The sequence below is a fragment of the Geotrypetes seraphini genome, chromosome 10 (assembly GCF_902459505.1).
Source record: "Geotrypetes seraphini chromosome 10, aGeoSer1.1, whole genome shotgun sequence".
Lineage (NCBI taxonomy): Eukaryota > Metazoa > Chordata > Amphibia > Gymnophiona > Dermophiidae > Geotrypetes > Geotrypetes seraphini.
In genome coordinates, this window is record NC_047093.1 from 134,257,167 (window position 1) to 134,318,114 (window position 60,948).

A 60,948-nucleotide genomic window follows, 5' to 3' on the forward strand; every position below is an offset into this window, starting at 1 on the left:
TGAAGTTATAAAATTTGCGGATGACACTAAACTCTGTAGAAGGGTCAGAACTACGGAAGAGTGTGAGGACCTACAAAGGGACCTAAGCAAACTGGAGGAGTGGGCGAATAAATGGCAGATGAAATTCAATGTAGGGAAATGCAAGGTCATGCATATAGGGAGAAAGAACCCGATGTTCAGCTACCAAATGGGGGGATTAGTATTAGAGGGAAGTAACCTTGAAAGAGATTTGGGTGTACTGGTGGATACAACAATGAAGTCAACGGCGCAATGCGCAGCAGCCGCGAAGAAGGCAAACAGAATGTTGGGTATTATTAAAAATGGTATTACGACCAGAACAAAAGAAGTCATCCTGCCGTTGTATCGGGCAATGGTGCGCCTGCACCTGGAGAACTGTGTTCAGTATTGGTCACCGCACCTTAAGAAGGATATGGCAATACTTGAGAGGGTCCAGAGGAGAGCGACACGAATGATTAAGGGCATGGAAAACCTTTCATACACAGAAAGACTGGAGAAGCTGGAGCTCTTCTCCCTGGAAAAGCGGAGACTCAGAGGAGACATGATAGAGACCTACAAGATCATGAAGGGCATAGAGAGAGTGGAGAGAGACAGATTCTTCAAACTTTCAAAACATAAAAGAACAAGAGGGCATTCGGAAAAATTGGAAGGGGATAGTGTGACCAGCCAGGAATTCTTCCAGCGCAGGTCCCAGTCAAGATAAAGGGAAAAGAGGTGAAACAGAAATCCCGGGTAGGAATTGGTAAAGGACAGGTTGGATCTGAATTAAATAATCTCATGGACCACCGGGGGAGCCCAAGAGGCCCTTGGAATACTGCCAGGGCTGATACAACAGGGCGTTTCCCCAGAGTATATAAGCCTGCCCCTGACAACAAGAAAGGAAGCCGGTTAGGGAGGAAGCTTAGGCTTTGCCTCCCTAGGGACACTGACGAGCCAAACAGGGACAGAGAGCCCCAACCTATGGAGCTGGATGAGGTTGAACAACCAGAGGGTTTGACTCAATCTGAGGAACTTATGGACTTCCAAGAGTCTTGTGCTGGTGAGGATGCTAACCTACCTGAACCAATGCAGGTGAACTGGACTCTGAGCCACAAACAGTGTGTGAGTTTTGGAAACTGTTTGTGTGCTGTTCTTTTAGTTTTTGAATGCTGATTTTTGCTGTGAAAGTTTAGAGAGAGTATTTGAGGGAGAGGTTTTGCTTCCACCTGGGAGGGAATGTGAAAGTCTGTTTGAAAGACTGTATTTTTGGCAAAACCTACTACTCTCTCTTCTTCCTGGCAACCCTAATTATTAATTGCCAGAGGCTTTCTTATTTTTTTGTTATGGACTGCAATCTAACTAAAACTTGAAGGCTGAACTGTAGCTGTTTTGGAATAAAGAAAAGGACTGCTTGGTAGCAGTCAGAGTGAGCTCTCTACTGCACCCAGGTCTCAACCATAGAAGAGACTTAAGAAGCAGTGAGAATAAGGAAGTTGGAGTTAATTAGCCCTGCTTCAATTACTCTGCCATTTTTGACAGTGTTGTGTTTTTTTTTCTTTACTGGACTTCTGTCTGGAATTCTGAATCAATGGAAGTATTACTTACCTGATTTAAAGGATTAAGTAAAGAGATCTATTTATATAAACTATCTCTGAGTTGGAACTTTATTTGTGGTGTTTTTCACTTTTGAAAACCCGATCCTGCAGGGTGACTCCAGGCCGGGTCACACGCTTAGGTGCTGTTTAGTGTAGCCATCAGAATTGCAACAAAGCCCTGTTCTGGGTTAAGCTGGTGGCCACATAAGTGGTATCAGGAGTGGGATAGTGCACCTCCTGCAGGACACTTGCTGGAACTGCATTTGAAAAAAAAAAAACAAAAAAAAAAAACACGTTTTTTCTTGTGCTTTTTCATTGTGTTTTTTTTTTTTGGACTTGTGCTGGAGAAGGCATACTTAGCTTTCTGGTTTTTTTTTTTTTTTTGATTGGATCAAGTGAACTATGGACTAATTGTTTGTTTAAGAAATATATCTTTTCAAAGTGCTTTATTTGAAGTTTCCTGATATCCGCCTGGAGGAGGAGTCTTCAGCCGGAAGTGCGGATAAGGTTACAGCATATCCTTTGGAAGAGAGCTGTGACGAGGCAGTTGGAGTTCGAGTGCGGAGTGAGAGAGAGTCGGACCAAGGTTCCAGAGCCAGGACGACCCAGACCCAGTTCCAGTGGACCGGAGTTCCGGACACAGTTCCAGGTCGGGACCTGAATCCCAGAGGGGCAAGCCGTGCGGAGAACGACTGGAGGCCAAGGAGGCCTAAACACCAAAGGCGCAGACTCACCAGTGCTATCGGTAAGAGTACCTAGGATGGGGGGTCTGGTAAAGGGGAGGAACACGGTTACCAAGCGGCCACACTTGGGTTCCTTTTCTTTTTGTTTGCTTTTCAGGTCTGCACGATGGAACAAGCCCAGATTTTGGCAGTGTTGGCCGAGGAGGATCAGAGACAGACCGAGGAACTTGAAGGCATTTTGAGAACCAACGAGGCGCGTTGGCAAGCTCGCCAGGATGCCATGTTGCTGCGATATAGTCAGTTAAGGATGATCATTCAAGAGTAAACGAAAACTTTTGCTCAGCTATTACAGCGGCCTACTGCTCTTCCTGCTCATCCAACCTTACCTAGGGAGACCGATCCAGCTCCGGTAGGCCTTAACACACTGTCATATTTTAACTGGGGTGAGTCAGCGCTCATGAATGCTACCGATAATTCCCTTGGTTCTGAGACGCTAGGGTCAACCCCGGGAATGGAGGAAGCCTTTTTTGATGCTAGCGAATTCTTAAGAGGAAGCCCGAGCCGAGTGCAGGAACACACACCTAGGCAGAGCCCCGGGAATTCAAGCAAGAAGGGGAATAGGAAACTCCTATGCAAAGGGCCATCTGCCCCTGTATGTAGGCCCCACACTAGGGAAGGTGCTAGCAAATGTTATAGTTGTGGGCGGACAGGACATATGCAGAGTTCTTGTGAGGCGGTAAACTTGTCCAGCAGGAAAATCAAGTGCAATGCTAAGGGAACTGAAATAAGTATTCCTAGACAAGGTTTAAAGTCCGCATGCACTACGACAGTCTCCGTAGGGGGACAAGAAACGGTAGCACTGATTGACACGGGGGCCGATCAGTCAATGATGTCTGTAGAGTTCTGGAAAAAGGTATTCCCTGAGGAGAAAGGTTCCTCTAGTGCTGGGAAGGTAGGAATTAAGTGCATACACGGTGATAGTGTGCATTACCCACTTAGGCCAACTACTGTTTTACACCAGGATAGAGTGTACCAAGTAGTAGCTGCTTTAGTTCCAGAGGCCCCGTATGACCTAATTTTGGGTCAGGACTGGCCTGGGTTGAACGAGTACCTGAGTATCAAACAGGGGTTTGTGAATACGCGGTCTCAGGGTTTACCCACGGCAGTTCCTGGGGTAGAGCTGGGAGATGTATTTCCTTTCCAGGAAGGAGTGGTGGAAAGGCCTACTCAGAAGCAGGCAAGAGCCTCCCGGGCACAGAAAAGGAGACTACAGCAGCAGAGAACACAAGGGCTTAGGCAGGCTGAACAGAGGAAGGAGTTTCCTAGCCTTCCTCAAGAAATTATTAATACCTTTCCCACATTTGGTAGTGAACAAAAAACCGACCCTTCCTTACAAGAACTATGGCGTCAGGCTACCGGTCTCCAATCCGGTTGTACCGGCTTGCGAGTCATAAGGGGACTCCTCTATAAGGAAGACGAGGGTGCCAAGGGCTCAGGGGAGAAGAGGCAACAGTTGGTAGTCCCAAAGGGGTTCAGGAGAGCCATCCTACAAACTGCCCATGATTCCTCATTAGCCGGTCATAAAGGGGTTCAGGCCACTCAGATACAGGTACAACGCAGGTTCTTCTGGCCAGGATGGGGGAAGGAGATAGAAGAGTTTTGTAGGTCCTGCCCCACCTGTCAGAGGTTGACCTTAAGTAAACCAGAGCGGGCCCCTCTAATTCCTATCCCGGTAGTGGAGGAACCTCTCATGAGACTCGCTATGGATATTATAGGGCCACTAGAGAGGACTCCTAGGGGATACAATTTCATTTTTGTTGTAATGGACGTCGCCACCCGGTTTCCATGGGCTTTTCCCCTACGGAAAACATCATCTAAGGTGTTGATGCGAGAACTAATGGGGTTATTTTGCACCATAGGCTTCCCGAGGGAGGTATTATCTGACCGGGGAAGTAACTTCCTATCTAAGGAGATGGAAGGGTTTTGGAAAGACCTTGGGGTTAGGCATATTAGGACGTCAGCTTACCACCCCCAGGCCAATGGAATGGTCGAACGGTTCAACCAGTCCCTGAAACATTTGCTCAAAAAGGGATTAGAAAATAACATAGGGATTGGGACCTCTTTATCCCATATGCTTTGTTCGCTGCCCGGGAAAAGGTGCAGGACTCCTTGGGAGTTAGTCCCTTTGAGATGCTATATGGGCGAGCTCCCAGGGGTCTGCTTGATGTGGTAAAGGAGGGTTGGGACCCCCCGGAGGAAACGGACATGGATGTGATCTCTTATCTGTCCCGCCTGAAACAGAATCTGGCTAATGCTGCTAAAGTGGGGAAAGAAAATCTTGAGTGGGCTCAAAGGAAACAAAAAGTATATTATGATAGGAAAGCCAAGGAGCGCCAGTTTTATGTGGGAGACAGGGTCTTGATTCTAGTGCCCTCGGATCCTCATAAATTTTTGGCACATTGGAAAGGACCGGCCACGATTGTGGAAAAGTTAGGCCCTGTAAATTATAGAGTTAAGGACGAGAAAGAACACATGCAAACCTATCATGTGAATTTGTTAAAACCTTGGAAGGATAGAGAGACCTTAGCTCTAGTGGCCCAGAGGTATCAGGAGGATGAGTTAGGTCCCCAAATAGCGGACTTGGGCCAGCCAGAAAAGGTAAACATAGGGGTGGAATTGTCTACTGCACAAACTCAACAGGTACAGACCCTCATTAACCGTTTCTCTGATGTCTTCTCTTCCATTCCAGAGCGCACCCGGGGAATAACTCATGACATTATAACCACTCCGGGCAAGGTCGTCAGAGTCCACCCCTATCGCCTGTCGGAGGAGAAAAAGAGGCTGGTTAATGAGTTAGTACAAGAAATGTTAGAGCTAGGGGTCATTGAGCCCTCGCAGAGCCCCTGGAGTAGCCCCATAGTTATTGTGCCAAAGGCTGATGGGACCCCTCGTTTCTGTATAGATTTTCATCAGGTAAACGAAGTATCTCAATTTGATGCCTTCCCAATGCCTCGTGTGGACGAGTTGTTGGATCGTTTAGGCCAGGCTCAATATCTGACTACCATTGATCTGACCAAGGGATATTGGCAAATCCCCTTGACCGATAGGGCTAATCCTAAGACGGCCTTTAGCACTCCCTATGGGTTGTATCAGTTTACCCGTATGCCGTTTGGCCTGCATGGGGCAGCTGCTACTTGCTAGGGGGCAGTGAATGAGGTCCTGCGGGGGCATCATGCCTACGCGGAGGCGTACCTTGATGATATTGTAATATATTCCTCCGCATGGCCACAGCATCTTGAACATGTTGCTGCGGTATTGGAGTCACTAAAGAAGGCAGGGTTTACTGTAAACCCTAAAAAGTGTTTCCTGGGTCAGAGGGAGGTAAAATATTTAGGGTACACAGTGGGTAGAGGCCAAATCAAACCCCTAGTCGATAAGGTGAAGTGTATCCAAGAATATCCTCAACCCAACACGAAGAAACAAATGCGGGGGTTTCTAGGTTTAATGGGATATTATAGAAGGTTCATTCCCAATTTTGCCACTAGAGCTACTCCGCTTACAAATATGTTGAAAAAAGATGTCCCCGATACTCTGCAATGGGGGGTTGACAGTGTGGAGGCTTTCCACGATCTGAAGGATAGCTTGTGTAGTCGGCCGGTCCTTGCGGCCATAGACTACAACAAGCCTCTAATCCTTCAGATGGATGCCTCTGGCTGCGGTTTGGGAGCCATACTCAGCCAGGAAAACCAAGGGGTAGAGCACCCAATTCTGTACTTGAGTAGAAAGTTACACCCAAATGAGAAGAATTATGCGGTAGTAGAATTGGAGTGTTTAGCAGCGAAGTGGGCAATGCAAACTTTAGACCATTATCTAGGGGAGCGACAATTTACCTTGGTCACCGACCATGCCGCATTGAAGTGGCTAGGTACCATGAGAAATAATAACGCCCGTCTTACAAGGTGGTACTTAGCGTTACAGACCTTTAGATTTGTGGTAGTTCATCGGCCCGGGCATTTAAACACTAATGTTGATACCCTGTCTCGCATTCCGGAAAATACGACACAGCCCCAGGCTTATAAGGATAAGCACCATTTAAGGGTGGGGGTATGTGACCAGCCAGGAATTCTTCCAGCGCAGGTCCCAGTCAAGATAAAGGGAAAAGAGGTGAAACAGAAATCCCGGGTAGGAATTGGTAAAGGACAGGTTGGATCTGAATTAAATAATCTCAAGGACCACCGGGGGAGCCCAAGAGGCCCTTGGAATACTGCCAGGGCTGATACAACAGGGCGTTTCCCCAGAGTATATAAGCCTGCCCCTGACAACAAGAAAGGAAGCCGGTTAGGGAGGAAGCTTAGGCTTTGCCTCCCTAGGGACACTGACGAGCCAAACAGGGACAGAGAGCCCCAACCTATGGAGCTGGATGAGGTTGAACAACCAGAGGGTTTGACTCAATCTGAGGAACTTATGGACTTCCAAGAGTCTTGTGCTGGTGAGGATGCTAACCTACCTGAACCAATGCAGGTGAACTGGACTCTGAGCCACAAACAGTGTGTGAGTTTTGGAAACTGTTTGTGTGCTGTTCTTTTAGTTTTTGAATGCTGATTTTTGCTGTGAAAGTTTAGAGAGAGTATTTGAGGGAGAGGTTTTGCTTCCACCTGGGAGGGAATGTGAAAGTCTGTTTGAAAGACTGTATTTTTGGCAAAACCTACTACTCTCTCTTCTTCCTGGCAACCCTAATTATTAATTGCCAGAGGCTTTCTTATTTTTTTTGTTATGGACTGCAATCTAACTAAAACTTGAAGGCTGAACTGTAGCTGTTTTGGAATAAAGAAAAGGACTGCTTGGTAGCAGTCAGAGTGAGCTCTCTACTGCACCCAGGTCTCAACCATAGAAGAGACTTAAGAAGCAGTGAGAATAAGGAAGTTGGAGTTAATTAGCCCTGCTTCAATTACTCTGCCATTTTTGACAGTGTTGTGTTTTTTTTTCTTTACTGGACTTCTGTCTGGAATTCTGAATCAATGGAAGTATTACTTACCTGATTTAAAGGATTAAGTAAAGAGATCTATTTATATAAACTATCTCTGAGTTGGAACTTTATTTGTGGTGTTTTTCACTTTTGAAAACCCGATCCTGCAGGGTGACTCCAGGCCGGGTCACACGCTTAGGTGCTGTTTAGTGTAGCCATCAGAATTGCAACAAAGCCCTGTTCTGGGTTAAGCTGGTGGCCACATAAGATTCAAAACAAATGCTAGGAAGTTTTTCTTTACTCAGCGGGTGGTGGACACTTGGAATGCGCTTCCAGAGGATGTAATAGGGCAGAGTACGGTACTGCGGTTTAAGAAAGGATTGGACAATTTCCTGTTGGAAAAGGGGATAGAGGGGTATAGATAGAGGATTATTATGCAGGTCCTGGACCTGTTGGGCCACCGCGTGAGTGGACTGCTGGGCACGATGGACCTCAGGTCTGACCCAGCAGAGGCATTGCTTATGTAATCTATTCTGGAAAACGATTTATGAACATGGGCTCAAAACGAAAATTCCCGATCATTAAAATGAAATATCCACCATATATCTTTCAAATCACAGTTTTGTACCAAATTATCTAATCCTAGTGATTTCATAATTCTGCTAGGTTTTTTGTCCATTAAAGGATCTATAACAGCATTAAAATCCCCCGCCACAACTAAATTAGAAGCAGCCAGTGGTAGTAACAATTGTTGTAGAGATCTAAAAAAATTCAATTTGATTCGAATTAGGTGCATATACATTGAAAAGTGCCAGGGTAGCATTTCCCAGTTTCATGTCTACATGTATCCATCTTCCTGAAGGATCAGCATTAATCATCTGAAATAATAAAATGCTAGCCGCACATGCACACTTGCCTCACGTGTTCCCTGATCCCTTTTCTGTCGGGATGTGGCAAGACAAGTGCGCATGCACGCTTATTACGTCCCTGACGGAGAGCAGCGAATGCAGGAAGCGGAGTGGCCAAGTAAACAAAAAAAAAAACAACCGAGCGAGCCGGGCCGCTGAGAAAGCACGGGAGGCCTGGTCCGGGTTGTGGACGGGTAAGGAGCTGGGGCAGTGAGCCTTCCCTGCGGCTGAAATGGAGCCTGGCCACCCTCCGCGACAGACCACAGGAGTCCGAGTCCTTTTCCGCTCACCCCCCTTCCTGCGGACCCAACTACCTTGCTGATTCAAACAGCGTGTGAAGCAGTGTTCACACGCTGCTTTGGGCCCTTCTACTTCCCTGATTTGCTCTGCCACATCTTAGGCTTCGGCGGGATGGGCCGGGAAGGGGCGGGCCCGCCTCATTTCGACGAGGGGGGATCGGTAGTGACCGGGGGGGCGGTCGGTAGTGTCGGGGAGGGGTATGCGTCTTCGGGCAGGAGGGTTTGGGCACCCTCCTGCCAGTGATCGGTCAGGGGCCACGGCCCGCTATACTTATAGCGGCAGAGAGATCCCTTGCCGCGATAAGTATAGCGGCCGCGTCTACTTACAATGTAGACCAGCATTTTGCTGGCCTACATTTTTAAGCTTCTCATCTACTAGGGAGACGCGTAGGGCCGCCTAGGTTCAGCCTAAGGCCCGCCTAAGGCCCTTAGACGAGCTTAGGCATCTTGCGGGTCTCCCTAGGCTCCCGGAGGCGCCTTCAGACCTGCCTGGGGAGCATTTTTTTTTAAAAGCGTGCATCCCGATTGGCTGATTAGACAGCTGTAGGACGTCTACAGCTGCCTAAAATCGGGACGCACTTTTAGAGAATCAGGGCCTAACTGTTTTTTTCTGCAGCCCTCCAAGTACCTACACCTCACAGAACACGCAGATAGGACCTGTGGGATCAACTCTGATTTTGTTTGATTTGTACTTCTTGCAATCCTTGGATATCGTCTTTTTTGGAGGAGGGCCATTTTGATGGGAAAAAAGGTTATTTTGCTCAACTGGCTACAGTCTAGCCCTCCCAGCTTGTTGCAGTGGCGAATGCAAATGCTTACTTTGCTCAAGATAGAGCGTTTTATTATGTGGGATTAAGTTACTTTAAATATCAAAGAATTCACTAATTTTAAAGAATTCATGGCCATGTCTAAGCGGCGAGCTGAGGAATGTTTATGTAACACAGGCTTGGGTTTTAAAACAGAGTGGTTGATGAATGCTATGTTGAAACAGATTTACCGCATGGCACCGCACAGCACGTGCTACTTGGGGAAATTTTTTATTACTCAGAAACTGATGGTGTTAAGTGCAAAATTTGCATGAAAGCGGAATACAATAGCGACTGGACATAATTTAAAAAACTTTAAGTAAATTGTTATTCTTCTAAATTTTGAGTATTTAACCCTCCCACAATCTCACGGGCACTCGTCCACCGCGCCTGCTCATAAATTTGTGGAGTATGTAATTTGTCGCCCATGCATATTTTTTTTGCACACACCTCATCAATCCTTAGAGGGAATATTGGTTAGGGGCACTTGGCTTGAAGAGGTTGAGAAACACTGTACTATACCAAAGTTTTGATTTCGGTCTCCACCTGCTGGTCATAATGAGCTATTACCCATCAGTGACAGCTGTACTGGTCTAGAGAGTTTTGACAAAGAAGGACATGGTTTTGTGTTAGCATTAACTGTGCGAGCTGGATCTGTTTTCTTCAGTTTTCCAATAGATTTAATGATGAACTAGTACCCATTGCAGTATTTGTGGTACAGTGTTTTTCTAAGTAGGTGTTGGTTATGTGACTCGTGGAAGTTGCTGCTATTTTGGTATGGTAAGAGTGTATAATCTCTGATTGACACTGTCCCAGGCATATTAGATAGATTGTGAGTCCACCGGGACTGAGAAAAATGCTTGTGAAACCATTCAGAGCTCTCCTGGGAGAACGTTATAGAAAATTGAATATATGAATAAAATTCTAGACTCCCACCCTGTCCTTCCTAGACCTGCTTTCTGTCTCACTCTGTTTATGCTTTTCCAAGCTGATTCTTGGATGACAGTCAGCCCTCTGTGTTGGGAAGGATTTTGCATATATGTTTCTAAAGCATGCTGGGGTCTTTCTTGAGCTCCTTGTTCACTGTTCAATTTGAGTTTACATGTTGCTTCTTTGGACAGAACAGTTGTTTTTGATGACTTTCCCCTTGTTCTATATTGGAGCTCTCGGTGTTTGGGTATTAACTACAGGTGATGCTACAGCTCCCAGTGAAGTAGAGGAGAGTCAAAGAAAAAAATCCAGATTGGATTCCTTCTGCATATGGCACACAGCCTTTGGGACACAACCCATATGTCTAGATTGTCTCACCTACAATATCTTCTGGAAAAGATATTATCAAGGTAAGGACATAATCTCTTTTTAACCCTGGACTACACAAAACCATGCTCTTTAAAGAAACCATTTATCATCACGGTCAATGTTTTTATTGACCAGCATTTAAAAATAATAGATTGTTGATGTCAATCCTCATTAAACACATCCAACTGAACAGACCAGTTTTACCTGAGGGTAGCGGAAGATTCTTGAAAGCTGTGATATTGAGTAAGTTGTATCTGAAGTCAAATCGCCAATGAAAGCAGTCAGTACTCCTCTGTCTTCACAGCTGTAATTAGGGACTGGCACTTGTGTCCCAGACAACAAGCTCAAGGTTCCATGTATGGCTCTTAGTTCCCAAGCACAGGAGTCATAGATCCGATACCCCAGGGTAATGTTGGGTAAGAGTTCAGCATTGTTATTGACCTCTTCCACTGTGAAGTGAAAAGCCAAGCGGTGTCGATAATAGCGGATAATAGACCTGTGGAAACAGAGATACATTTTATTGAGATGTCAGAATTCAGCATGAATTAGTTTACAAGTGATGAGGACATTCCTCATAGGATCTCCATAGGATGCCATGTTTGGGTAGATATTCCATGTGTACCTGACCAGGATGAATGGAGAGATGCTGAAATGTTATCAGAAATTAGAGAGGCTAACGAACTGGGAACACAATAATACTGGGTGATTTCAACTACCCCGATAGTGACTGGTTAAATGTAACAGGGCATGCCAGGGAGATAAAATTCCTTGATGAAATCAAGGACTGTTTTATGGAGCAGCTAGATCAGGAATCAGGATAATAGGCAAAGCAATTCTAGACCTAGTTCTTAGTGGAGTGCATGAATTGGTGCGGGAGGTAATGGTGCTGGGGCCTCTTGATAACAGTGATCATAACATGACTCAGATTTTTTATAATCCTTGGAATAAGTTCACACAGGAAATCCAATACAACAGCACTTAACTGTAAAAAAGATGACTATGATAACATGAGGAGAATGGTAAAAAAGAAACTTTGGAGCAGCTATAAAGGTCAAAAATTTACATCAAGGATGTTATTCAAAACTACCTTTCTGGAAGACCATTCACTCTGTAATTCCACCTGAGGTCACCAGAAGTAATCGCTATCTCTAACTACTTGTATGTGCATAGAATGCCAGAGATGAACTTCACTTTTACGAAAGGCAGTGCTGGATGTCAACTCAAGTTCTCCATTTACGGCAGCCATTGGCCAAAGGAAAGTTTCCTTCTGGAGAAGCATTAGATAAATAAGACAGCAGAGCCACTAGAACTTTCTTAAATTCTTTCAGTATCCTCTGTTCCTGGCACCTCTTATGTCCCTCCCTGATTCCCATCGAAATCATCTAGTATTTTTTGTCACTCAGGCTGCATTTGGGAAATTACTAAGTGCCATTTGTGGCATGGTTTTTTTTTATTTTTTATGCTACTATGGCTTAATCCGCAGTTTAAAATACAAAATAGCCTTGTTAAAATTGCCCAGAGGGCAAGCATCTTGTATTTGGATTCTATGAGCTGTTTTATTTGTATTGTGCTGTCATTTAACATATCTCTATTATATGATTGTTTTATAGTGCTGTTAAATGAATTTAATTCCAAGTTTACCTCCTCGATTGTATTTAAGCTTATAATTGATCATTTTACTATTATTAAGCTGTTAACCAAATTGTAAGCGTTTTGTTAAGCTGTACCTGCAGAACACACCTTGGGTGAATCCCTTCATGAAAAGTAGTTAATAAATCCCAGTACGAGGGTGGTTTGAAATGTTTGGTAAAAAAGGAAGTTAACAACGTAGTTTCCATGGAAGGTTGTAGGCTTAGTCCAGTGAGTTCCCAGGTTTTTTTCATAAGCTATTTTTCCTACAATACAACAATACTAGAAACTCACTGTAAGTGTATAGTCCTCCATGGAGACTATGTTGTTTAACTTGCTTTTTTTTTATCAAACTTTTCAAACCACCCTCGTAAATAAACAAGTATAAGGTGTAGAGTGGAGGAGTTTTACTACTTGGGATCTAGCTAGATACTTGGGACCTGGGTTGGCCACTGTTGGAAACAGAATACTGTGCTTGGGGGACCTTTGGTCTGTCCCAGTATGGAAATTCTGATGTTCTTATGAGTAACCTGATGATAGTGCAGAAGGCTGAAGACCTGGGGAGCTGGGTTTGATTCCCACTATGACTCTGGGAAAGTCACTCAAACCTTCATTGCTTGGATCATAAGCCTACTAGGGACAGAGAACATGCCTGAGTACAATATGTAATCCAGGTACATTAGATAGATTGTGAGCTCGCTGGGACAGATAAAGAAAAACGCTTGAGTACCTGGGAGAACCGATAGAAAATTGAATAAAAGAATAAAAATAAATTTTGGATCATACAACAGTGAACCCTTTATACCAGAATCTAATTGATAAAAACAAATATAAGTTAAGAGGTGACAGGCTCAAGAGTATTGTAAGAAAATACTTCTTTACAGAAAGGGTAATAGATGTCTGGAATAGTCTCCTGGCGGAGGTGGTGGAGACGAAGACTGTTTCTGAATTCAAGATAGCATGAAATTGGGCCTACCTAGGAAAAATGGATTCTAAAGACTTCATCTCTGATACAAAAACTGCCTGAACTATGAACAACATGAACTTTGAACAATATGCAGACAGCTGCTGTGTAAAATTCCAAGAAAAAAACACTGGTGGCCACAGCAGGTCAACATGATCTGCCCTGTAGGAAATAACTCATATGACCTAAGAACACAACAAGCTAAAGGAACTGATAACCACAATATCCAAGAAAGCAGAAGCAAGAATGGCTACTGAGAAGGGAGGGGCCCATGTCCAGATGGTCTAAGACAGGGGTAGGCAATTCCAGTCCTCGAGAGCCTGAGCTAGGTCTGGTTTTCAGGATATCCACAATGAATATGTATGAGATGGATTTGCATGCACTGCCTCCTAAATCTATCTCATGCATATTTATTGTAGATATCCTGAAAACCTGACCTGGCTCCGATTCTCGAGGACCGGAATTGCCTACCCCTGGTCTAGGATAAAGTACCAAAAACACCCTGTCATGGGAAATAGGGAAGTCATTTGTGACACCACCAAAGTCTTGGAATGACCCAAAGTTACCTGACATGGCAACCAATTAGTAGTTTGAAAGTGTAATAACCAATCAGACTGACTATGTATCCACCAATCAAAGTAGCCATGTAATATTCTATAAACAAGCAAGCTTAATGTATCCAAGCCAGAGTGGATTGAGACTTCTACAAACTTGCTAGCCTTTGGTCGTCTCCTCCACTTGGCACATTTGCTGTATATTCATCTTATTGATGCAAATGTTGTAAACTGACTTTTTGACTTATTAATTTAACATCTATTTGATGCAGCATATGTGTTGTAGTTGTCATTGTCAAAAGACAGTAAAGGTGAGCATCCACTATCTCCTCCTCTTAGGGAGAGGAGGAGATAGTGGATGCTGCAGATGGGCAGACTGGATGGACCAATTGTCCTTTATTTGATGTCATGTTTCTATTACCCTGTTCAACGTTTTCACTCATAACTTGATTTAAGCTTCAAGAAGCTACTTACATAAAGCAATCCGTAGAAGCTGGAGGCTCCTTGAAGTTTGTAGAACCAAGGGGATTACTTTGCATGTGAATCTGTAAGATTCCACCAAGGATCAGGTCTCCGTCCTTATGGTACATGGACATGGACAAGTCTTGTCTGATTTCCAGGTTAAACCCAGTAGCTTGATTCACAGCTTTCTCAAATAGATGAGCAACAATCAGAAACATGAAAGAGAAAAGGATCAACATAGCGCTTCCCGGAGTCAGATTTTCCAGGCTTAGGTGCTGGTGATGTAGTTTTTTTTAATTATTTGACCAGATGAGCCAGATATACCATTCTTGGGCCACCAAGCTATTGGCATGGCTGTGAGATTCATACGCATTGATGGAGATGTGACCATCTCCCAGTGAGAGGAATACTGTCTGACTCTCTACACAGTCCCCAAAACAGCTCTTTAAAAGCAAAACCAGCTCTTTAAAAGCTGTGTGGAAAAACAACCAGGTATTCTCCTCTGTGATTTCATACAAAATGTAAACCACCATAGAATGACCTTGATCCAAGGTCAACAATCTAACTAACACTTCAGAGCAGTAATCAGGAGGAACTATTATTACAATCCTGTGGGGCACAACGAGATGAAAAACAGACTTTTATACACAGGTGCAGTAAAGAGGAGCTTCCAAGAAAAGGACAACATCTGGATTTCTGTTTAGCTGATGTGGGCAGAAGTCAAACTTAGGCACTTTAGCCATTTAAACCTACTCTCTGCCTCTTGTTCCCCAACATGTTCTGTGAGCATCCAACTGCACTCCAAAATATACTGGGCTAGATTCAATAAATGGCCCCCCAAAGTAGGCTCCAGAATGATCCGTGCTAAGCTAGAATTTCGTAAAAGACTCACTGCATGGAGCGTCCTATTTAGAATACAAGTGTAGTGCGTTAATAGTAGTAAAAGATGTGTAAAGTTAGGCACTTAGATTGATACACCTAGCCAATCTAGGAGCTTTAATTGGTGCCAATAACAAGCAACTAGCACCTCATAACTGTCTTAAAATTAATTGGATGGTAGGTGCCTAGGCATGGTCAGGGGACAGTTCATGGGCGTGTTTTTCATGTACGCATCTGTTTTGGACTTAGGCGCCGGTATCTAGGCCAAGAAAACCCTAGCATAAATAGGGGGCCTCTAAGGTACGGTTACCAGATTTTCTTTCAGGAAAATCCAGATCCATGGCTACATCCCCAAGACAGCCCAGATCCCCCTCTGTCACACCCTGTTCTGCCCGCCCCAGATGACATCCGGATATGCATGAGAACTGGCCCAATCCAGAATTTGGTTATGCATATGCAAGAGTCTGCGACCAGGAAGTAATGTCAGAGGACGAGTCGAAGCCAGTGCAAGCAGCAGGTTGTAGCTAGAGGTACGGGGCAAGGAAGTGAAGGCTCGTTTGCGGTAGGGAAGAATTGGGAAGGAGCGGAGCAGAGAGGAGGAGAGATGCTGGCGCCCCCACAGCACCCAGAGCGATCCATCTCTGCTACCACACCCTCTTTGGAGTTACATGCATAATGAAGGAGATGCATATGTTAGAGAATAGGGTGCAGGGCAGTTCCAATTACTGCCAAGAGCTTGTTAACAACAGTTGTTGACTGTTATCACCTAATTGGCTAATTAGTTTACTCCTGGATCTGTGATCTACATTCATATTTGCATGCCGAAATTTCTGCAACCTGGGAATTTGGGAGACCGCGGCCTCAATTCTTCACATGGCGCCTAAAGCATAGGTACTGAGGAAAGTGGCGCATAGCGCATTTCAATCTTAAGTTAGACACCTGAGAATGGAATGGATACAGCACCATTCATGGAACAAAGTGTTTATAAACAAGTTGAAAAATTGAAGGTGGACAAAGCTGTGGGACTGGACAGGATCCATCTCAGGATATTGAAGAAGCTCCGAGAGGTTCTGGCGGGTCCTCTTAAAGATTTGTTAAAAAAATCTTTAGAGATGGGAGAGGAGCGGATGTGGTCCCTCTTCACAAAAGTGGTTATAGAGATGAAGCGGGAAACTACAGGTCAGTAAGCCTCACTTCAGTTATTGGGAAAATATTGGAAATGTTCCTGAAGGAAAGGATAGCTGTGGTGTTCTTTGCTCACAGGTTTAAAGACAATAGACTGTTTTCAGTCCAATTCTTTATATGTGAGTTTGCAAACCATTGGATCCCTAAGGAAGGCGTGTTTGCCGAAACATGGACCGTGTAGGGTTCGGTTGGATTTTTATCATTGTACTTTTTTAATTGAATTTTCATGGTTTTATGTCAGTGTTTAATAAATTATCTCCAGAACATCTGTATCCACAGTTTTTTGTTTTCTTTTCATTGGTGGATTGTTTTCACTGTGGATCATTGGGTCTCCCCATTTTTCTTTATTATAATAGGCAGCACAGAAGAACATTTATATAACATAGCAGGGGATACCTACCATTGAGTGATTCCAGTAAATTCTTGCAGCCACCTAAATCTGTGCACACCTGAATTACCCCCTCTGCCCCCAGGACCACAATCGCTTCAGCTCCAGTTCCTCAGCTCCCTCTTATCAGGTCTCTACATGCTATAAGTCATTGCAGAGAGAGACTGAAAGCTACTACTTAAGCCGGGGGGGGGGGGGCATATTCCATATCTCTGATGCAACATCCTGTGGGCACAGAATGTGCACAGGAAAGGCCCTGCTGGTTCTCTCTGCTGCAAATTTCAGCACCTGGAAGGGAGCTAAGAAATGAGCTGGAGCCAATCTGGGTGGAGAGATGCTTAACTGGGGATAGGGGAAAGGTGCTAGACCTGAGGGTGAGCAAAGGGAAGGGAAGAGAGAGAGAGAACCCTGGAACAAAGAAAGGAGGAAGAGAGGAGGCAGATTCTGGAACCAGGCTGAGAAGCAGAGGAAAGAGAGAGAGAGAGATCTGGAAGAAATAGGAGGAAGATGCTGGACTGGGGGTGGGGAAGCAGAGAGAATAAATGGAGATACTGGACCAATGGAGGTTGACAAGGATGTCAGATCACAGAGAAGAGAGGGGTCAGGGTACAGGAGGATGGAAAGAGGCAAGACATTGGGGGGGGGGGGGGGCAGGGACAGAGAAGAGATGGTTGTGGCCATGAAGGGAACAGGGACACAGAGAGTTAAAACTGGACACAGGAGCTTATGCTCCCACTTTTGTCTTCCCTCCCTCCCTTCCTTCCTTCCTGGACCTGCCATAGTCTGTCACCCCCAGGCCTACCTTACCTCTCTTGTGGTCTTTGGTGAGTCAGGAGGAAAACAAAAAGAAGATGACAAAACTCTGCACAAAACTAAAAGGATCTGAGACCACCAGACCTTCAAACAAATTTTTGGATGAGAATGTTCATTGAATTAGATTACTACATTAGCTTATTTCTATTGTCTAATTGTTGAATGGATAACCTGAGAACTCATGATGCAGTTTTTTTAAAAAAATATCTTTATTCATTTTGAAGCCATAAATAAGTTCAACATATTGTACAATCATATTACACTATAAAAGCACTTAAATTCAATCAAAATTGTAATCTTTGACAAATAGATATATCACCCTCCCATACTTATATTCAAAAATTGCACTCAAATTAAAGAATTAAAAAATATTTTCCAATCCCCACTCCCACCCACCCACCCTGGACGTGCATGATCAAAGGGCAAAATCAACAATAACTCTGCAAAATGTTGTCATTGGCTCCCAAATCCTCAGAAACTTCTTATAATGCCCCTGTTTTATAGCCATAATACGTTCCGTTTTAAAGACATGACACAAAGACTCCCACCAAAAGGTATAGTTCAATCAATCCCAGTTTTTCCAATTCCTTAAAATAAGCTGTATAGCAACCCCTGTCATAATAAAGAGAAGTTTGTTATTGTGAGATGATATTTGGCTTTTAGTGCAGGTTTTGTAGCCGAAACACAGTCCATGTTGAGTCTGTTTTTCTTGTTCCACTTCCTATTGTTGACATTAAAAGCTTCAGTTTGAAGTTCTGGTCTTCTCTGCTCCTTTGTTCATCGTTTTGGTGAGTCAGGACAGGAGAGAACCTCAGATACTTCTGTCCATCTTGTGTACACAGTCAAAATGACGGCAACAATTTCCAGCAGCAATCTCACAAGATTTGCCACTAGAGGTCATAGCAGCCATTTTGAGACTGTAGCCAGCATGGGCAGGAGAGATCAAGTTTCAAGTTTATTAATTCTTTTGATTAATCGCTTAGTTCTAAGCGATGAACAATTTAAAATACATTCAAAGGGGAACAATACAAAACAATACAATACAAACTTAAGACAATACAATAGGTTAAAAATTAACTCATCAAATTCATAACATAAGGTAAAAAAGGGATAGTGAAATACAATCTAATATAGGAAAGTAGAACAAAAAAAGGAAAGATACATAAGGGAACAAAAAATAAAAGCATATTAATAGAATAAAATCAATGACCTGGGTATTAAGAAATTAAATATCAAAGGCATCTTTAAAAAGAAAAGTTTTTAAATTACTTTTGAATTTTCCTAGGTCCTGCTCCCTTTGTAAATAAATTGTGAGAGCGTTCCAGGTCTGTGGCGCGGTCACTGAAAAAATAAATTGGCGTCTTGTATTTATGATCTTAAGTGAAGGGATAGTTAATAAGTTTTTTTCATTTGATCTTAAGGTTCTCACAGGATTATATGGTATTAGGCACTTATATATGAATGCTGGTGTTTTATTGAGATCTACAGTCACTCCTTTCCCATGCCAGATCCAATCCCAAAATGGTTACTGCAACCTCTAGTTGCAGTTTCGTGGCAGCCATTTTGACTGTTGCCATTGAATGTGGAGAAGCAACTGGGGATCGCTTTTGCCAAAAAAACACACAAGTGTGGTAAGATAGGCCTGCCAGTGGCAATGGCAACCTACAGATAGGCAAGGGAGGAGTGAGTCTGGGAGGGGGTTTACATGGGTGGAGCTCCTACTTATGCACATAATTATCAAAATTTCTTATCTTCTCTTAGGTTTTCTTATGTTACATATGTAACTGACCTTTGCATGTTAATATTTACACCAGCTCTAGGCACTGCCACTGGTGCTTTGGGGGACCTTTATTTTTCCCACCGGTGATTTATTTTTGCCGGTTGTGTGACAGTCCTGGTTAACAGAGACTCTACTGTACATATACAGATAAGCATTTCAACATCAAAACTCATGCATTAATATAAAACACATATTAAGCAATAACATAATGTGTGTGACTTACTTTAAACGTTTTATTTTCTCTATAAAATGTTTTAACTTTATATGCTTCATTTTAACTCAGTAATTGTATGATATAGGCTACATACACATAAATCTGTTTGATACATAAACTTTCAAGACTACATAAGTTCATTGTTAAGACGTGACCAGGTATAACCCATGGTTTTTCTTTCTCATTAGCCCTACCTCTCATTTCTACCAAAAGACTCAAGCTTGTGAGGTTTTCTCTTGAAGTCTGTCTTTTTTTTTTTTTTTTGCTTAGTTTATGCTGTGATTGGCGAAACAATTTCCATTTCTTTTCCCGAATAGATGGTGAACCTCTGTACTGTAAAAGAATGGAGAATGATGATGGAAGGGCTCTCAGAAAACCATTAATCGAAGCAGCTGTTGATCACAGCGATCCCTGTGAAGGACAACCCAGGTCCAAAAGGAAACAAACGAACCCTTCCAGAAAGGTCCTGGATAAATTCTCAGTCTGTCGGAGTTCTGTGGACAAATTGGCAGTCCATCCAAGAACCCACAGTGAAAACATGGACACGTAAAATAAAACTATTGAGAATCCAAAGAAATCCAGAGCACAGAAAGGGAGAGGATAGCTCTATAAATGTGAACAGTGTCAGAAAACCTTGACTAAACAATCGAGTCTCATTACTCACTTGAGAACTCACACAGGGGAGCGGCCATACAAGTGTACAGAATGTGGCAAGAGCTTTAGCGAGAAGTCCAACTATCTGAAGCATCACAGGACTCACACGGGTGAGAGACCCTACAAGTGCAATGAATGTGAGAAGAGCTTCAACCAGTCCTCCCATTTGGTTAGGCATCAACGGACCCACACAGGGGAGCGGCCATATAAATGTCCAGAATGTGAAAAATGTTTCAGTGACTCTTCAAACCTAGTGACGCATCAAAAGACCCATGTGAGGAAGAAATTGATCGGAAACAGTTTATATCCATATTATTCGTTACAAGATCTGAAGCAGACTTGGGTTGTATGGAAATTTTCTACCATTCCTCATTTAAAGTCAAGAGTCTACAGTGTCGACATTCAGGGCTTTTTTTCATGTCCTTTACAAGATTGGAATGTGCCTTTATGACACAAGGACTTGTACAGTAGGTATCTTCTACAGATCTATTGTAGGTCACGATGGTTGATTGAGTCAACCATCTGGATGAACACAGAAGATTTAGAATCGGAAAATAATATTAAATATTGAACTAGGCCAGTTACTGGGCAGACTTGCACGGTCTGTGTCTGTGTATGGCCGTTTGGTGGAGGATGGGTAGGGGAGGGCTTCAATGGCTGGGAGGGTGTAGATGGGCTGGAGTAAGTCTTAACAGAGATTTCGGCAGTTGGAACCCAAGCACAGTACCAGGTAAAGCTTTGGATTCTTACCCAGAAATAGCTAAGAAGAAAAAATTAAAAAATTAAAATTAAAAAAAAAATTAAATTGAATCAGGTTGGGCAGACTGGATGGACCATTCGGGTCTTTATCTGCCGTTCATCTACTATGTTACTATGTTACTATGAGTCCTGGCAAGTGAGATTCTGAAGAAAAAAGAGCCGAGATGTAAGATTAGCGCAAAATAGTTACACAATTGAAAAATGATTGAAGGACAAGAATTTCCTGTGTTACTGGAATAGGGTAGTGGATACATTCAGGCCCTTCAATTCATACAAGTATTGGAACTGGTTTACCATCTCTGGTTGAACTTCATTTTACATCAAACAACCACGCTTTTTTGCCTAAAGGCGTACAAATAAAAGTCTTTTAAAAGACTAAAAGAAAAGTGTTACACATTTGTGCATCTCCTCAGTTCACAGAATCGGACTCCAGAGGCTGAAACACGATCGTGTTGAGTCGGTGTTATATTATCCAGTAAAGGAGATCAAGCACCAACCAGTCACCTTCTTTGTTTCTTCTGTTTTTCACAGAGAGAAGAAAGAGACTGAAAGAGTTGAGATTCGTCCAGGACACCCGAGACACTAATACATACTTACTGTACCACCAAACAGGCTTATGACATATGTGTCTACTCAAGATTGCATCTTTTTGGTCATTGGTCCACAATTGTGGAATGCCTTCCCAAATTATATCCGAATGGAATCTAGCCTTGACCAATTTTAAAAATTACCTGAAAACATTCCTATTCATGGATGCCTTCGGTTGATAGACTAATAACTTTGACCAGAGCAGGCCTTGTTAGGGCCAGTTTGAAATTAAGCCCACACAATTAAACTCAATTTTTACTTTAAATTCTTTATCTGTTATTACAGTTAATGTATTTCTATGTCACAAAGCTGGGGGTGAGGCTTTGGAATTCCCTCTGAGGGTTTGTATGGATTGCCTGCAATTTTTTTTAAAAAAATGCTAAAAACACTATTTGACGCTTTTTTATGAAATTTATTTAAAAAATTTCTATACCATTTTATATCAAAATGGTTACATACATAAAATGTTAAAACAAATCAGGACAACATTAATTCTAACAACAATCAATACTTAGAAAAATGCATCAACAAATAATTGAAGAATGATTCAGTGTTGTTATATATTGAAGAGAACTTTGATGGTTTCATATTTTTGCACTTTACTGAGAATGTTATGTTTATGTGTGAGATATGGAAGGATTTTAAGCTTGACGTTATATTGTACTTGTACAATTGAAATAGCATGTGCTATGTATTGTTTGATGAAATATTATATATGTTTTATATGGAAACTGTCTAGATTTAAGCAGTCTAGAAATTTTAAAAATGAATGCATTTTATATTGAATTTTAACATGTAAATCACATAGATGTTATTACTAATGTGGTATATCGAATATAAAATAAACTTGGATAAAATCCAGTACTTGAAAATCAGATGGTGTGGTTAAGGAGAACGCCCCCCACCCCCAAGAAGGTCTTCGGTCATTAAAGTATCTGTTCCAATAGCAGACAGATATAGGAATAGTCCCAGTTTTCGTAGCTGCCTTGAGGATGCCCAACCTCCTCTTTATTCCTCCTCTCCCCAAAAGATCATAAGAATAGCCTTACTGAGTCAGACTAATGGTCCATCTAGCCCAGTAGCCCATCCTTAACGGTGGCCAATCCAGGTCACTAGTACCTGGCCATGACTTAAACTGTAGCAATATTCCATCCTACCAATCCAGGGCAAGCAGTGGCTTCCCCCATGTCTTTCTCAATAACAGACTATGGACTTTTCCTCCAGGAACTTGTCCAAACCTTTCTTAAAACCAGCTACGCTATCTGTTCTTACCACAACCTCTGGCAATGCGTTCCAGAGCTTAACTATTCTCCTGAGTGAAAAAAAACAAAAATTTCCTCCTATTGGTTTTAAAAGTATTTCCCTGTAACTTCATCGAGTGTCCCCTAGTCTTTGTAATTTTTAGTTCAAATAATTTTTATTATATTTTCAATAAATGACAACCAAAATAGTAACAATAAGATCAGGCTTACATAAGGTAATGCATCTAGATATGAGCTATTGGAGAAATAAATTCTGAGTTCAGACATTGCATTACAACTGAGAGGAGTAATATGAAAGGAAAATAACACAAATATTAAATCAATAGTAAAGAGAGAGAAATGAGAAAGAAAGAAAGAGAGAAAGAATGACTGCTTGGTAAGAATTCATAGATTTGAGACATAGAATATATATCTTATATAGAACAACATCACATCAATCAGAGCAATAGTCCAGTAGTGGTTTCCATGTATTTTGAGTTTTGTACAGCGATCCTCTGCGTTCAGCAGCAGCCAGTTCAAATTTAGCAGTAATGCATATCTGATTCCACCACGCCGAGCATGACAGTGCTGGCGAATTTTTCCAGTTAGCCAGAATCTGTTTGATGGTAATAGCTAGTAGAGCTTTTAGCAATTTGGCTTGGGGTTCAATTAAAGGAGTCTTAAGTCCATAAGGGCCATACATAACAATAGCCAATGTAATGGGCTCCGATATGTGTAGTATAGCACTAATAGTAAGCCAAATTTGAGACCAAAAATGTTGAATAATGGTGCAACGAAAAATCATATGTTCCAGCGTCCCGGGAGAGGCATGACAGGACCAGCATCTGCCATTCATCGAGTCCGTCTGGTGTGCAATCTTAGCCAGTTTTATTGGGGTCCAAAACGCTTTGTGAAGAAGGAAGAAAAGAGATTGAGATATAGCTGAGGAAGCTAGTGCAGAGTGAGTCGTTTTCCAAACCATATTCCATTCAGGTATTTCCAGTTCCAATCCTGTGTCTCTACTCCACAAGGAGTAGAGTGTAGTGAGAGAGAAAGTATCAAGCTTCCTCATGATTTTGTACCATTGTGAGGATTCATGTCTGTTATGGGAAAGTAGATCACATAGGATTAGGAGTTGAGGAGCCTGTTCAATTATTGATTTTTGTTTGAAATGTGCTTTAACTACCGACTTCAATTGTATCCATTTAAAGAAATGCGATGTCGGTATCTGATGTGAGTCAGCAATTTGTTGGAACGGTATCCACTGTGAATTCGAATAAAGATGACATAGTCGAGTTATTCCTTTAGATTTCCACAATGGATTATGGATCGGGGCATTTTGAATACGAACTTTTTGATTTCCCCATAGTGGAAGGTGTGTGGTTTCGTGCCATCTCGGAGTCAGCATATCATCGATATGTCGAAGAGCAGTACATGTGGAAGCAATGATGGGATGAGTTGACAAAAGATCAACGTGACCAAGAAAAGGCAAGTCTTCTAAAGCTACGGTATTTGCTATTGAACGTTCCAGTTGCAGCCAAATGGGTTCAAGAGTATCAGAATTAGTGCAAATCCAACGGGAGCCTTGACGAAGTAAGAAGGCAAGATGATAGTTTTTGAAATTGGGAAAGTTAACTCCTCCTTCCTCCTTAGCGTTCCTAAGTTTGTTTACACTTATTCGCGGTGGTTTATTATTCCATAGGAAAGCTGCAAGAATTTTGTCAATCTTTTGATAGAAAGCCGGTTTCATCATAACAGGTATCATACTTAAGGTGTAATTTATAACAGGAGAAATCATCATTTTAATTGTGTCCAATCTACCCCACCATGACATATTGAGCGGTGACCATTTAGAGGTTAGGAGACGGACTGAGTCAAGAAAGTGAGTAGCATTAAGGTCTAATGTTGTTTCTAGATCACTCGTGAAGTATAGTCCAAGGTATTTCAACTTGTTAGGCGCCCAAAGTAATCCAAGGTCGGTAATGGAGCGGCCTACCTCAGGGCAGTTCAATGGTAATACTTCCGATTTGGATAAATTTAGCTTGTATCCTGAGTGAGTGGAGTAAGATGACAGCACTTGAAGTAGAGGAGAGATGGACTCTGGTGTGATGTATAGTAGGATGTCGTCCGCATATGCTGAAAGCTTGATGCTAACTCCTCCATAAGTGAAGCCATGTATGTGAGGTGAGGTACGTATTGCAATCAATAGAGGTTCTAGAGCTATGTTAAAGAGCAGAGGAGATAAAGGACAACCTTGTCTTGTTCCCCTGCTAGGTTTGAAGGGTGAGGAGAAATATTGATTAGCATATATCCTATTAGTTGGTGCAGTATACAATATCTTTACCATATCAATAAATTTAGGTGACATGCCGAACCATAACATAACCTGGAAAAGATATGACCATTCAACACGGTCAAATGCTTTTTCTGCATCCAGACCTACAGCAACTAAGGGGTACTCTAGAGAATTAGCAAGGGATATCACATGAGTAAATGTTCTTGTATTGTCACTAGAAAATCTATTAGACATAAATCCGGTTTGATCAGAATTTATTAAATTGGGTAAGACGTGTTGTAATCTGTTAGCCAATATTTTGGCGTATATCTTGGCATCCGAATTTATTAAAGATAGAGGCCTGTAATTGTGTACTTTAAGAGGGTCTTTATTTGGTTTGGGGAGTACTATAGTTGTCGCTTCTGTGAAAGATCCTCTTATATCTCTAGAGGTAAGTAAATATTGGAAGAATTCCAATAAATATGGAGAAAGCCATTTTTGAAATACCTGAAAAAATTCAGATGGTAGTCCATCAGGGCCAGGTGCCTTCTTAGCAGACATGTGGTTTAGTGCCTCACCAATTTCTTCATTTACTATTGAAGTCTTTGTAATTTTTGACAGAGTGACCCCGTTCTACTCCACTCAGGATTCTGTAGACTTCAATCCTATCTCCCCTCAGCCGTCTCTTTTCCAAGCTGAAGAGCCCTAACCGTTTTAGTCTTTCCTCATTCGAGAGGAGTTCCATCCCCTTTATCATCTTGGTCACTGTTTGTCAGAGCTGTGGTGTGCTACAGGAAAGGCTTAGACTTGGTACCTTGTACAGTAAATGTGAGGCACGGTCTTTCATGTACCAAGATGGTAATGATTTGATAATGAAACATGCCATTTTCTATGTAAATAAACAGCATCCGTGTTTGTTTTCTGTAATCCACCTAGGTATAAGTAGGATATAGTCTTATAGCGCAATCTATGTGATTGTATTAACTGTTTAATAAAGAAATTGTCTTGATTTTTGATTTTAATATATGTCCATGAAGATTTTATTTCTATTTTAGTTCATTATCAATTTAAATTGCGGTTTGATTTAAAACCATATCAACCATGGTAGGTCCCCCCAGTTTCATCTCATTAATTCATTTCTTTGTTTTTTATGTTCTGTTCTAGGTATAGCACTCTGCACCAAATTGCACATTAGCACTTTCATTGGCTTTTATGTTTTCTATGTTTTCATACTTTACACATATATGTTTTAAATCACACTTTTATCTCTATGCACTTTGCGCTGTTTTCATGCATTAACACCTTTTGTGTATTATTTCTTCAGACTATGATTTTTCACCACATTATACAGATTATTACTTTATCACTTTAGCACACCACACGTCCAATAATTGCATATGAATTGCATGTTCTTGGTTATTTTTATTATTTTTATTTACATTTGTTAGGACCCCTGAGGAAGGCGTGTTTACCGAAACAAGGACCGTTTCGGGTTCCTTGGTTTGTAAAAAGGTGGTATCTTTGACCGCATTTAATATTTGATATAATAAACATAGCCTGCATCTTGTACAGATTGTCTGCAGTTTTTTCTTGTTTTGTGTTTGCAACTCTGACTGGTGCCATTCCAGAAATGACACCAGTCAGGTATACCTCTGATCAACTGTATCCTTCTGCTTTCCTTCTAATGCTAGTCCTTTGCCCTTCTCTATACATTCTCCATTACTTTTCTTAAAAAACAAATTCCTATAATGCACCCCATCGGATTATCCTATTGACTCTGCTCTCCCAGTACAACCACTATTTTAATCTTTCTACAGGTTCATTTCTTCAGTACTGGAGGGTAGAATATAAAGTCCGTGACTTTAGTTATACTGTTTTATATACTGGTAGATTGTTTTCCAATTAAATGCTCCCTTGTGTTCATCTCAGGCCTGAGCAGAATAATGTAGCACTTTGGGATAAAGATACAGCTCAACAGTCCTATACTAGATAACAGCATTGCAAATATCTCCACAGTTACCATGTATTTGTCCTTTGTACTCAGGTAAACCGGGATGAAGGACACCCAAACACTGCAGAACACCAGCATACTGAAAGTGATCAATTGGGCCTCATTAAAACTGTTAGGTAAACGTCTGGCTAAGAAAGCAACAATGAAACTTAATATAGCCAATAAGCCCATATACCCGATCACACTGTAAAATGCAAAGAGGGAGCCTTCATTGCATATTAGTATCATCCTTCCAAGATCAGTCTGTATGTCGTAGTCTGGGAATGGGGGAGAGATGAGTAACCACACAGTGCAGATCAGAACTTCACCCAGGGAGCACAGAAGGACCAAGAAGCTGAGTACTCTGGACCCCACCCATTCCCTTAACCTGCTTCCAGGCTTTGTGGCTTTGAAAGCAATGACAACTGTGATGGTTTTTGCCAGGACTGCAGAAACAGAGACTGAGAAAATGATCCCAAAAGCAGTTTGCCGGAGCAGACAGGTCAGCTTCTCCGGACGCCCAATGAATAGCAAGGAACAGAGGAAGGAGAGCATGAGGGAGAGAAGGAGGATGAAGCTGAGATCTCGGTTATTGGCTTTCACTACAGCAGTCTCTCGATATTTAAGAAATATTCCTAGAGTTCCAGCAGTGATTGCACATAATACAATGGCTAAGGAAGCCAAAGCCGCACCCAGTGGATCCTCGTAGGAAAGGAACTCGATGGTTCTTGGAATGCAGCCGTCTTGCTTCTTCGTGGGCCACTGGTCATCGGGACATTTCAGACATTTTTCCATATCTAAAAATGAACTGTATTTTTGTCAGCATTTGAATAAAATATGCTATTTTTATATTTAAATTTTTTTTATTGTAGTTTGAAAACTAAGAACAAATATATACAAAACAGTTATCTGTGAAACAAATATCAAATATTCATTTAAAAAAATAACTACAATCAATCAATTGAACAGAATTCTAAGTTGTGTATTTCCGTATGGGAGAGACAAGGCGGATATGAAACGGTAAGCCCACACCTTGGTCCAAAGAGTATCAGTATTGCATTTCCCTAGAAGAGTTTTCCCATGAGTCCATATAGCGAAAACGAGAAGGTGCTATTTTTTAGGGAACAAATTTAAGTCTGAAGCTCACATTGATCCCCGTCAACATGGATTTACAAAAGGGAGATCGTGCCAATCCAACCTGATCAGCTTCTTTGACTGGGTGACGGGGAAGCTAGATATTGGGGAGTCCCTGGACATCGTGTACCTGGACTTTAGCAAAGCATTCGATAGCGTACCACACCGCAGGTTGCTGAGCAAGATGAGTTCTATAGGATTAGGTGACACATTGACGAAATGGGTTGGAAACTGGCTTGGAGGTAGGCTTCAAAGGGTGGTGGTGAACGGCACACCCTCTGAAATGACGGAGGTGATCAGTGGAGTGCCACAGGGCTCGGTCTTGGGCCCAATCCTATTCAACATCTTTATAAGGGACTTGGCAGAAGGGCTTCGGGGTAAAATAACATTATTCGCCGATGACGCCAAACTAAGTAATGTAGTGGGCAAATGCACAATAGATGATGTTTCAATGCCCGACAACATGATGCACGACCTACTCCTACTGGAGCGCTGGTCTAGGTCCTGGCAACTCAACTTCAATGCCAAAAAATGCAAAGTTATGCACCTGGGCAACCAAAATCCATGCAAGACTTACACCCTAAATGGAGAGATCCTAACAAGAACTGAAGCAGAACGTGACATAGGGGTGATCATCAGTGAGGACATGAAGGCTGCCAATCAAGTTGAGCAAGCTTCATCCAAAGCAAGACAAGTCATAGGTTGCATACGTAGGGGTTTCGTCAGCCGAAAGCCGGAAGTCATTATGCCGCTGTATAGATCCATGGTGAGGCCCCATCTGGAATACTGTGTGCAATTCTGGAGGCCGCATTATCGCAAGGATGTGCTGAGAATGGAGTCGGTTCAGAGAATGGCCACCCGGATGGTCTCGGGACTCAAGGATCTCCCATACGAGGAACGGCTAAACAAATTGCAGCTATACTCTCTCGAGGAGCGCAGAGAGAGGGGGGACATGATCGAGACGTTCAAGTATCTCTCGGGCCGCATAGAGACGGAGGAAGATATCTTCCTTTTCAAGGGTCCCACGACAACAAGAGGGCATCCGTGGAAAATTAGGGGAGGGAAACTACGAGCTGACACCAGGAAATTCTTTTTCACAGAAAGGGTGGTTGATCGCTGGAATAGTCTTCCAATGCATGTGATCAAGGCCAGCAGCGTGCCTGATTTTAAGGCCAAATGGGATCGTCACATGGGATCTATTCACAGGGCGAAGGTAGGGGAGGGATCTATTCATAGGGCGAAGGTAGGGGAGGGACATTAAGGTGGGCAGACTAGATGGGCCTTGGCCCTTATCTGCCATCTATTTCTATGTTATGTTTCTATGTTTCTATTTTGATACATTCACTAAAGAGGAACAAAAATAATTGGGTCAGTATTCATCCACCATGGTCAGCATTTTTTTTTCTTCAACACCAGTTGTGGCAATTAAACAAAACTCATGTATTCAGTGCCAATATCTGCTGATTCTGCTGCCCTTTCATCCAGATATTTCTCCACCCACTGCCTCAGTACTATCTGGATTTTCAGCTGTGCTTTACAAATCAGTGGTAGCATTGGCTAGGGGAATTATCCAGATGAAGGTGGAAAGAAATTTTTTAACAGGGCACCTATCATAAAAGGGTAAGGAATTGGCCTACTTATGAGGGTACTATTTCATTAGGAGAAGAGTCGTATAACAGGATATATTTATTTGTAACGCTTGTAATTGTGAATCTACGGTTCATTGACTGGGTTAATCACACAAAGGATTATTTTACATGAGCAAAGTACATGCATCATGGCACATACTTTTCAACTAGGCAGTATTCTTGGAAGGGTTTTTACACATGTATGTTACCATGTAATTTACAGCTTAAAGTTGCTGCCCTGTAATGGAATTATTCCCATTATAGCTTCATTATCCAGGTAATTACTTTTGAATATTAGGCTCAAGGAAAGGTAGAGGGTGGAATCGGGAATAGTCTGTGAAAATATTTCTTTACATAAAGAAAACTTTCCTCTTTTCAAAGTCGTGCAGCCACAGCTCAGTAATTCCCAGTGGGCTTCAGTTCAGTTACCACAGTAATCGCCTTCATAAGTGACCCGAATGATTAAAATGTACCTGTGGAGCCACACTGCTAAAAGAGCACAACAAATGAGTATACCCAACTGTGTACCCTTTTGTGCGCCCTGAAGAATTATAATCTACTATTTGGTTGAGCTCTTTGTTCTTTATCTGTATGTGTATTAGCATTGGTCTTCTCGTTTATTCTTGTTTAAAATTTCTGGAATAGAATAACTGTGAATGTCACAATACAAACAGACACATTTTAGTAAAGTTATCAACCATCACAATAACTTCTCTTGTTAAAGCAGGAGCTATTAAGTGTTCCTAAGATAGCAGTTATGTGAAAAATACAAGCTGTGGAATGACACTTCACGAGAAACCAAAGGCTCGTATGTTTGCTGTGGTGTTTTATTGGTTTAAATACTGTCATATTGATTTTGTTTTAATATATGATATCAGTTTACCTTTATTTATTGTGCATGTGAAGTAGTAACAATGGATGGGTATAAACATAACAGACAAAGTGAAATGAAGTTTCTTCATTTTTTCTTTTATTGTAACCTTATTTTTCTTGGTTACTGTTTTTCTTACCTGTTGCATTGGAGAACTCTCCCTCAGCACAAGAGACACAGTCATAGCAACATTTCTGGCTCCCCTCTTTGGGAGCCTTCCTGTATCCTGGCCTACAGCTCTTGCTGCACACAGAACGAGGAGTCTGAGGAACAACAGCAAGGACAACTTGTGAGCTTTCACAGGAGATGGATTCTATTTCCCATGTCCACATAATCCCAGAGTCATTTTGAGAAAGATATAAGATAAAGGGTTTCCCTTCTCTTATTCTGCTTCTTCTAGGTATTTCTGACACAGGTATGTTTCATTCAGATTTTTAGGTGGGTGGTTGGAAAGGGGGAAAGTGACCACAAGGGGAGTGTGGGGGGTGATTACTTAATAGCTCAGTTTGGGTATCTTTTTAACAGATGCTTTTAAAACAGGTCTAGCTCCGAACATTTAAATTATGTCCTGGACATCTTTTTGAAAGCTTCAATTATCCCTGCAAGATATCCAAGTCTAAGCATGCCCAAAGCCCACCCATAGCACACCACCAAAACAACACTCTTGAATTTTGGATGCACAGTAGCTGGGACGCCTCTCCAAATGTCTTGAAAGTTGGTTTTGAAAATTGGCACTTGGACATCCTGATAATTAAAACGTCCAAGTGCCAGTGTATGCCGTTTTTGGATGTCAACTATATTATCAGAATTAGCTAGGTGAAGTAAAAATATTAATCATAGAATAACCTTCATCTAACCGTGAACACAACAGCAAATCAGCCAAAGCAAAGTATCCAAGACCGCGATCAAACTAGCAAATCAGCCAAAACAAAGTACCCAAGATGGCAATCAAAATGAAGTATCCAAGACCGCGATCAAACCAGCAAATCAACCAAAACAAAGTACCCAAGACCGCAATCAAAATGAAGTATCCAAGACCGCGATCAAACCAGCAAATCAGCCAAAACAAGTATCCAAGACTGCGATCAAAATGAAGTATCCTAGACCTCGATTAAAATGAAGTATCCAAGATGGCGATCAAACCAGCAAATCAGCCAAAACAATGTATCCAAGACTGCGATCAAAACAGCAAATCAGCCAAAGTGAAGTGACTGAGATTGAGCCTCCATGATGGATTTTATTGTTATTAATGATCTGAATCGGGTGCAGCTACTTGTATGTATCTAGAGCTCAGCTAATATTGACTTCTTCTGGTGTCCAGATGTCACTGAAGTATGACAGACACTGTTCCTGGTCCTCGTGATCCCACAGCACAAATGCCAGCCACAGAACGTGTACCCAGGTCTCCCACAAAGTAATTTACATACTGTCACTGAGCTGGTGGTCCAATGACAATCTGATCTTTTTAATGCCAGCCAGGATGACCTATAATACTCTCTCTTAATATGAGGATGCTGACCCTGAGTATTAGAACAATGTAATTCACCCTCACCTGTTTAAAGAGCGGTTGCCACCGGATGGCGCTCTCGTTGATGAAGAGTTGTTGATCGGAAGGGGCAGAAGGATGAAAGCTGCCCACAAGGGTTTGGATGAGGGCTCCGTTGGGCAAATAAATACAGTTTAGAATGTCATATCGAGTGGGAGTGTCCCCTTTCTCATCAAAGAAAATCTCATTTCCAATAGAAGGTTTAAAATGAATATTCCTAAGAAAATTATTCAGCTGGAAAAAAAAAGGAAACAATCAGGAAATTGCATGGAGAAAGTGCTGGAAACTCACCTGAATGTATGAGGTGAGGTACCAGAGAGCAATATTTTCAGTACCAGTGAGAGGTCACTAGATGTGTAGGCATGACAAGAATGCAAAGTCTATATGTAAGAAAGGTATATGGTAGGAGACATTATTTTTTTTTTCAGCAGATATGGGAATTTTATAAAGGTAAATTTCTATCTACTATAATAAAACCCTAAGCGCGCATGCGCACTCCTACCTGCATGTTCCGTGATCCGTATGTCCGTGGTGGTAGGAGTGCGCATGCGTGCTTAGGGTTCTATTACCTTGGAAGAAAAAACGGCACCACATTCACGGAACCACAAGGATGTTCTGAGCGAAGATATTTTTAAGTTCTAAGCCGCGGTGGCGGCTACTCTCATGAGCCCCACCTGAGTCGGAGAAGTCTTCCAACACAGATGGGGATTGTGAAACGAGCCGCCGCGGCAGCTTTAAACTTAAAAATAACTCCAGCACAGAACTAAACGATCGACAAAAGAACGTCGGACATTGCATGTGATCCCAGCCGCTCCTCACACACACTAGCAGGCAAAACAGCTTCCCATGCACCCACGCAACCTCTAAGCGTGGCCCACCCTGCTCTTCAGCTCCTCCAGGTAGCGGCAGACCTATCTACAGCCAGGAAGTACTGTAAGGCCCTCTGCTGCTCTTCTGTCTTTCTCTTCTAAACAGCCAGATGCTGGACAGGGGAATCAGGTAAGGGATGCTGCAGTATAAGGGGAGCAGGGAAGAGGTGCTGCTGGGCAGGGGGGAGGAAACAGGAAGGGAGGCCTACTGCTGGGCAGGGGGAGCAGGGAAGAAGTGCTACTGAGCAGGGGGGCTGTAACAGGAAGGGAGGCCTACTGCTGAACAGGGGGAGCAGGGAAGAGGTGCTTCTGGGCAGGGGGTAGGTAACAGGAAGGGAGGCCTACTGCTGGACAGGGGGGGAGCAGGGAACAGGTGCTGGGCAGGGGGAAGGTAAAACGAAGGGAGAAGGGCTGCTGTTGGACATGGGGAGCAGTGAAGGTGTGCTGCTGGACAGGGGGGAAGGTAAAAGGAAGGGAGAAGGGCTGCTTCTGGACAGGGGGAGCAGGGAAGAGGTGCTGCTGGACAGGGTAGGTAAAATGAAGGGAGAAGGGCTACTGATGGACAGGGGGGGAAAAAGAGACAGAAAGAAAGACAGACAGAAAGCAGCCAAGGAGAGAAAAAAAAAAAAGAAAGACAAAGACACACATCTATTCTAGCACCCGTTAATCTAACGGTCTTAAAGACTAGTTGATGCATATTTACCATATTTATTCAATTTTTTATACTGTTCTCCCCAGTGTGTTCAGAACGGTTTACTTGAATTTATTCAGGTACACATTCATTTTTCTCTGTCTGACCCAATGGACTCTCAATCTATCTAATGGACCTGGGGCACGGGGAGGATTAAGGGACTTGCATAGGGTCAGCATGGATTTGAACCCACAACCTTAACATACTGAGGTTGTAGCTTTAACCACTGCACCACATGCTTCCCTCCTTGTTACTGTCATAATGGCTTGGTTTCCCTTTATTGATACTACTGGCTTTGAATTTCAGAATCTGCCTTGAACTGTCAAAGGAAAAGCAAAATACAAATGTCCATATTCAATTCAATCTTGTGTGTTAAGTTTTCAGAGCATCAATGCATTAAGAGATAGTTCTTCGTATCTCAGGGCAGCACCCCTTCCTACATTTTAGGTGCATCTTACAGCCCACATCCTTATAGAATAATGGCACAAACCCACTTTGTGCTAGAATTGAGAGGTACAGGAAAAAAGGGTGGGGAACAAAGATACCAATGTAAAAAAATAGTCCCAACAAAAAAAGGTGGGATAAACAATAGTCGGTACCCTGATGACTTTATATTGCATGAGTCTGTGGCGGTTACGAGGGGCCGCTGGAAAGTTCTCAGCCCAACCAAGAAGAGCCTGATGTGGAGCCATGAAACTTGCAAGTTATTCCACACTTTTCATTTCAATGAGGCAAATGCATCTAGTACTACTACTGTTTATTATTTCTATAGCGCTGAAAGGCGTATGTAGCACTGTACATTTTAACATACAATAGACCAGGGGTGCCCACATTTCTTTGGCTTGTGAGCTACTTTTAAAATGATCAAGTCAAAATGATCTACCAACAATAAAATATAAAAAAAACCACAAAGCACACTGTACGCAGAGAAAATGTTATTTATATTCCCTCGGAAAATATGACCACATAACAAACGCCTACCTAGACTCACATTGGCTACCGATCAGAGCCAGAATCCAATTCAAACTATACTGTCTAATCTTCAAAGTACTCAACGGTACAGCACCTGCCTATCTAATCGATCGCCTACACCGGAACCTTCCACCCAGAATAAGAAGAACACTGACACCATTCTCATACCCACCACTCAACGGCACTCATCGTAAAAAGCTTTACGATAACCTCATAGCAACGCATGCAGCAAAACTCGAACCCTCCATAACCAGATTATTAACCTCAACATCTGACTTCAAAGCATTCCGCAAAGAACTCAAAACGCTACTTTTCAAAAAGCATATTCATAACACCTAATCTCCTCTTCCACATACACCGACCAGGTTACCCTCTCCCTGACACCAAATCCTCAACCGACCAAAAACCGGAATAAGATTTGATATGTAATGTAATATAACTGCTCTCAACCAATGTTACCAAGTCTATACTCATTATGTAACTATGTCTTACCCTAAATGTCATGTACCCTCCTGGAAATGTCCAGCTTCTTCTTATGTAATCCGCTTTGAACCGCAAGGTACAAGCGGAATAGAAATCACTAATGTAATGTAATGTAATGTAATATTCAGGTTTTTTTCAAAGAGGTCAAGGCAGATGACTTTAAAATATGCAATGTCACCTCAGTAACAACTATACAAAAATAGACAAATATACCCCCTCCCCTTTTACTAAACTGCGATAGCGGTTTATAGTGCAGGGAGCTGCGCTGAATGCCCTGTGCTACTCTTGACACTCATAGGCTCCCTGCGGAAAAAACTGCTATTGCAGTTTAGTAAAAGGGGGCCATAGTGCAAAATATAGACAGCAAATATAAATTCTCAAAATGGATACATTTTGATCACTAAATTGAAAATAAAATCATTTTTCTTACCTTTGCTGTCTGGTGATTTCATGAGTCTCTGGTTGCACTTCCTTCTGACTGTGCATCCAATCTTTCTTTCTTTCTTTCTTTTGTCCTGCATGCTTCCTCTCCTCCAGACCTCATTCCATTCCCAAACCAACATCTCTCTCTGTCCCTCCATGAGTCCAACTTTTTCTTCCTCTCTCTTTGCCTGCCACCTGACACACTCCATTCTCTCCCCCAACTTTTTCTTCCTCTCTCCCTGCCCCTTCCTCCCCTCTCTTTCTCTCCCTGCCCCCCTTCCTTTCTATCTCTTTCTCTCTCCCTGCCACTCCCAAGCCACTGTCGCTGATTTCTCCCTGCTTCCCAGACACCGCAAAAGCCAGGCCCGTATACACACTGCACAAGGGCCTGGCCCACAAGCCTCCCCCCCCTGATATCAATTCTGACATCAGAGAGGAAGTTCCGGGCCAGCCAGGCAGCGATTGGCTGGCCTGGAACTTCATCTCCGACATCAGAATTGACTTTGGGAGGGGAAGGCTTGTGGGCCTGAAGCTTGTGCAGTGGCTGCACGTGCCTGGCTTTTGCAGGGAGACGCAAAGGCAACGCAAGTCTATCGCAGAGAGAAAAGTACCCATGGGAGAGGAGTTGGGGAGAAAGAGAGAGAAAAGAACTCACAAGAGAGGGGGTTGTGGAAAGAGAAAATGAGGGAGAGAAAACACCCATGGGGGATGGAGGGAGAAGAATCCTTGAGGGGTTAGGTAGAGAAATGTACCTGTGGGGGGAGAGAAAGAGAAAAGCACTGAAAGGGTACAGAAGATGAGAAGGTGACTAAGGAAATGGATGAAAAATGGGGCGGGGCAGGGGCAAAACTGGTGAAAGGTGGGGTGTTGGGAAGGGTGAGACTAGTGGAAAGGAGTTCTGGGGCGGAGTCATGTGACCTCTTTGTTGACTTCACAAATATGGTAACCCTATATTCAGTATCACTTTGTGCTTGGTTGGCTGTTGTGTGTGTCTTTGTTTTCTATATAAGCAGGTGGCTATGTGTTTTTGCCTCGCTCACACCTCCTGCTTATAACATCTGGTGTCATTTTACCTGCCATGGCTGGAATCTCTGCCGCAGACTCTCTCTGTCAGTAATCGGTCCTTGTAAGGGCTCTGCCGTGTACATTTGATGTAAAGCATGTGCCAGGGCATAGACTGCTGTATAAATATTGTAAGAGAACCTGAAATTATAGACATCATACAGAAAAGAATCCAGGCTTCGTAGCGTCTCAGACCCAGTACAATTAGGCAACCTATCAAAATCTGGCCAAAATCTCAAAATCTTTGTGCCTGGCAGCCTACATCTGAAATTTATCTGCCAAATTAATTTCAGTAAAACATCATTTGGAAACATGGTAGGATTCACACTATAAAGGAAATCCTTGAATCCAGGAATTTCACCTTTTGGGATAGAAAATGCTATCGAGCCATTTAAGATCTGGAAAGCATTTCCTAAATTGAAATCTGTAATAATTGGCAGAGTTGCTGACAGAATCCACACTTTCGGAGGTATTTCATGTTTTCTCCATTCTTTGATCATGAACTGCTGGAGCAGATAGACCATACTACTGTAGAGGATTATCACGCTGCAGGTGGAACTGCGAATCAGGTGAACAACCTCCGGTGTAGTTTGATAATTCCCAATCAGTGGTATCATTGCTAAAAACTCAACACAACCTCCGCTCTGAATAATTGTCCACTTAAGTTCTTCACCAGCTGATTGTCCTTGATAATCAGCCGATGTCAGGATCCCAACCCAGGTCCATCCAAAGTGCCGGAGTAACTGTATAATAGCGTCATACTGAGAGCGCTCATTAGGGACCATTCGGAAAAAGGATGGAAAGAGAATCCGGTCACTGAAGATGGGATCCATTGCTCCATAACTGATCTGTGAAGGACACAAAAAATGGCATTTTAGAGAGGAAGCCTAAGACTGTACAACGCAGATGGAGGCCCATTTCTCAACTACTGTCAAACAGGATCTGTTGACACACAGTCTGCTCTGTGATACATGAAAAATGGACATTCATGCATGAACAGTCATTTTACAAAGAAACATCTATGTTATAAAATAACCACACCATCTAAAAGCTGCTGTTACAACAATGTCCATGCTACTGCTGAACACAAAATCAAACAAACTACAGGGCCACATTGTTTCTCCTTGCAGCTACTGGTCTCGCCCACCGTTGACATTACTTCAAGTTCCAGGGCAGAGCAGGAAGCCGTGAGGAGGAACACTGCAGCTCTGCGGTTTGTTTGTTTTTCTCATTTCAGAAAGGGGTAGATGCTGGATAAGGGGGATTAGATGCTAGATGTGGGAGAGGGGAAGATAAGGGGCAAATTCTGAATGTAGGGGGGAGAGGAAGGACAGACGCTGGATGAGGGTTGAGAAAGACAGACAGAAAAGGTTCAAAGAAGAGCGACTAGGATGATAAAGGGGATGGAGCTCCTATTGCATGAGGAAGGGCTCTTCAGCTTGAAAAAGAGATGACTGAGGGGAGATATGATTGAAGTCTACAAAATCCTGAGTGGAGTAGAATGGGTACAAGTGGATCGCTTCTTCACTTTGTCAAAAATTACAAAGACTGGGGGATACTCGATGAAGTTAAAGGGAAATAATTTTAAAATCAATAGGAGAAAATATTTTTTCACGTTGCCAGAGATTGTGGTAAGAGTGGGGGAAGCCACTGCTTGCCCTGTATTGGTAGCATGGAATGTTGTTGCTTTTTGGGTTTTGGCCAGGTTCTAGGGACCTGAATTGGCCACCGTGAAAACAGGCTACTGGGCTTGATGGGCTATTGGTCTGACCTAGTAAGGCTATTCTTACTAGGTCAGGATGAGGAGAAATGTGAAAGAGAGGAGAAATGTGAAAGAGAGAAAGAGGGGTAGATGTTCAATAGAAGGGGGAAGAGAGGAAATAAATGCTGGAGGTTGTGGCTTCTGAAACCTAATTGAAAAATATATTTAGTCCAGTAAAATAGTTTCATCATATTATTCAAATTTTGGTGTTAATTTATAGTATAATATAACATAGTAACACAGTAAATGACGGCAGAGATAGACTTGAACGGTCCATCCAGTCTGCACTTAAATTATACCCATTAAAAAATACATGATTAAATTAACTTGTCTCTTCTTTGATATTTCTGGGCCGTAGACTGTAAAGTCTGATATTGTCCTAGGTTCCAATTGCTGAAGTTGTCATCCAAGCTCAATCCAGCCTATCCAACCATCCCATTGTTTGCAGGATATTTACCGTAAAGTCTGGCTAGTAACATCTTCATGTTCCAAATTAGTTTACTTCTGCTTTCTTTAAATTTTTCAGCATGCATTGGTGTCGTATTGTGGCTTGTTGGGGGTTCAGTTTAATATTTGTTTACATATTTCTATTTTTAATTTATGGTTAGTTATTTTATACTGCGTGAGGATCTGTGTTCTGTGTATATGAAATTGAGAAATTAGATTTTTACCTGCTAATTTTCTTTCTTTTAGACTCTCTAGACCGGTTCAGCTGTCACTGATGGGTAATAGCTCATTATGATCAAATGTGAAAAATTAAGAACATAAGAACTGCCATCTCCGGATCAGACCCATGGTCCATCGAGTCTGGCGATTCACACACGCAGAGGCCCAGTCAGGTATACACCTGATGTAGTTTTAGTCACCCATATCCCTCTATGCCTCTCGTAAGGAGATGTGCATCTAATTTGCCTTTGAATCCTAGCACAGTGGATTCCTTAATAACCTCCTTTGGGAGAGCATTCCAGGCGTCTACTACTCGCTGCGTGAAGCAGAACTTCCTGATATTTGTCCTGGACTTGTCCCCCCTTAGCTTCAAACCATGTTCTCTTGTCCGTGTCACGTTAGACAATGTAAATAATTTATTTTCCTGCTCTATTTTATCGATGCCTTTCAGTATTTTGAACGTCTCGATCATGTCCCCTCTCAGCCTCCTCTTCTCAAGGGAGAACAGTCCCAGTTTCTTGAGTCGTTCCTCATATTCCAAGTTCTCCATACCTCTTATTAGCTTCGTTGCTCGTCTCTGCACCCTCTCCAGCAGTTTTATATTCTTCTTTAGGTTGGGAGACCAATGTTGGACACAGTATTCCAAGTGTGGTCTGACCATTGCTCTATAAAGCGGCATTATGACTTTCTTCGATCTACTCGTGATTCCTTTCTTTATCATGCCTAACATTCTGTTTGCTTTCTTTGCCGCTGCCGCGCATTGTGCCGATGGCTTCAGGGTCCTATCTATCAGTACACCCAGGTCCTTTTCTTGCTCGCTCTTACTCAGAGTTGTGCCTGACATTCTATACTCGTGTTCCTTATTCTTACTACCTAAATGCATTACTTTGCATTTCTCCACGTTGAACTTCATCTGCCATTGCTCTACCCATTTCTCTAACTGATACAAGTCGCACTGGAGTTCCTCGCTATCCTCCTGCGATCTGATTGCCCGGCATAGCTTTGTGTCGTCTGCAAACTTAATGATCTCACTGGATATTCCGTCTTCCAGGTCATTGATATAAATATTAAATAGGATCGGCCCAAGTACCGAGCCCTGGGGCACACCACTAGTCACTTTCTCCCAGTCTGAGAACTTCCCATTTATGCCCACTCTCTACTTTCTGTTTTCCAGCCATTTGCCTATCCACCTTTGTATATCTCCCTCTATTCCATGGCTTTGTAGTTTCCTGAGAAGTCTTTCATGTGGAACTTTGTCGAACGCTTCCTGGAAGTCCAAATATATTATATCCACCGGCATTCCACTATCAATTTGCTTGTTCACGGTCTCAAAAAATTGAAGTAAATTTGTTAAACATGATTTCCCTTTCCTGAACCCATGTTGACTGGGTTTCAGCAAGTCGTGTGTATCTAAGTGCCGGACTATGCTATCCTTGATCAGTGCTTCAACCATCTTTCCATGGACAGACGTAAGGCTCACAGGTCTGTAGTTGCCCGGTTCTCCTCTCGATCCTTTTTTGAAAATTGGCGTGACTTTCGCTATCTTCCAGTCGTCTGGTATCTGTCCAGTTCTGATTGTCAGATTGGCAAGTTTTTGCAATAACTCTACGATTTCAACCTTCAATTCCTTTAAGACTCTCGGGTGAATTCCATCCAGTCCAGGGGATTTGTCACTTTTAAGTTTGTCGATCTGGTAGTATATCTGGTCCAACTCCACTTCGACTGTGGTGAGGCTGTCTTCTATTACTCCACTAAACATTTTCACTGCTTCTGGTATTTTTGCGGTATCCTCCTCCGTAAAGACGGACGCAAAGTAGGAATTTAGTTTGTCTGCAATTTGTTTATCTTCCTTGATGTACCCTTTTCTTCCCTGGTCGTCCAGGGGTCTCACCGTCTCTTTTGCGGGTTTTTTCCCTTTCACGTATCTAAAGAAGGGCTTGAAGTTTTTGGCCTCTTGCGCTATTTTTTCATCATAGTCCTTTTTGGCATCCCTCACCGCCTTGTGACATTTCTTCTGATCATCTTTATGTTTTTTCCATGCTTCGGTTGTTTTCATGTGTTTCCATTTTTTAAAAGAGTCCTTCTTTTCTTTTATGGCTTCCCTCACCTGTCTGGTAAGCCATGCCGGTTCTCCTTTACCTTTTGTTCTCCCTTCTTTGGAAATCCTCGGAATGTGGAGATTTTGTGCTTCTGTGATAGTATTTTTCAGTAAGGACCATGCCTGGTGTACCGTTTCGAGTTTGTCCACCTTTTTCTTGAGTCGTTGTTTCACCATGGCTCTCATGCGATCGTATTTGCCCTTTTTAAAGTTTAAGGTTGTGGTTAAGGTTTTGGCACGTTTTCTATTCCCGATGTCAAGCTTAAAGTTGATCACATTGTGATCGCTCGTCCCCAGCGGTACCGTAACTTCTACTTCTTTTGTCTGTCCCGTGAGGCCATTTAGTACCAAGTCCAGGGTGGCGTTGCCTCTTGTTGGCTCTTTTACCATTTGTTCCAGGAAGCAATCCCCTAGCGCCTCCAGGAACTTGGCCTCCTTGCCGCAGTTGGAGTTTCCTAGTTTCCAGTCTATCCTTGGGAAATTGAAGTCTCCCAATATTATTACATTGCCCGTCTTGCATTCTTGTTTGATTTCCTCTATCATTTCTGAGTCAGTTTCCTCCGCCTGTCCTGGGGGACAATAGTAAAGGCCAATTTTCGTGTCTGCGCTGTTTTGGCCAGGAATCTTGATCCAGAGGGACTCCAGCTTCTCTTTTGTTTCCGTCATAGCCACTCCAACAGATTCTACTCCTTCCTGAACATATAGGGCAATACCTCCACCTTTCTGCCCTACTCGATCACTTCTATATAGTTTGTATACCTGTAGTACTGTGTCCCATTTGTTTTCTTCATTCCACCATGTTTCTGTTATGCCAATGATTTCCAACTTATCATGTCTTGCTATTGTCTCTAGTTCCCCCATTTTGTTTCCTAGACTTCTAGCATTCGTATACATACATTTGAGTTCTCTTCGTGTTACCTTTTTGGACTTTCTACTCTTTGCTGTCCGTACTGTTTCTTTCACGGTATCCTTAACCGCTCCAGTGTTGTCTCCCTTGTTTGCTGTGCGGTCATCCCTTCCTGTATCTGAGTTGTCCCTTTCTGCCTTGTCTTCCTTATTTGCTGTGAGGTCATCCCCTCCTGTGTATGAGTAGTAGCCCATGGTTCCTTCATCGGGACATCCTATCGTCCGTGCCATCGACTGGTGGTCGACTGTCGGCTTTCCCCTATTTATTAGTTTAAAGCCTTCTCGATGGCCTTCTTCATGTTGCCTGCCAATACTCTTGCTCCTTCCTTGTTGAGGTGTAGTCCATCCTTTCTGTAGTACTTGCGTTTTCCCCAGAACGCCGTCCAGTTGCGCACGAAGTCAAAGCCTTCTTCTTCGCACCATCGTCTCATCCAGGCGTTAATAGCTTGCAATTCCCCTTGTCTCTTTCCATCCGCTCTTGGTACTGGGAGGATCTCGGAGAAGGCCACCTTCACCTCCCTGATCTTCAGCTGTCTTCCAAGTGAGCGGAGCTGGCCCTTCATCTCTTCCCTGTCATACTTCCGTTCGCTCACATCATTTGTTCCCACGTGGATGAGCACAGCAGTATCCTCTCCCCCTGCGCTGTCTATGATCCTGGAGATCCTGTTGGCCACATCCTTCACTCTTGCTCCAGGCAGACAGGTGACGATTCTGTCCTCTCTTCCTCCTGCGGTGTGGCTGTCCACGTGACGTATAATGGAGTCGCCTACGATGATCCCCATCTTCTTTATTCGGGGGTTTCTTGGGGGTCGTAAGTCCACGTCTATGGTATAGGGCCAGTCTTCTTCCTCCAGTGCTACTCTTGAAATTGTTTTCGGCTCTTCAGATGGGGGGACGTCTTCCTGCGTTCTCTCTCTTACTCCTGGTGTGCGGATGTCTCCTACCTCATCTTCGGTTATTCTGTGTTTGCATGGGTGTCTTCTCTCCTCTCTTCCAGACCTTCTTTCTGGGTATCCTGGATACAGCTTTCCAGCCCTGGGATCTCTACGTGTTGCTGGTGGGCTTCCTCGATGAATCTTTCTAGTTCCGTGATCCCTTCGCTGGTATCAGGCTCCCCTAGCAACTTCTCCTGCATGCAGTTTTCCTCCTTCCTGGCAAGGAATTCTTCGAGTTCCATCACAGTTCCCTCCAGCAGCCGAACTTGCAGTTTCAGGCTGTCCAGTTCCTCGCATCGGCTCCAAACATATGCCCTAGTCCCCGAGGGGAGGTAGTCATACATACTGCAGCCGGTGCAGAAGACTGGAAAGCTCATCTTCTGGCTTCCGTGGGCGCTCATGTATTGTTCTCCTTCTCAATTGTGTGTGTCCTGCCCTCTTGATAGCAGTCCGCCTGTTGATTATTGGTCTCGGTTGTGTGGTGCTGTTGAGCTGATTGAGAGTGCTTGTCTCGGTGTGTGCTGTGTGGCTAGGTAATGGTAAACAAAAGAACAATAACCGGAATGTAACTTACTTATTGGGGCTCCCTGTTAGTCGGCCCAGCTTCCTGGCTCCTTCTGCAGGCTCCTTTGCAAAGGCGCTCTTGCTAAGGCGAGCGCCTTTACCGCGCGCCTTCGCCACGTGCCAAACGGCTGCGCGCCGTTGGCTCTCCTCCTGTTAAGGGGGAGTCCGGCGCTCTGGTGGTGACGCTGGCGGTGACGCGATGGGGGTGGGCGGAGCTCCCTCACGCTCCTCCACGCTACCGCTCGCTGCCTGCCTCCTGATTCTTCTCTATTTCTCCCGCTGCTGTCCTCGCCGGGCCTGCCTTCTCCTGCACCAGCCGAAGCTGCACTGTGTAGCGCCGCGCTCTCCTCCTGTTAAGGGAGAGTCCGGCGCTCTGGTGGTGACGCTGGCGGTGATGCGTTGTGGGTGGGCGGAGCTCCCTCACGCTCCCCCACGCTACCGCTCGCTGCCTGCCTCCTGCTTCTTCTCTCTCTCTCCCGCCGCTGTCCTCGCCGAGCCTGCCTTCTCCTGCACCAGCCGAAGCTGCACTGTGTAGCGCTGCGCTCTCCTCCAGTTTACTGCAAAGCAGACAAGATCCCCACAAAGTAAACCACTACCAAAGTGCTACTAAAGTGAAGGAAAGTGTCTGAGAGCACCACTCAAAGGATCATAAAGTTTGTGACCTTTGATATATGTGGTGATGGTTTTCTTTCATCGACAACACCTTCATTCTTTTTACGGCGTTTATCACAGCTTAAATAATCTTACATTAAATGCCCATTTTAATCTTTTTTTTTTTTTTAATTATTTATTCAGTTTCAAACTTACAATAAGTATGATAATATGTGCAAACAAATTAATAATAAATATATCACTTAATAATAATCAATAGTACAAATGATATACTCTTATCTCCCATCCTTCCCACCCTTTCCTATCATATGATCAATACCTTATACAATATGTAACAATAAAATTACCCCCTCCCTCTCCCCCCCTCACAATTGAACTTGTAAATTTAAGGGGGGGGGGAAAATGTCATCTAATCAGTACAATACTTTGTTTATGGCTCCCACACATGTTGAAATTTCCTGAAACATCCCCGCTGTATTGCAATAAATCTCTCCATTTTATAAACATGACATAAGGAATTCCACCAGAAATTATAATTTAATCTACTCCAATTTTTCCAATTATACGTAATTTGTTGAATGGCATCTCCAGTCATTATAAGTAATAATTTGTTATTATTTGTATAAATCTGACTTTTTGATCTCATTGCCATACCAAACAGCACAGTATCATATGATAATGCCACTGGTTTGTCTAATAAACAATTAATTTGGTCCCAAATTGATTTCCAAAAGGTCATAATAAATGGACAATAGAATAATAAATAGTCTAAAGTCCCTGCTTCGAGATGACAGTGCCAACATTTATTAGACTTAGAGCTATCCAATTTTTGTAACCGAACAGGGGTCCATAATGCTCTATGCAATAGAAAAAACCAAGTTTGTAACCTGATTCAATTTAAATTTTTTTCTTTTTTCTTCTTAGCTATTTCTGGGCAAGAATCCAAAGCTTTACCCGGTACTATGCTTGAGTTTCAACTGCCGAAATCTCTGTTAAGACTTACTCCGGCCCATCTACACCCTCCCAGCCATTGAAGCCCTCCCCAGCCCATCCTCCACCAAACAACCATATACAGACACAGACCATGCAAGTCTGCCCAGTACTGGCCTTAGTTCAATATTTAATATTATTTTCTGATTCTAAATCCTCTGTGTTCATCACACGCTTCTTTGAACTCAGTCACAGTTTTACTCTCCACCACCTCTCTCGGGAGCGCATTCCAGGCATCTACTACCCTCTCCGTAAAGTAGAATTTCCTAACATTGCCCCAGAATCTACCACCTTCAACCTCAAATTATGTCCTCTGGTTTTACCATTTTCCTTTCTCTGGAAAAGATTTTGTTCTACGTTAATACCCTTCAAGTATTTGAATGTCTGAATTATATCTCCCCTGTCTCTCCTTTCCTCTAGGGTGTACATATTCAGGGCTTCCAGTCTTTCCTCATACGTCTTCTGGCGCAAGCCTCCTATCATTTTCGTCGCCCTCCTCTGGACCACCTCAAGTCTTCTTATGTCCTTCGCCAGATACGGTCTCCAAAACTGAACACAATACTCCAAGTGGGGCCTTACCAATGACCTTCTTCCTTCTACTGACTATGCCTCTCTTTATACAGCCCAGCATCCTTCTGGCAACAGCCACTGCCTTGTCACACTGTTTTTTCGCCTTTAGATCTTCGGACACTATCACCCCAAGGTCCCACTCCATGTCCATGCATATCAGCTTCTCACCTCCCAGCATATACGGTTCCTTCCAATTATTAATCCCCAAATGCATTACTCTGCATTTTTTTGCATTGAATTTTAGTTGCCAGGCATTAGACCATTCCTCTAACTTTTGCAGATCTTTTTTCAAATTTTCCACTCCCTCTTCGGTGTCTACTCTGTTACAAATCTTGGTATCATCTGCAAAAAGGCACACTTTTCCTTCTAACCCTTCAGCAATGTCACTCACAAACATATTGAACAGGATTGGCCCCAGCACCGAACCCTGAGGGTCTCCACTACTCACCTTTCCTTCCTTCGAGCGACTTCCATTAACCACCACCCTCTGGCTTCTGTCTGACAGCCAGTTCACCACTTTGGGTCCTTACTTCAGCTTTTCAAGTTTGTTCAACAGCCTCCTATGAGGAACTGTATCAAAAGCTTTGCTGAAATCCAAGTAAATTACATCTAGCATATGTCCTCGATCCAGCTCTCTGGTCACCCAATCAAAAAATTCAATCAGATTCGTTTGGCATGATTTACCTTTTGTAAAGCCATGTTGCCTCGGATCCTGTAACCCATTAGATTCAAGGAAGTACACTATCCTTTCTTTCAGCAACACTTCCATTATTTTTCCAACAACTGAAGTGAGGCTCACCGGCCTGTAGTTTCCTGCTTCATCCCTGTGACCACTTTTATGAATAGGGACCACATCCGCTCTCCTCCAATCCCCAGGAATCACTCCCGTCTCCAGAGATTTGTTGAACAAATCTTTAATAGTACTTGCCAGAACCTCTCTGAGCTCCCTTAGTATTCTGGGATGAATCCCGTCTGGAACCATCGCTTTGTCTACCTTCAGTTTTTTAAGTTGCTTATAAACACCCTCCTCCGTGAACGACGCAGAATCTACTCCATTTTCTCGTGTAACTTTGCCAGACAATCTTGGTCCTTCTCCAGGATTTTCTTCTGTGAACACAGAACAGAAGTATTTGTTTAGCACATTTGCTTTCTCCTCATCACTCTCCACATATTGATTCCCAACATCTTTTAGCCTAGCAATTCCATTTTTCATCTTCCTCCTTTCACTAATATATCTGAAAAAATTTTTGTCTCCCTTTTTTACATTTTTAGCCATTTGTTCTTCCGCCTGGGCTTTCGCCAGACGTATCTCTCTCTTGGCTTCTTTCAGTTTCACCCTGTAGTCCTTTTTGCTCTCCTCTACTTGGGTTTATTTATATTTCACGAATGCCAACTCTTTCACCTTTATTTTCTCAGCCACTAGGTTGGAGAACCATATTGGCTTACTTTTTCTCTTGTTTTTATTGATTTTCTTCACATAAAGGTCCGTAGCCATTTTTATCTCTCCTTTCTGCTTAGACTACTGTCTTTTCACTTCTCTTATGTCCTCCCATCCTAACAGCTCTTTCTTCAGGTACTAGTTGTTAAATTACTTACATAACACAATATTTTCTATGTATCAGCTGTCTTTACTGTAACTAGGCATTTTGATACTGAGTACATGGCAAAGGTGTAATGGAGACATGAGTTGCCATTCTAGCCATAACCAATCTGGAAGTTTTTCCATGAGCTCTGGGAGGACCCAATACATACCCTGGCGCAAAATATAGGCTTGATAATACCTATAAAAATTGGGAAAATTTACCCCCCTCTGAAATTGGCCTTTGTAAAGATACCAATGCCACTCTAGGAGTTTTATCCAGCCAAATAAATTTTATAAGAATGCTATTTAATTTTTTATAAAAGGACCCTTGAAAATAAACCGGCAACATACCCATCTGATAACAAAGCACACGCAAAATCATCATTTTGATAGTTTGGATTCTCCCCCAACATGAAAGATGTAAAGGATTCCATTGCTCATACATTTCTGTAACCTTCTGTAATAATGATTTTTCATTTATTTTCATTGTTTCTTCCATCGTATTTTTAATCCAAATGCCTAAATACTTTATTCCATCCTTACTCCAAAGAAAGGGAAACAAATCAAACAAACCTTTTGTACAATAGAGATTGAGTGGAAGAATTTCTGATTTACTGCAATTTATCTTGTATCCTGAGAATTTTCAAAATTTCTCAATCAATTCAAGTAAGCAAGAAATGGTTGTCTCAGGATTTCTCAAATAAAGCAGTATATCATCTGCATACGCAGAGACTTTATACTCCCTGATCTCTACGAGGAATACCCTGTATCTCCTCTGCTTGCTGAATAGCTAATAACAAGGGTTCTAATACAATATGAAAAAGCAGAGGAGATAAGGGACAACCTTGTCTAACCCCTCTTTGCAACCTAAAACCTTCTGAAAAATTATTATTAATACACAGTTTAGCAACAGGGGAGCTTTACAACATTTGAATCATTTGTATAAATCCTGAACCTATATCAAACCACTCCAAGGCTTGATACATGAAGGTCCATTCAACTCGATCAAAGGCCTTCTCTGTTTCCAGGGATACAGAAAAAGCCGGATCATTTAAGGCTTTTGACAAATTCAACATGTGTAAGGTCAGCCTAGTGTTGTTAGAAGAATGTCTCTGAGTAACGAATCCTGTTTGGTGCATTCCAATAATAAATGGGAGAGCTTTAGCCAAACGTATAGCCAATGTTTTAGCTAAATGTTTTCCATCTACATTAATTAAGGAAATAGGCCTGTAGTTTGATACCAGTGTGGGATCTTTATTTGTCTTTGGTAAAACTATAGTTAATGATTCTGCCATGGTACCTGTAATACAACCTTTAATTAATTATCTTCGATCCAGCTCCCTCTTCCTAACTGATTCAGTACACAAAGCCACGAGCAGTGGCTCCTACGGGCATCCTGCACCTGAACCGGAAGCCTTCTCTCTGACGTTGCAACGTCAGAGGGAAGGCTTACAGATGAGGCACAGGACAGTGCAAGGTGCAATTAGTACTATTATGGGGGCGGAGTCTGGGGTGGAGATTGGGTAGAGATGGGCGGGGTCTGGCCCACAACTTAGACCAGTGTTCTTCAACCACCGGTCCACAGACCGATGCCGATCCACAGAATAATTATTTTATTTCTGCCAGTCCGTAGGTGTAAAAAGGTTGAAAAACACTGGTGTAGAATATTCCCATTTTTCAATTAATTTTGATTCCAATATCTTTATTTCTTGTTCTAATCTAGAAAATTGATTTTTAATTTGTTTTTTAATATATGCCGAATGTCATGGTTGCCTTAAAATCATCCCACAATATTTCCATTGAGATATCATCTGTATTATTAATTTGCAAATAATCATTAATTTTTAATTGAATTTCTTCTATAAAATTTATCCTCTTGATCATATTTTAAAAAATATGAATATATTACAATGTTTCAGTCAACCATTCACACTATCTATTCTGTACTTCATAAAATTTAGTTTTATCCATTCATCCATTTCATATTATTTATTCATATGGGTAAAATTATATAATAGAATTATATAATAGCATTTTAGAATTCATCCAATTAATTGATTAATCTATATTAATAAGTTCATTCAGTAAAAATATTGTTCATATTTGTAATCATTTATTAGTGGCCATTTCTAAACTTCAGAGTCAGGTCATGGATAGAAGCACAATAATGTCCCTTACTACTGTCCTTGAAACAAAGATCATCAAACCCCATGCTGAAGAAGCTGCATAAAAGCCTACCAGTCAAAAAGTCAGAAGAGGAAGGAGACCCACACAGGACCATTGGAGGCACTCCAACCAGACCACTGCTGGAGCCCCATCAGTACATGGGCAGCCTGTAGAAGTGACCCAAAAGATGGCTGAAGTTGAAAACAATCTCAGTTGGAGAACTGATGACTGGAAACATCTGCGAGCCATGGAAACACAGCCCACGAGTAGAGATATGCAGAATTCCCGTGACTCAACCAGAGCCGCACATGAACTCGCCTGCTTTACAGAAACTAACCACCAGTCACCAGCAAAGACATTGAAAATTCAGTATGAGGAAACAGAGAGAAACATGAAAACAATAACTCCAGCGAGTCTTTCCTCACCATCGGGAATCCTCCGTTCTCCATCTGTAATCTTTTTTTGCTTTTCAGACTATATATACTTTTTTAAACCTTTAAAATTTTTCTAAACTTTTTTTCTTTTAATTTTTATTTAACTAATTCCTTCTCAGTGCATTCAGTCTATTGCTGATCACAGGAAAAATATGGCACCCTTTTGCCACACTATTCTTTCATTATTATATCCAAAAACTGACTCTATTAAGAGAAAACTGTTACTTATCTTAAATGATGCCCTTGAACATTTTTTAGCACAAAGCCAAAACTGCTGTGATTTGGGAAGTCTGGAAAAACTGCTAATTTTCATTCATTCACTATACATTCTTTAGGTCCGACAGGGCTCGTTTTGCTGCTCTAAATGCGGATTCCTCAGGGTTAACTGTCGGTTTTTCCTAAGCATTCAGAATTGACGGGGGAAGTCTCATGTTCTGGCTGCTCATGTGGCCATGGCCAGTCCCTGCTATGGAGGGGAAGGGATGGAGTATGTCAGTTTCGGATTGGCTTTGCAGTGGGTGTACCATCGATAGCAGGGAGGCATACTGATGGCAGTGGCTTCAGCGGGGGGGGGGGGGGTAGGGATTCCCAGTGAGAGGCTCCTGGTAGGCAGGGAGGTGTGCAGTGGGCATCAGATGGAGGCAGGGAGGCATACCGACAACAACAACGGCTTCAGCGGGGGGAGGCAGGTAGGCTTCAAAGTGGGTCAGCTTCAGGGGAGGGAGTAAGGGGGTGGGCCAAATGCTGTAAGGCAGTGAGGGGGAGGGTGCACAAACTCAGGACACTGAAGGAAGAGAGGGGGCATGAACATGGGACACAAGGTAAGGGGGAAGGAGGAAGGGGGCACTAACTTGGGACATAGGAGAGAGGGAGGGAATAGAAAGTGAGTGAGAGGGAAAGAGATGGTGCAAATGGGGAAAGGAAGAGGAAAATTGGGCATAGAGAGAGAGAAATGAGGTAGAGATGCATGGGGAATAGAAGGATGAGAGTGAGAAATGTTGGATATTGTGGTGGAGAAGGGTGATAGTAGGAGAAATGGGCATGGAGCTGGTGGGCAGTGGTGAAAAAGTATCTGGGGGATGAGAGAGGAAGAAAAGTTGGACTCATGGAGGTACAGAGAGAGATGTTGTTTGGGAAATGGAATGATGTCTGGAGGAGAGGAAGCATGCAGAAGAAAGGAAAGAAAGAAAGAAAGAAATATTGGATGCACAGTCAGAAGGAAATGCAACCAGAGACTCATGAAATCACTGGACAACAAAGGTAGGAAAATGATTTTATTTTCAATTTAGTGATCAAAATGTATCAGTTTTGAGAATTTATATCTGCTTTCTATATTTTGCACTATATTTGTTTATTTTTCTATAGTTGTCACTGATGTGACTTTGCATATTTTAAAGTCATTTGCCTTGACCTCTTTGAAAAATACCTAAATATAAATGATAATTAACATTTTATCTGCGTACAGTGTGCATTGTATTTTTATAATTTTGTAGTTACCATTATGTATTGATAAGATTATAATGTGTGTATATGAAAAATGGATGAAAGAAATTGCATTACAATTAGTACTATTATTAAGGGGGTGGAGTCGGTTGCGGCATTTGGACAGGTCTGGGGCAGAGCTTGGGCTGGGGTACTCAGTTGGTTTTTGTTAGGGTTAGGGGCAGTGTTCCCTCTAAGGTGAGTGCATGAGCAATCGCTCACTGTTTTCAGTGGCGTCACTCATGCTTTTTCTGGTGTCGCTCACTCGAGCGGAGGTGAGAGGAAGTGGCGGTGGCGGTCTGCCCTGCTCGCCTAAGATGCAGCAGCGGCGGCTCCTTTCATGATCCCCGCAATCTGTCCTCTCTAATCTACTGCCCGCCCACTACCTCTCCCTGTTTATCTTCCCCAGCTCGGAGCCAACCAATTTTCTCCACCCGACGTCAATTCTAACGTAGGGGAGGAAGTTCCGGGCCAGCCAATCGCTACCTGGCTGGCCTGGAAGTTCCTCCCTGATGTTAGAATTGATGTCGGGTGAAGAGAATTGGTCAGCCCCATGCTGGAGAAGATAAGCAGGGAGAGGTAAGACCATGTGCTGGCCTGTTCCCCGATTGCGGCGGTGGCAGTGGCAGCCTGTTCTCTGATGGTAGTGGCTTGGGGGAGGGCAGGGAGAAGTAAAGAAAGAAAGGGGGGACAGGGAGACAGAAAGAAAGAAGGGAGACGGGACATAGACAGAAAGGGGCATGGAGAGAGAAAGACAGAAAGAAGGGGGCAGGGTGAAAGAAATAAAAAGTTGGGGGAGGGAAGAAGACAGATGCCAGACCAGGGGAAAGGAAGGAAGGAGGGAAAGAAAGAGATGTCAGACTATGGAAATAGGGACAGAAGAAGAGAGAGATAGAAGGGAAGGTAAGACATGGAAACAAAGATTTTGAAAAGAAAGCAGAAAAATTGAATATTAAGTTAATGCCAAAGATGGATGCAAGGCAAAAAGTGAAGACGGAGAGAAAACCAGTCAAAGGACAAGAAGGCCCTGGAAACATAGTAAATGCACAGAAAAATAAAGTCTCCAGACAACAAAGGTAAGAAAAATGGTTTTATTTTCAATATAGTGATTGAAATGTGTCAGTTTTGAGAAAGGAAAGATATTAAACTTTTAAATGTGACGGCTGCAGAAAAAATAGGGTACTTGGAGGGCTGCAGAAAAAATAGTTAATGACAATTTTGCATAAGGTAAAACTCTTTATAGTTTATAAATCTTTCCTTTAACTGTTAAAGGAGAGATTTATAAACTATAATGAGTTTTACCTCATGCAAAGTTGTCATTTCTTTAATAAGACATTAACTGGTTTTTTTCTGCAGCCCTCCAAGTACCTACACCTCACAGAACACGCAGATAGGACCTGTGGGATCAACTCTGATTTTGTTTGATTTGTACTTCTTGCAATCCTTGGATATCGTCTTTTTTGGAGGAGGGCCATTTTGATGGAAAAAAAAGGTTATTTTGCTCAACTGGCTACAGTCTAGCCCTCCCAGCTTGTTGCAGTGGTGAATGCAAATGCTTACTTTGCTCAAGATAGAACGTTTTATTATATAGGATTAAGTTACTTTAAATATCAAAGAATTCACTATTTTTAAAGAATTCATGGCCATGTCTAAGCGGCGAGCTGAGGAATGTTTATGTAACACAGGCAAGAAGAGGTGCTTAGGTTTTAAAACAGAGTGGTTAATGAATGCTATGTTGAAACAGATTTACCACATGGCACCGCACAGCACGTGCTACTTGGGGAAATTTTTTATTACTCAGAAACTGATGGTGTTAAGTGCAAAATTTGCATGAAAGCGGAATACAATAGCGACTGGACGTAATTTAAAAAACTTTAAGTAAATTGTTATTCTTCTAAATTTTGAGTATTTAACCCTCCCACAATCTCACGGGCACTCGTCCACCGCGCCTGCTCATAAATTTGTGGAGTATGTAATTTGTCGCCCATGCATATTTTTTTTGCACACACCTCATCAATCCTTAGAGGGAATATTGGTTAGGGGCACTTGGCTTGAAGAGGTTGAGAAACACTGTACTATACCAAAGTTTTGATTTCGGTCTCCACCTGCTGGTCATAATGAGCTATTACCCATCAGTGACAGCTGTACTGGTCTAGAGAGTTTTGACAAAGAAGGACATGGTTTTGTGTTAGCATTAACTGTGCGAGCTGGATCTGTTTTCTTCAGTTTTCCAATAGATTTAATGATGAACTAGTACCCATTGCAGTATTTGTGGTACAGTGTTTTTCTAAGTAGGTGTTGGTTATGTGACTTGTGGAAGTTGCTGCTATTTTGGTATGGTAGGGCTCTATAATCTCTGATTGACACTGTCCCAGGCATATTAGATAGATTGTGAGTCCACCAGGACTGGGAAAAATGCTTGTGAAACCATTCAGAGCTCTCCTGGGAGAACGTTATAGAAAATTGAATATATGAATAAAATTCTAGACTCCCACCCTGTCCTTCCTAGACCTGCTTTCTGTCTCATTCTGTTTATGTTTTTCCAAGCTGATTCTTGGATGACAGTCAGCCCTCTGTGTTGGGAAGGATTTTGCATATATGTTTCTAAAGCATGCTGGGGTCTTTCTTGAGCTCCTTGTTCACTGTTCAATTTGAGTTTACATGTTGCTTCTTTGGACAGAACAGTTGTTTTTGATGACTTTCCCCTTGTTCTATATTGGAGCTCTCGGTGTTTGGGTATTAACTACAGGTGATGCTACAGCTCCCAGTGAAGTAGAGGAGAGTCAAAGAAAAAAATCCAGATTGGATTCCTTCTGCATATGGCACACAGCCTTTGGGACACAACCCATATGTCTAGATTGTCTCACCTACAATATCTTCTGGAAAAGATATTATCAAGGTAAGGACATAATCTCTTTTTAACCCTGGACTACACAAAACCATGCTCTTTAAAGAAACCATTTATCATCACGGTCAATGTTTTTATTGACCAGCATTTAAAAATAATAGATTGTTGATGTCAATCCTCATTAAACACATCCAACTGAACAGACCAGTTTTACCTGAGGGTAGCGGAAGATTCTTGAAAGCTGTGATATTGAGTAAGTTGTATCTGAAGTCAAATCGCCAATGAAAGCAGCCAGTACTCCTCTGTCTTCACAGCTGTAATTAGGGACTGGCACTTGTGTCCCAGACAACAAGCTCAAGGTTCCATGTATGGCTCTTAGTTCCCAAGCACAGGAGTCATAGATCCGATACCCCAGGGTAATGTTGGGTAAGAGTTCAGCATTGTTATTGATCTCTTCCACTGTGAAGTGAAAAGCCAAGCGGTGTCGATAATAGCGGATAACATACCTGTGGAAACAGAGATACATTTTATTGAGATGTCAGAATTCAGCATGAATTAGTTTACAAGTGATGAGGACATTCTTCATAGGATCTCCATAGGATGCCATGTTTGGGTAGATATTCCATGTGTACCTGACCAGGATGAACGGAGAGATGCTGAAATATTATCAGAAATTAGAGAGGCTAACGAACTGGGAACACAATAATACTGGGTGATTTCAACTACCCCGATAGTGACTGGTTAAATGTAACAGGGCATGCCAGGGAGATAAAATTCCTTGATGAAATCAAGGACTGTTTTATGGAGCAGCTAGATCAGGAATCAGGATAATAGGCAAAGCAATTCTAGACCTAGTTCTTAGTGGAGTGCATGAATTAGTGCAGGAGGTAATGGTGCTGGGGCCTCTTGATAACAGTGATCATAACATGACTCAGATTTTTTATAATCCTTGGAATAAGTTCACACAGGAAATCCAATACAACAGCCCTTAACTGTAAAAAAGATGACTATGATAACATGAGGAGAATGATAAAAAAGAAACTTTGGAGCAGCTACAAAGGTCAAAAATTTACATCAAGTATGTTATTCAAAACTACCATTCTGGAAGGCCATTCACTCTGTAATTACACCTGGGGTCACCAGAAGTGATCGCTATCTCTAACTACTTGTATGTGCATAGAATGCCAGAGATGAACTTCACTCTTACGAAAGGCACTGCTGGATGTCAACTCAAGTTCTCCAATTTACGGCAGCCATTGACCAAAGGAAAGTTTCCTTCTGGAGAAGCATTAGATAAATAAGACAGCAGAGCCACTAGAACTTTCTTAAATTCTTTCAGTATTCTCTATTCCTGGCACCTCTTATGTCCCTCCCTGATTCCCATCAAAATCATCTAGTATTTTTTGTCACTCAGGCTGCATTTGGGAAATTACTAAGTGCAATTGGTGGCATGCATTTTTTTATTTTTTATGCTACTATGGCTTAATCCGAAGTTTAAAATAGCTTTGTTAAAATTGCCCAGAGGGCAAGAATCTTGTATTTGGATTCTATGAGCTGTTTCATTTGTATTGTGCTGTCATTTAACATATCTCTATTATATGATTGTTTTATAGTGCTGTTAAATGAATTTAATTCCAAGTTTACCTCCTCGATTGTATTTAAGCTTATAATTGATCATTTTACTATTATTAAGCTGTTAACCAAATTGTAAGCGTTTTGTTAAGCTTTACCTGCAGAACACACCTTGGGTGAATCCCTTCATGAAAAGTAGTTAATAAATCCCAGTACGAGAGTGGTTTGAAATGTTTGGTAAAAAAGGAAGTTAAACAACGTAGTCTCCATGGAAGGTTGTAGGCTTAGTCCAGTGAGTTCCCAGGTTTTTTTCATAAGCTATTTTTCCTACAATACAACAAAACTAGAAACTCACTGTAAGTGTATAGTCCTCCATGGAGACTATGTTGTTTAACTTGCTTTTTTTTTTATCAAACTTTTCAAACCACCCTCGTAAATAAACAAGTCTAAGGTGTAGAGTGGAGGAGTTTTACTACTTGGGATCTAGCTAGATACTTGGGACCTGGGTTGGCCACTGTTGGAAACAGAATACTGTGCTTGGGGGACCTTTGGTAGTGCAGGAGGCTGAAGATCTGGGGAGCTGGGTTTGAGAGAGAGGATAAAGCATGGAAGCTCTGGTCCCTGTAAGTCCTGACATTAGCAAGCCAGGTGAAGTGGGATACATCCCGATAAGTCCTGACATTAGCAAGCCAGGTGAAGGGGGATGGGAGGAAGACAAAGATCACTTTTCTCTTTACAGAAAAACTGCCCTCACCCTCTGCAACTGACATCTACCTTATCTATCTCTGCAGATGATAGAAACAGTAGATTAACTATGGAAAGATATTTCACCATTAACTGAAGAGCATGCAAAGATGGAGAAATACGCTGTTTTATGAGTTCAATTAGCTACTGTAGAAATAAAACTAGAGAAAAAGCAACAGGTCCTGAGGCTGTGGGCTAGCTGTGGTTTTACACCAAGGCCCACCCAGCCAGATACCATAAAGAGATAAACAGACCATGGTCAGAAGACAGAATTCTCAGAAGAAGGAATTCATAAGAAAAATCACCTAATAGAAAGTATCGGAGATGTTTAGAGTTGGGAGGGGGGCTTGTGCTCGGAAATACTAATATGGTGGGGAAACAGGCATTTCGGGGAAAAGGCAGGTTTTACGGAAAACAGAGTAGACATATAACATGACGTAGGTGAGAATAACCAATAAATGAATGTAGTTAGGCAGTAATGCATAAGTAAATAACCAATAAGGATGTATCATGTGATGTAAACCAATATGGTGTTGGCCACTAAGAAATGTATAAAAACCAGGCCTTTAGAAGGGAGAGGTCAGAACAGACATCGGAGGACCTCTAGGCCTAGAGATCACCTTCTGTATCACCTTCTGTTACGCTATATACTAAATGGTTTATTCCTGTAAGCTGTTATTGATTGGCTAAATAAATATATACTTATTGAAACCAGTATATAGCGTTCGAGGTCTCATTACCGAGGTAGGCCTGGACAGCGGCCTACATCAGGTTTGATTCCCACTATGACTCTGGGAAAGTCACTCAAACCTTCATTGCTTGGATCGTAAGCCTACTAGGGACAGAGAACATGCCTGAGTAAAATGTAATCCAGGTACATTAGATAGATTGTGAGCCCGCAGGGACAGATAAAGAAAAATGCTTGAATACCTGAATAAACTCATGTAAACTGCTCTGAGCTGTCCTGGGAGAACAGATAGAAAATTGAATAAAAAAATAAAAATAAATTTTGGATCATACAACAGAAGAACCCTTTATACCAGAATCTAATTGATAATAACAAATATAAGAGTATTGTAAGAAAATACTTCTTTACAGAAAGGGTAATAGATGTCTGGAATAGTCTCCTGGCGGAGGTGGTGGAGACGAAGACTGTTTCTGAATTCAAGATAGCATGGGACAGGCATGTGAGATCTCAGAGAGGACCCCTCATGAGACCCCTGAGATCAGGACTAAGAAATTGGGCCTACCTAGGAAAAATGGATTCTAAAGACTTCATCTCTGATACAAAAACTGCCTGAACTATGAACAACATGAACTTTGAACAATATGCAGACAGCTGCTGTGGAAAATTCCAAGAAAAAAACACTGGTGGCCACAGCAGGTCAAGGTGATCTGCCCTGTATAGATAGTTACAGGGTGGAGGCTGGAAATAACTCATATGGCCTAAGAACACAACAAGCTAAAGGAACTGATAACCACAATATCCAAGACAGCAGAAGCAAGAATGGCTACTGAGAAGGGAGGGGCCCATGTCCAGATGGTCTAAGACAGGGGTAGGCAATTCCAGTCCTCGAGAGCCTGAGCTAGATCTGGTTTTCAGGATATCCACAATGAATATGTATGAGATGGATTTGCATGCACTGCCTCCTAAATCTATCTCATGCATATTTATTGTAGATATCCTGAAAACCGAACCTGGCTCCGGTTCTCGAGGACCGGAATTGCCTACCACTGGTCTAGGATAAAGTACCAAAAACACCCTGTCATGGGAAATAGGGAAGTCATTTGTGACACCACCAAAGTCTTGGAATGACCCAAAGTTACCTGACATGGCAACCAATTAGTAGTTTGAAAGTGTAATAACCAATCAGACTGACTATGTATCCACCAATCAAAGTAGCCATGTAATATTCTATAAACAAGCAAGCTTAATGTATCCAAGCCAGAGTGGATTGAGACTTCTACAAACTTGCTAGCCTTTGGTCGTCTCCTCCACTTGGCACATTTGCTGTATATTCATCTTATTGATGCAAATGTTGTAAACTGACCTTTTGACATTAATTTAACATCTATTTGATGCAGCATATGTGTTGTAGTTGTCATTGTCAATAGACAGTAAAGGTGAGCATCCACTATCTCCTCCTCTTAGGGAGAGGAGGAGATAGTGGATGCTGCAGATGGGCAGACTGGATGGACCAATTGTCCTTTATTTGATGTCATGTTTCTATTACCCTGTTCAACGTTTTCACTCATAACTTGATTTAAGCTTCAAGAAGCTACTTACAAAAAGCAATCCGTAGAAGCTGGAAGCTCCTTGAAGTTTGTAGAACCAAGATGATTATTTTGCATGTGAATCTGTAAGATTCCACCAAGGATCAGGTCTCCGTCCTTATGGTACATGGACATGGACAAGTCTTGTCTGATTTCCAGGTTAAACCCAGTAGCTTGATTCACAGCTTTCTCAAATAGATGAGCAACAATCAGAAACATGAAAGAGAAAAGGATCAACATAGCGCTTCCCGGAGTCAGATTTTCCAGGCTTAGGTGCTGGTGATGTAGTTTTTTTTAATTATTTGACCAGATGAGCCAGATATACCATTCTTGGGCCACCAAGCTATTGGCATGGCTGTGAGATTCATACGCATTGATGGAGATGTGACCATCTCCCAGTGAGAGGAATACTGTCTGACTCTTTACACAGTCCCCAAAACAGCTCTTTAAAAGCAAAACCAGCTCTTTAAAAGCTGTGTGGAAAAACAACCAGGTATTCTCCTCTGTGATTTCATACAAAATGTAAACCACCATAGAATGACCTTGATCCAAGGTCAACAATCTAACTAACACTTCAGAGCAGTAATCAGGAGGAACTATTATTACAATCCTGTGGGGCACAATGAGATGAAAAACAGACTTTTATACACAGGTGCAGTAAAGAGGAGTTTCCAAGAAAAGGACAACATCTGGATTTCTGTTTAGCTGATGTGGGCAGAAGTCAAACTTAGGCACTTTAGCCATTTATACCTACTCTCTGCCTCTTGTTCCCCAACATGTTCTGTGAGCACCCAACTGCACTCCAAAATATACTGGGCTAGATTCAATAAATGGCCCCCCAAAGTAGGCTCCAGAATGATCCGTGCTAAGCTAGAACTTCGTAAAAGGCTCACTGCATGGAGCGTCCTATTTAGAATACAAGTGTAGTGCGTTAATAGTAGTAAAAGATGTGTAAAGTTAGGCACCTAGATTGATACACCTAGCCAATCTAGGAGCTTTAATTGGCGCCAATAACAAGCAAGTAGCATCTCATAACTGTCTTAAAATTAATTGGATGGTAGGTGCCTAGGCATGGTCAGGGGACAGTTCATGGGCGTGTTTTTCATGTACGCATCTGTTTTGGACTTAGACGCCAAGAAAACCCTATCTAGGCCAAGAAAACCCTAGCATAAATAGGGGGCCTCTAAGGTACGGTTACCAGATTTTCTTTCAGGAAAATCCAGATCCATGGCTACATCCCCAAGACAGCCCAGATCCCCCTCTGTCACATCCTGTTCTGCCCGCCCCAGATGACATCCGGATATACATGAGAACTGGCCCAATCCAGAATTTGGTTATGCATATGCAAGAGTCTGCGACCAGGAAGTAATGTCAGAGGACGAGTCGAAGCCAGTGCAAGCAGCAGGTTGTAGCTAGAGGTACGGGGCAAGGAAGTGAAGGCTCGTTTGCGGTAGGGAAGAATTGGGAAGGAGCGGAGCAGAGAGGAGGAGAGATGCTGGCACCCCCATCAAGACAGCACCCAGAGCGATCCATCTCTGCTACCACACCCTCTTTGGAGTTACATGCATAATGAAGGAGATGCATATGTTAGAGAATAGGGTGCAGGGCAGTTCCAATTACTGCCAAGAGCTCGTTAACAACAGTTGTTGACTGTTATCACCTAATTGGCTAATTAGTTTACTCCTGGATCTGTGATCTACATTCATATTTGCATGCCGAAATTTCTGCAACCTGGGAATTTGGGAGACCGCGGCCTCAATTCTTCACATGGCGCCTAAAGCATAGGTACTGAGGAAAGTGGCGCATAGCGCATTTCAATCTTAAGTTAGACACCTGAGAATGGAATGGATACAGCACCGTTCACGGAACAAAGCGTTTATGAACAATTTGAAAAATTGAAGGTGGAGAAATCTGTGGGACCGGACGGGATCCATCCCAGGATATTGAGGGAGGTCCGAGAGGTTCTGGCAGGTCCTCTTAAAGATTTGATAAAAAAATCTTTAGAGATGGGAGAGGAGCAGATGTGGTCCCTCTTCACAAAAGGGATGATGCGAGAAACTACAGTCCAGTAAGCCTCACTTCAGTTATTGGGAAAATATTGGAAATGTTGCTGAAGGAAAGGATAGTGAAATTCTT

At 42.4% G+C, this 60,948-nt stretch overlaps 2 protein-coding genes across 2 annotated transcripts in view; both read right to left on the bottom strand.

Moving 5' to 3' along the window:
- Window positions 1-14,401, bottom strand: part of LOC117368588 (vomeronasal type-2 receptor 26-like) — a 40,675-nt gene extending 26,274 nt beyond the window's left edge. Inside the window, exons 1-2 of the mRNA XM_033962318.1 lie at window positions 14,175-14,401; window positions 10,758-11,049 (exon numbers count right to left, since the gene is read on the bottom strand). Coding sequence (XP_033818209.1) covers window positions 10,758-11,049; window positions 14,175-14,401 — 519 coding nt within the window. The remainder of the gene's footprint in view (window positions 1-10,757; window positions 11,050-14,174) is intronic.
- A 12,413-nt stretch (window positions 14,402-26,814) lies between these two features.
- Window positions 26,815-59,052, bottom strand: LOC117368589 (vomeronasal type-2 receptor 26-like). The gene is made up of 6 exons (XM_033962319.1): window positions 58,826-59,052; window positions 54,437-54,728; window positions 36,619-37,455; window positions 32,114-32,341; window positions 30,701-30,824; window positions 26,815-27,725 (listed from the first exon to the last, which is right to left on the bottom strand). Exons 1-6 carry the CDS (start codon window positions 59,050-59,052, stop codon window positions 26,815-26,817), a joined length of 2,619 nt encoding a protein of 872 aa, XP_033818210.1.
- Between the last annotated feature and the right edge of the window lie 1,896 nt (window positions 59,053-60,948).

What these genes read in the sequence shown, in the direction of transcription:
- LOC117368589 (XM_033962319.1), bottom strand. Translation starts at nt 59,052, where the DNA reads ATGTTGATCCTTTTCTCTTTCATGTTTCTGATTGTTGCTCATCTATTT. An exon ending in GAATCTTCCGCTACCCTCAG is followed by an intron (nt 37,456 to 54,436) that starts GTAAAACTGGTC and finishes TGTCCTTCACAG; the next exon opens with ATCAGTTATGGAGCAATGGA. An exon ending in GGCAACCGCTCTTTAAACAG is followed by an intron (nt 30,825 to 32,113) that starts GTGAGGGTGAAT and finishes GTTGTTCCTCAG; the next exon opens with ACTCCTCGTTCTGTGTGCAG.